General features: G+C 46.5%; 1 protein-coding gene and 1 long non-coding RNA gene across 4 annotated transcripts; one reads left to right on the top strand and one right to left on the bottom strand.

Moving 5' to 3' along the window:
• Positions 1-15,950: 15,950 nt before the first annotated feature.
• LOC128406765 (uncharacterized) lies at positions 15,951-25,057 on the bottom strand. Its single transcript, XR_008328615.1, has 3 exons — positions 24,891-25,057; positions 19,454-19,728; positions 15,951-16,471 (listed from the first exon to the last, which is right to left on the bottom strand). It is a non-coding gene; the product is annotated as an uncharacterized LOC128406765 (long non-coding RNA).
• A 16,112-nt stretch (positions 25,058-41,169) lies between these two features.
• Positions 41,170-58,501, top strand: LOC128406492 (glutamine synthetase-like). 3 transcript variants are annotated; one of them, XM_053373919.1, is made up of 7 exons: positions 41,170-41,315; positions 50,687-50,861; positions 52,738-52,899; positions 53,021-53,167; positions 55,649-55,776; positions 56,264-56,463; positions 58,080-58,501. In XM_053373919.1, the coding sequence occupies exons 2-7, from the start codon at positions 50,696-50,698 to the stop codon at positions 58,429-58,431; spliced, it is 1,155 nt and encodes a 384-aa protein (XP_053229894.1). In that variant the 5' UTR covers positions 41,170-41,315; positions 50,687-50,695; the 3' UTR covers positions 58,432-58,501. The 3 variants fall into 3 exon arrangements, with proteins under 3 accessions (XP_053229894.1, XP_053229893.1, XP_053229896.1); XM_053373918.1 differs by lacking the exon at positions 41,170-41,315 and adding an exon at positions 44,752-44,880; XM_053373921.1 differs by lacking the exon at positions 41,170-41,315 and adding an exon at positions 47,056-47,116.
• Positions 58,502-71,619: the final 13,118 nt, after the last annotated feature.

Raw genomic sequence — 71,619 nt, 5'->3', positions numbered from 1 at the left:
GTATAATGAGAACCAGCTGGATCAAGCTAAAAGGCCCATCTAGTCCTGCCTTCTGCTCTCACAGGGGCTGTCCAGATGCCTATGGAAAGCCTGAAAGTAGGGCCTGAGTGCTAAATCACTTTCCCCACATACAGTTTCCAGCAACTGTTGTTCAGATGTAGTAGCAGCAGCAGTATTATTTGCATTTTACCCTACCTTTCCCCCCAAAAGTTCAATGTACGTAGTTCCCACGGACTGTCTCGCCAGAGTGCTGCATGCTCTGGTTATCTCTCGCTTGGACTACTGCAATGCGCTCTATGTGGGGCTACCTTTGAAGGTGACCCGGAAACTACAACTAATCCAAAATGCGGCAGCTGGACTGGTGACTGGGAGCAGCTGCCGAGACCACATAACACCAGTCTTGAAAGAACTACATTGGCTCCCAGTACGTTCCCAGGCACAATTCAAAGTGTTGGGGCTGACTTTTAAAGCCCTTAACGGCCTCGGTTCAGTATACCTGAAGGAGAGTCTCCACCCCCATCGTTCTGTCCGGACACTGAGGTCCAGCGCTGAGGGCCTTCTGGCGGTTCCCTTGTTGCGAGAAGCCAAGTTACAGGGAACTAGGCAGAGGGCCTTCTCCGTAGTGGCGCCTGCCCTGTGGAACGCCCTGCCACCAGATGTCAAAGAGAAAAATAACTACCAAACTTTTAGAAGACATCTAAAGGCAGCCTTGTTTTAGGAAGCTTTTAATGTTTAATAGGTTATTGTATTTTAGTGTTTTGTTGGAAGCTGCCCAGAGTGGCTGGGGAAACCCAGCCAGGTGGGCAGGGCCATAAATAATAAATTATTATTATTCTCTCCCTCCTCATTTAATCCCCACAACAAACCTTGTGAGATGGGTTAGGCTGAGAGTGAGAGTGACTGGCCCAAAGTCCCTCAGTGCGCTTTATGACCAAGTGGGGCTTTGAACTCTCGTCTACCAGAACCTAGTCCAACACTCTAGCCACTGCACCACATAGCCACCATGGCTAGCAGCCATTGATAGCTTTATCTTTCATCAATTTATATAACCCTCTTATCCAAAGCTATCCAAGCTGGTAGCTCTCACTGGCTCTTGAAGGAGGGAGTTCCGCAGTTTAACTATGGGGTTCCATAGTTTAACTAATGTGTTTATCTGTTCTTATTTTATCTGTAAGCTGCCTTGGGTCCCTGTCAGGTGAAAAGGTGCTGCATGAATAAATAAATTATAATAACTGCAGCCACTGGCAGAGGAAGAGGGGGCGTGGGGAGCGCCGCCCCCGGAAGCATGATCCCGGTGGGGTTCCATCGTGGCTGCCCCCCCGCCCACGCTGGGTGCCACGCCCCCGCAGGCAACACGCCCCGCCCCTAGGACGCACACCAGCCCCGCCCCCACCTGCTCTCCGCCTCCAGTGCCGGAGCATGAAGCTCCGCCACTGACTGCAGCTGCATGAATAAGTACTGTCTTTTTCCCTCTCCTGAACCCTCTGACATTCAGCTTCACACCTGCCCATGAGTTCTATCCAGCATTATGAGCAAAACTTTTCTCTATCCACTTTCTCCATGCCATGTGTAATTTAATAAACTTCTACCGTGTCACCTCTTGCTCATCTTTTCTCTAAACTGTTGTTGTTGTTGCTTAGTCGTGTCCGACTCTTCGTGACCCCCTGGACCAGAGCACGCCAGGCACTCCTGTCTTCCACTGCCTCCCACAGTTTGGTCAAACTCATGCTGGTAGCTTCAAGAACACTGTCTAACCATCTTGTCCTCTGTCATCCCCTTCTTCTTGTGCCCTCAATCCTTCCCAGCATCAGGGTCTTTTTCAGGGAGTCTTCCCCTTCTCATGAGGTGGCCAAAGTACTGGAGCTTCAGCTTCATGATCTGTCCTTCCAGTGAGCACTCAGGGCTGATTTCCTTAAGAATGGAGAGGTTTGATCTTCTTGCAGTCCATGGGACTCTCAAGAGTCTCCTCCAGCACCATAATTCAAAAGCATCAATTTTTCAGCGATAAGCCTTCTTTATGGTCCAGCTCTCACTTCCATACATTACTTCTCTAAACTAAGAAGACGCAAAGCTGCAAAATATCATTGGGTATATGACACCCCCCCACACACAATTCCAAGCAGATATTCACAGTCATGATGGCATACAAAGCCGCTTCTCAAAAAAAAACCAAAACTCAAAAACTGAGATTCTCAGGGATTGAGATTATGTGTGCAAAATTGCAGTCCCCTCCCATTTTCTCTTCCTTCTTTCTCTCTTTTTTATTCACATTTCCATAGAATTACAGCACACACCGGCATTACAACCAAGAGGAATTTCTGCCACCCTCTGGTGTGAAACCATGGAAACTGGATTCTGTATTGAGGGTGGAATCCTAAACACACTTGCAAGGGATTAAACTCCGTTGAACACAGTGAGGCTTTCTCCTGAGTAGGGTTGCCCAGGATTTGAGCACAAGCTTTCCTTCAAGGTGCATGGTGTGTTTTTTTAATTGAGCATTCATGACACCATGTTTCAATGATGATATCAAAGCTGTCACACATGTTCCTGCTTTCGGTACTGTGTGTACCTGGGAAAATATCAGAGGACATTCTGCTTCTTTTCCAGTTTTGACATGTGCTGCAACTTCTTGCTGAAATCCTGGAACCTTTTGTGCCACAAATGGTCAGGGCTTTTTGTTATCTGTCTGCTCATGTTCTAACACAATACTGTATTTTTCACTCTATAGGATGCACCCGACCATAGGACGCACCTAGTTTTAGAGGGGGAGAACAAGCAAAAAAAATTCTCTCCCTCTCTGTGCAGCGCTGTGCAGCGAAGCGGCAGGAGAAATGGAGCCCCTTCAATTTCTCCTCCCACTTCGCTGAAGGGGCGCTGCGCAGAGAGGGAAAGCTGTGCGGTGCCTCTCCAGGCTTCAGCGAAAGCAATGCAAAGCCTCTGGAGTGCGGCAGGAGCTCCCGCTGCGCTCCGGAGGGCTTCAGGCAGCTATCCCAGAAGCCATGGAGCCTGCATTCACTCCATAAGACGCACACACATTTCCCCTTAATTTTTGGAGGGGGGAAAGTGTGTCTTATAGAGCGAAAAATACAGTAGTTCTAACAGTGCAGAAGCATCACAGAACGACTAATAAAACAGTATGTTGTACTGTATAATAGCTCTCCTGGTTCTCAGTAATCTCTCCCAGCCCTACTTGGAGATGCCAGAATGAGGTCACCTTCTCAGAGGAAAAGCATGCCTGTGTTATCTGAGCTGGGTGCCAGATTCAGCAAGAACAGGGTGCCTGCTCTCTATCACTCAAGACGGGGTTTGACCTGCATAAACATTCTTTACAGATTCTTAATATCTGTATTCTAGTGTTAGAAACTGAGATATGAAAGCTAGGAGCTAAATGGCACCTTAAACCGAGATTACGGGCACAATAACGGAATGTCTCCCCACTCCCCTAACATTTTTAAAATGGTCTCTTCTGCAGTCTTCAGAGAGTAGCTGGAAGTGGGGAGGCAGAAAAAGGTCCTCCTTTCCTTCCACTCTGCAGTTTTAATCTGAAATCTTAGGCGCAGTACTGCACCCAGAGCTCACGCTAATGAAATCCCCTGTTGCAAAATGCGCCTAGAAAAATGGGAGTTTTGAACACTGCTATATTCTTATATCTAATATTCTTAATATGCTTTGAGAAAGCTGATTCTCCTAATAGCCTTTCACACTCTTTTTTTTTTTTTACAGTTTTTACATCTCTTCACATTTAGTCTATCAAAGTGTATACTATAATTCCTGTCCTGTCTATTTAGTTCAATGGATATACTCTCAGTAGGACTAATCATGGGATGCAATCCATGCTGGTTTTGTTGTCTGTTACATGTGGTCTTTGATGCAAACTGCTCATCTAAGTTTGCATCTTGGGGCGGTTTGCTGCTAAGAGACAATAAAGCAGAAACAAAGCAGTTACAATGGTGTCTTCTCCTTCTTTGTATAATGCTTTTAGTGTGCATGACACACTTCAGGATATAAGGACAGTTTCCTGCCCTGGGGAGCATGCAATTGAAAATTCATAACATGGTGCAACAACAGGAGAAAGGGCGGTACGAGAGTGAAAATATTTTCTCAGCAGCAGCTGGGGAAAACGCAATGTCTCCCTCAAAGCAGGAAGATCTCCCTCTTCATCCAGAAATGAGCAACAATCTCAAAAAAGCTTTCTGGGTTAGTTGTAAATATGAACTTGGCCACGAGGTGTTGCTCAAGGTTAAATAATGTCTTGAACTGGAGTTGTGGGGAGCTACAGGGACTAAAGTTTATTGTGGGGGGAAGGGAACACCTGGGGCTTTCCAAACAATGTTTCTGGTCTCCAGCTCCCATTAGCCCCAAGCCAGCATGACTGGTGGCCAAGGGTGAAGGGATTTGTAGTCCAGAAACACCTGAAGGGGCACAGTTCCTCCCACCCCAGTCTCGTTGTTATTTATTTAATGTATTTATATCCCACCTCTCTCCCAAGCTGGGATCCAAGATGGCTCTCAACATCTCCCAACCTTACAAAATCTAATGTTATAAAAACAGACCAGTTAAAAACAATAATTATAATGGCAGCCTGGTTGTCAGCATCACCTGCACCTTAGTTGTCAAAAGTGTGTCTTGAAGAGGAAGGTCTGAGCCTGCCGTCAGAAGAATAACAAAGAGGGAGCCATCCTTTTGGGAGGAAATCTCACAATATGGAGGGACAGCACGGAATAGCCTCTTTCTCATGTCACCACCAACTAAGCATCTGATGTAGATGGACAGGGGTGCCAACTTGAATAAAATATTGTGGGGGCCCAGGTAAGCCCCGCCCTCCATAATCAATCGCATGATGCAGTGCACACACACCATTTGAATGGGAATGACCATCAACTTTGTGGGGCCTGGCCCCCTCAAATAATTTACTGTGGGGGCCGAAGACCCCACAGCCCCTAGCAGTTGGTTCCTATGTTGATGAGACCAAGATTTGATGCTCATCCAAGGATCTTAGCACTCAGGCAGTTTCATATAGGGAGTTTGATCTTTCAGGTAACCTGGGCCCAACCTTGCCATCTCTCCTCCTCTCTCTCCCTCTCTGTGTGTGTTTCCCTGAATACCTCCATGTACACTTTGAAATGGATGTATACAAGAAGTATGCTCTCTCTGTGGGTTCTTTTACTCCATTATTGTTTACCGTTTAGGGTAATTATGTCCTCCCATTTGTTAAAAAATTGTATGGTTCTGATCTCCATAATCAATCAACACTTTTTGCTGTGTTTTATGGCATTTTTATTTCTTCAGCTGCTATTGTTAGGAGGGATAAGGGAGACATTTAATTCAGTTCACATTTAAAGGCAAACCTACCTAAGTCTGCAATGTTCAAAAGCAATATGTAAACTAGAACACAGCCATCCAAAGTTCATTCCAAATTATGCAGTGCCATTCTCCAGTCAAGCAATATAAAAATGTACATACAGTGGTACTTCAGGTTACATACGCTTCAGGTTACAGACTCCGCTAACCCAGAAATAGTACCTCAGGTTAAGAATTTTGCTTCAGGATGAGAACAGAAATTGTGCAGTGGCGGCACAGCATGGCAGCAGGAGGCCCCATTAGCTAAAGTGGTGCTTTAGGTTAAGAACAGTTTCAGGTTAAGAACGGACCTCCGGAATGAATTAAGTACTTAACCCGAGGTACCACTGTATTAATGAAAACCTTTGTCACTCGAGGCACAGGAGGCCTTGATGGTTAGCAATGCCTTCTGCCAGTTTTGGCTGGTTAAGATTGCTAGGACCATTCCTGGACTGAGATGGTTTGGATGCTGTGTTCTTGGCATTGCTAACCCCAGGAATGGATTATCACAGCACACTATATGTGGGGCATCTCTTGGGCTTCACTGCTGAGAGTATCATATGCCCCAGAGGTGCACCTTGCTTGTGCTAGCAACCAGGCTTTTAGTGTGGCAGCTCCAGCCTTCTAGAATCAATTGCCAGCTGAAATTAGACAGGCACCCAGAGTCAAAACATTTAGGCAGCTAATGAAGACATCAGAGAGAGGACAGGGAGCCCAACAGTAGGTGGAGCCAGAGCTAAGGACAGGCACAGCCAACTCATTCTAGGGTTGTTGTTTTTTATATTTTATTTACTATTGCATTCCTTTTACACCTTACCTCCAAGAAGCTCAAGGCAGCACATATAGTTTCCCAATTATATCCTCACAACAAGCCTGGGAGACAGGTTAGGCTGAGAGGCAGTGACTGGCCCAAGGTCACCTAGTGACCTACATGCCTGAGTGGAGATTTGAATCCTGTTCTCCCAGGTCCTAGTCCAACACTCTAACCACTGCACCACACTCCTCCTCCTTGCTGCTTTGTACAAGGGCAGCACTGACACTAAGAAGGAGGAAACTGACAGTCAGGGCCACCCCCTGGGTTGTTTGTAAGAAAGAAGGCAGGCAAGTAGGGACAAGCTAAGGGCAGGCTAAGGTTGGTTGGGGAGTGCCCCATTCACCCTGGTGCATCAGCCTTCTCTGGCCTTGGGTCAACTCTGCTCCTGGATACAAGCATATGTATTTATATATGTGGAGGATTAGGTTGGGAAGTCCAGGGTTGCATCTTCTGGCCCAACCCCCTGACTGCAATTGACTGACACACAGCATAGGCTCCACCTGTCCAGGCAATGGTGACTCTAGGGTAGGCATCCCCGACTTTGGCCCTCCAGATGTTTTGGGACTACAACTCCCATGATCCCTAGCTAACAGGACCAGTGGTCAGAGATGGTGCGAATTGTAGTCCAAAACATCTGGAGGTTGGGGATGCCTGCTCTAGGGCCTTACAGGTGTTTGGATGAGATGTTGTTGGACCACAGTTCCCATCATCCTTGATCACTAGCAATACTGGCCAGGCCTGATGGGGAATGGAACTCGGTGACACTTGGAGGACCGTGGTTTTATTTTGCATTGTTATTTCTTAATTTTTTGTATTTTAATCCCAACCTTCGTCATCCTGTCTCAGGGCAGGTTTGGAAGCAGTTAGAAAAACAAACAATAAACAATAAACTGTTCAGGGAAGTTTTTAATATGTAATGCTGTACTGTTTTTAACACTTGATTGGGAGCCGCCCATAGTGGCTGGGAAAACTCAGCCAGATGGGCAGGGTATAAATAATAAATTCTTATTCTTATTCTTATTCTTATTCTTATTCTTATTCTTAACCTAAAGCAAACTGAAGAATACACACACACATATATATACTGGACCCAAACCCAGTACTTCCAGCAGCAGAAACTAATGCTATGAAGTCAAAGAGTCTGACCAAACAGATAGGTCTAAACCTGCAATGGAGGTTCCCAATCCCTGATCTACAGACACACCTAAATGCAATGAAATCTGATCCATTGTGCCAAATGGGGCGAGACAAATCCAAGCAAATTAGGATTAATGTGAGATGAAAGCTCAATGACCTATAACCTTCCTGAAAACAAATAAAAACAAATGCTGAATAAAGAGAAGAAATTGTCTAAGCTCCATGTGAGCTTTGGAAAGGGAAATCTGGGGGAATGCTCGATGGATGTGTCATCTAGAGGAGCCCTCACAGAGTGGGGAAGGAGAGGTCCTTGAATCAAGTCCACACCCACACCCCTACCAGAGTTGCAAATTGGCATAACAAAAAAAGTGTGTGCTAACTGCAGTCACACAATTTCACAATCTCATCTAGTTTGTCTCAGAGTCAAAGCAAAGCCCAGCTCGGCCCTGTCCAGCCATGATAATTGCCCCATTTGCACCAAGCAGCAATTAAAGGCTCTTTCCTAATGATCGCAGAGCATTCTAATTAGGGTCTCTGTGGATGCAAAGAAACCACAAGTGTTCCTTCCTTACTCCTGCTTGAGTAAGGAAAAATGAGGGGAAAGTGGGTCAGACCCACAGTTCATGGCTACAGTGCTTTCTTCTTCTTTTTTAAAGTACATAGATGGGTATCTTTGTGAACCACCTGCTGGAAGGGGAGTTGTGCATAAACCCACATCTACAGACTCTGGGACAGCACCCTGCTGTCAGTGGTGGTTAGAAATGAATGGGGCAGTGAGCAGAGTAGCTAATAGGAGCTAGAGACAGGTGGTTCACTGGAGGTGGAGTTCTCTTATTCTGTTTTTCTCCCCCATCCTCCTCCTCTACAAAAACACAGGGGTAAAAGGTAAAGGTACCCCTGCCCGTACGGGCCAGTCTTGACACACTCTAGGGTTGTGCGCTCATCTCACTCTATAGGCCGGGGGGCCAGCGCTGTCCAAAGACACTTCCGGGTCATGTGGCCAGCGTGACAAGCTGCATCTGGCGAGCCAGCGCAGCACATGGAAACGCCATTTACCTTCCCACTAGTAAGCGGTCCCTATTTATCTACTTGCACCCGGGGGTGCTTTCGAACTGCTAGGTTGGCAGGCGCTGGGACCGAGCAACGGGAGCGCACCCCGCCGCGGGGATTCGAACCGCCGACCATGCGATCGGCAAGTCCTAGGAGCTGAGGTTTTACCCACAGCGCCACCCGCGTCCCTAAAACACAGGGGATGCTTAAGCAATTCTCAGATGCAAGCATCAGATATTTAAGACCCAAACACCAAGCAGAACAGCCAGACACCAATGAATTTTACAGTTCTACAAAGTCGGCATCAAATGCCTAGATGTATCTGTGGTTATTCAGTTCAGCTGATCCCAGGCTTCTGAAACTAGAAGTATTACCGTATCTCCTGGGATCCTTCTTTGTTGCTGAGCTGTTTTTACATGGCTGCTTCTTGCTAATATTTAACCTACTTCTTCCTTCCTCAGAGGCAATTGGGAGCAATTAACTTCCCTCTCCTCCAGGGTAAATGGTAGTTACACTAAACCATTACCTGATTCCATTGCAGCCTGATTTGCTCATAAACTCCTTAGCCAAAAGAGTTTACCAGGTCCGAGATATCTGCTCGGTGTCCTGGGCAGGGTCGTGAGCATTTTTATTTTTCTCTTTGTGCCAAAGACAGAGAGGTAAGTTTACAACTGGAGACACAACACAGCATACACCTTGTGTTATATTCCTATATTTAGAGGAAGGCACAGAAGGGAATGTGAGCCTGCAATAAAAATGATTCAAGTATCAATTCTGCAACCGTAGCTTCAGCTTCACTGGTGAAACAGGATTTCTACTACTGGTATATGGGCAGGAGAGGGTTGTGCATTGAGTCTGATTCTTTGCATTTCTAATTAAAGACTCTACCAGCTTGCAGACACCAACTTCAATGGCTTTTAAAGGAAGGGGGCTCTGGCCCCATCTGCACTATACATTTAAAGCAGTACCATACCACTTCCCCCAGTTCTGGCTCCCCCCAAATAATCCCGGACACTTTAGTTTAAGGTGGCATGATACAGCTGTATAGTGTTGACGGAGCCTAATTCAGGGGTGCGGAATCTCTGACCAATGGGCCAAATTCAGCCCACATGACCTTTGAGTCCAAGCCACACTCATCTGATTGGTAGAACTTGCCTAGTGCAGTACCTTGCCCAGGCAGTTTGTTTTCAGATCATACAGGCAAAACCTGACACAACTGTGACATTATGTGACTGACAGGTGACTGACAGGCCCACAAATGATGTGGGAAGATAAGGTCCTGGCCAACTAGATCCAGTTCCTTGTTGTTGTTGTTTAGTCGTTTAGTAGTGTCCGACTCTTCGTGACCCTGTGGACCAGAGCACGCCAGGCACTCCTGTCTTCCACTGCCTCCCGCAGTTTGGTCAAACTCATGCTGGTAGCTTCGAGAACACTGTCCCACCATCTCGTCCTCTCTCGTCCCCTTCTCCTTGCGCCCTCCATCTTTCCCAGCATCAGTGTCTTCTCCATGGAGTCTTCTCTTCTCATGAGGTGGCCAAAGTACTGGAGCCTCAGCTTCAGGATCTGTCCTTCCAGTGAGCACTCAGGGCTGATTTCCTTCAGAATGGAGAGGTTTGATCTTCTTGCAGTCCATGGGACTCTCAAGAGTCTCCTCCAGCACCATAATTCAAAAGCATCAATTCTTCGGTGATCAGCCTTCTTTATGGATCCAGTTCCTTACTCCTGGACAAATCTGTGGAAGATGTCACTATCAACATATGCTACTCATTGTGATGGCTATATGATACTGTCCAGGTCCAGAGACAATTTGACTCTGAATATCAGCTGCTGAGGGAACAGCAGCTCAAGATAAGTGGACCACTGCTCCAATGAAGAGATTGGGTTCCCTTTTGGCTCCACGGATCTGCTCCTTTTCAGAATCAGCCTTGTGGGTCAAAACTGGATAATGGGCAGGGAGTCGCTTACTTTTCAGGCACATGACATCACTGTGATGTGACATAATTTGACAGGTGGGCAGGGCTACTCATCCGTCAAATTCCCTTTTCTGGGGTTCCTTCTTGGAAACCACACTGCAAGGGTTGTTGTCAGCCCCATGTCTGGTGCTTTGTGATAAAGATTGAGGCGGGGTTGGTGGCTTAGATTCTGTGCACATTTGGAAGCAAACCTACCTAAATCTGCACTTTCTGAAACAATGCATGAACCAAAACACAGCCATCCTTCAGAATACAGACTTCTCCAAACATTGCTTTGCAGTTCTGCAGCCATGTAATGTGTACTAATTCGCACACAGAAGTGTGTCTGCTGGGATAAATTCATCCATGAAACGCTGGTGATTTTTCACTAGGGCGTTAAAAAAAAAAAGAATTTGCAGACTGATGCGGAAAGGTGAAGAACAGAAGATTAGAAGAATGAGAAGCAAGGAAACCTGCTGACAGATTCACCCATTCCCACTCTGCTGGGAGCTGAACCTGGGACCTTTTGCATGCAAAGCAAATGATCTCCCACTGAGCCAAAGCTTTCCCTCTGCGGTGAAATGTTAGGCAATTGATGACACCTGTAGAACCTGACACTATTCAGAGCAGAAATGAAAACTCTAATCAGGGTGCCTGTGTTGTATCAAGTCCAACAAATCATTAAAAATATAATAGCAATAGCAATAGCAATAACAGCTCACCTGGCAGCCTATGAAACAGCCCCACCCAAAGCTGATCTCCCCATCTGCCAGATTGGGTGTTGACCTGACAATGTCTCAAAACTTGTTGGCTGCTTAATTCTTCTGAAAAACATAGATGATGGACACCTCCCTTGAGCTTTCTACATCTGCAATAGGTGTGTCCTGAATATAACCTACTTGGCCTGGGAAAACAAGAGAAGGAGCGGTGCTGATGCCAGTCTTGTAAAACAACAGTAAGAACAGCACAATGTTATCTTGAGAAGAGTCTAAGAACCAAAGGCCAAAGGCAGAAATAAGTGTCTGGGAGAATTTGGGGGGGGGGGTTAAAATTTGCTGCATGTTACACATTGAAGGAAAACTATATCAAAATGATCTATAGGTGGCATTTAAAACCAAGTAAATTAGCTAAGCCATGCAAGACTGAAACTGATACAGTGGTACCTCGGGATGCGAACGGGATCCGTTCTGGAGCCCCATTCACATCCTGAATAGAACGTAAGATGCGATGGCGCATCTGTGCGTGTGCAGGTCACGTTTTGCCGCTTCCGCGCATGCGCGTGATGTCATTTTGAGTGTCTGTGCATGTGCGAGCGGCGAAACCCAGAAGTAACACACTCTGTTACTTCTGGGTTGCCAAGGAGCGCAACCTGAAAGCGCTCAACCTGAAGCACATTCAACCAGAGGTATGACTGTACTTGTTGGAAATGTAAAGAAAAAAGAAGGTACATTTTATCATTTGTGGTGGACATGCAAAAGGGTTAAAAAAAATTATGTAAAATGATATATAATGAGTTGAAAAAAAAATGTTTTAAAAGCCATTTGTCAAAACCCCAGAAGCTTTTCTTTTAGGTGTAACAGATGTAAATATACCAGGGAACACAAATCTCTTTTTATGTATGCAACTATAGATGCACAAATGGTGTATGCTCAGAGATGGAGGGAAGATGGAGGAAAGAAGAGTGGCAGACAAAGTTAATAGAATATATAGAAATGGCAAGACTGACAAACAGAATAAGAGATCAGGATAAAAAAAAAGTATTTGAGGGAGACTGGAAATATTTTATGGAGTATTTAGAGACATAAACAAATTAAGTAGTTAACGGTAACAAAATAAATTCAGCAGTAAAATAAAAATAAAAATTGGGTGCCTCCTTTTTTTACTTTTTCCTTCTCTGCAAAATTATTGCACGTCACCCCAATCTCTGAGCTGTGTGAGATTCCAGGGGTTCCGGGCACTTCCAGGGCTCGTGTTTCCTTTGGAATTAGAGACAGCAGAGACTGTGGTGTCGTTTGGATATATGGTTCATTTACACATTAAAGAACCTGAGCCTACAATGGAGGAGTTCACAGCATTAACACTCCAAGAGAGACTTGCTTCCTTCCTAGCTGCAACCTTGGATTCAAACAGAAATCCGACTGCTTTTAAGCCAACAGCTTTTCTTCCAACTTCTAGCTCCCATCATTCAACTCTTATCTCTGGCCTTTGTCTTTCTAGCTACCTGCAAGTTGAGGGAGGCATTTGCTGCCTGGCACAGATCTACTCCCTTTACTTCATCAGGTCCATTACCTCACCGGGAAGCTAGCCTGGCTATTCCAGAAATTGGAAGGGGGCCCAGGCATTAGAAAGGTCTCAACATCAACCCTACCCACCGATCCCCAAAAACTCAAAACACTATCCTTTGTGGGGCAGGGCAGCCTGGGGACAATGTTGAGAGGAGACGTTGTGCCTTGTGGCAGTGAAGACTTATTAAAGAGCCCTAAGATAATGTTGTCAAAGGAATTTACAGTATTGCCCAATGCTAGGCTCCCCCACAGTTCCTCTGCTATCTTTAGTTCATGCTGCGGTAAATCCACCATATTTTAACTGCCCAAAGTTAACTTGTTTTTAATGTTTCTATTATGGATAGTGGAGGAATGTGATGCAGTTTGCATTTACAGTGGCACCTCGGGTTAAGAACTTAATTCGTTCTGGAGGTCCATTCTTAACCTGAAATTGTTCTTAACCTGAAGCACCACTTTAGCTAATGGGGCCTCCTGCTGCTGCCACGCCGCCAGAGCACGATTTCTGTTCTCATCCTGAAGCAAAGTTCTTAACCCAAGGTACTATTTCTGGGTTAGCAGAGTCTGTAACCTGAAGCGTCTGGAACCCAAGGTACCACTGTAAAGGCGAATCTATTGATATTGCACTTTCTGAAATAATATACAAACTGAAACAGAGCCATCCTCTGAAATATGTACTTATCTGAATTTTGCAGTGCAGTTCTCCATCCAACCAGTGTTAACAAAAAAATGCATATATCAGGTAAAAGTGTGTATATAGATGAAGATATTGTTGAAAGGGACGCGGGTGGCGCTGTGGGTAAAACCTCAGCGCCTAGGACTTGCCGATTGCATGGTCGGCGGTTCGAATCCCCGCGTCGGGGTGCGCTCCCGTCGTTCGGTCCCAGCGTCTGCCAACCTAGCAGTTCGAAAGCACTCTTAAGTGCAAGTAGATAAATAGGGACCGCTTACTAGCAGGAAGGTAAACGGCGTTCTGTGTGCGGCTCTGGCTCGCCAGATGCAGCTTTGTCACGCTGGCCACGTGACCCGGAAGTGTCTGCGGACAGCGCTGGCTCCCGGCCTATAGAGTGAGATGAGCGCACAACCCTAGAATCTGTCAAGACTGGCCCGTACGGGCAGGGGTACCTTTACCTTTATTGTTGAAAGCAACATAGCAAAAATGCATTAAATTAGAAGAAATTGCCTTTTTTTTTTAAAAAAAAAAGTCTCTTAGTGAAAGCAGCATAGGAAAATGGGTGTTGAATGTTCAGGAGAATTGAATTTAAGATTGGGAAAATCTTTCCTTTGTTCTCTTAAGGACTCATCACCCAGGCTGGCTTGGCTATTCCAGCAATTGAATCCTTGCTGGATCCAGGAATCAAAAGAGGACTCATTCAGCCTAACATGTCCCCCCCCCAAAAAAACCCCCTAACACTCTTTAAAATCCATGGAGTGAGTCAGGCTGCCAGCCCCCAACCCAACCTTTGTTCCTGCACCTTTACAGCAGTAGCCCATCTGCAAAAGTTTAGTAGTTGAAACCTTTTAACTCCTATCATTCTTGTTCTACCTCTAGGCCAAGAAGTGATTTTCTGGCTAATCTTCTCTGTGTTTGGAATGCAACCTTGATTACATTTACAGCATTAAACCATCACACAACGGCAAACTTTCCCATGGATACTACTGCAAGCTTCTGGTGGGGGGGGGGGCAGAAAGGGGCAGAATTTGTCTGCATCAGCACCATACATTTAAAACACAGTTAAAGAGTGTACACCCACACACATGCCCAATAATTTGTGGACCCTGACCATTAGGTCCAGTCGTGCCGACTCTGGGGTTGCAACGCTCATCTCGCTTTATTGGCCGAGGGAGCCGGCATACAGCTTCCGGGTCATGTGGCCAGCATGACTAAGCCGCTTCTGGTGAACCAGAGCAGTGCACAGAAACACTGTTTACCTTCCCGCTGGAGCGGTACCTATTTATCTACTTGCACGTTGATGTGCTTTCGAACTGCTAGGTTGGCAGGAGCAGGGACTGAGCAACGGGAGCTCACCCCCGTCGCAGGGATTCGAACCGCCAACCTTCTGATCAGCAAGCCCTAGGCTCTGTGGTTTAGACCACAGCACCACCCGCCCTCAGAACTACAATTCCAAGCAACCTTAAAAAATTTGTTCCTCGAGTTGGGGAGGTGATTTAAAGTGTGTTTCAAATGTATAGTCTGTATGTACATGGTCTGCCTGGTGGTTCATGGTCTGCCTGGTGCCTAAAGATCCTAACATCATGTATTTTAACTTCAAATCTATGGCTATGCAGAGGCATGAAACAGCACCATACAGGAGCGAGGCCAAGGATTCAAAGCAAACAGGAAGGGTAAACCCTGGAAAAACATGACTGGCTCGTTGGAACTCAGTCACACTTCAACTGCATGCTTATTCCGCTGTATTTCCCCCTGATTAGCCCTCTCCAGGAAAAACTGCCATCAGGAGACACTTGTTGTGCAGCCTGAGGCTCCCAAGGTACTTTCCTGCTCCCACATGGTACACTGTCAGGACCTGCACGGTTGTAGGAGGTTCTGCATGGGCATCACAGATGCTGCGCATCAGACTAAGCATCACTGGTTCCTTTTGCAAACATTTGCTCTGCATTACCTGCTGAGGTTGTTTATCAACTGACTGGGGGAGAAACTGATCTGCTCTGCTCACAGGTCTTCAACAAGCACTGATGTGCAGAAATGTATGCATATGTCTGCATCATTTAATCATTTAGGATCAATTTAAGAAGGATCTTGACAAGCTGGGGCATCTGCAGAGAAGGATGACTGCAACATGGGTGTGGCCAGGGGGGCAGGGGGCAGCTGCCCCCCAATCAATACAAATCTGAGCTTCTGCCCCCCCCAAAAAAAATCCTGGCTACGCCCATGGACCATGATGATCAAGGGTCTGGAAACCAAGCCTTATGAGGAACAGTTGAGGGAGCTTGGTATGTTTAGCATGGAAAAGAGGAGACTGAGAAGAGATAGGATAGCCATTTTCAACACACCCAAACCTACCTCACAAGGTTGTTGTGGGGATTAAATGAAAAGTAGGAGAACCATGTACGCCATATTGAGCTCCTTGGAGAAAAGCGTGGAATACAGTGGTATCTCGGCTTAAGTAATTATTTCGTTTCGGAGGTCCGTTCTTAACCTGAAACTGTTCTTAACCTGAAGCACCACTTTAGCTAATGGGGCCTCCTGCTGCTGCCGCGCCGTCGGATCCCGATTTCTGTTCTCATCCTGAAGCAAAGTTCTTAACCCGAGGTACTATTTCTGGGTTAGTGGAGTCTGTAACCTGAAGTGTATGTAACCTGAAGCGTATGTTACCCGAGGTACCACTGTATAATGCAATGAATAACAATAATAACAACAACAACAATTTAATTTTCAGCACCCTTAACAAACGACATTTCCAAGATTCTTTGGTGGGAGCCACGTGTTTAAAATGTGATTTCCATGTATGGAGTGGATTTGATCAGATCCTCTGTTCCTCAGAAAACAACAGCCCCTCCCCATCATGTTAAGACAACATAAGCATCAGACGAAGCCCCTTAAAGACAATGAATGGAGGGACATTTGCCTCTGTGTTTTGTTCCATCCTCTCAGTGATCTCTTCCTGCTTCCTACTTGCTCATTAGACAATCTGGGCTGAAACACGGAAACATGCTCACCTGTGGGCATAACATACATACACTCCTCCCTGGAGCAACAGGGTGAACAAGTTTAACAGTCCTGTGAGCTGTTGGCCCCACCTTTGAGCAGAGGGATCTTCTGGCCTCATCCATTGCAGAAGAACATGGGGATGGGTGCATGAAAGTAGGGGTGACAGATTCACCTAAGGTGCTTGGAGGGATGGGTGCCAATCCTTACGGCATCTGGCTGTTTCCTGGAAAAATGCACAGTGATCTGTTACCCTGATCAGGAAAGCTCCACTCCGCAACATTCTAATGCATTTTAATACTTCTCTCTGCTTACCAAGGGCACACCCTATTTAGAGGGGCTCTGTCCTGGATAAATCATGGTTCCTATTTATTGTATTCTAGCCTTCTGGGGTTGCTAGGAATCTTTGAGTTGCTCATATTGCTAAGCTTCGGGATTCAGTTTCTCCCTCCAGGGTGTTTAGAAGGTAAATCTGTGGGTGGCTGAATGGGCATGTAAGGGAAGATCATGCATATGAACACTGATGCAGTTCGCAGCCTGTTAATACTAACACAAATACTGGTCATTGACCGTGATAAAGAGATTTTAAATTTAAATACTTTACTAATACAGTAGAGAGCCTGCCTGGTAAACATGAACCAGCAGCCCATAAGCAGCCAGGTGAATATGAACACTATGAAGCATACAGACTTTTAGGTTAAAGTGCGCACATCAACACTAAGGCTGCACACACACTAACCTGTTCATAGCACAACAAAGCAGCTTTTATCAATCCAGAATACTTCGTACTCATCCTCAACAAGCTGTTTTCATTTAAAACACCTCACCCCTTCCCTGCAATAAGAATCACTGAGCTGCAGTTCCCAATATTTTTTGTTGGGGAAAATGCTTTAAATGTATGGCGCAAGGGGGGATATGACCTAGCTTGCCAGTTGACCAGACTTGCAGGGTGGGGTGGGATGGGGAGAGAGACAAAGAAAAACTGGAGACAAAGCCTAGCAAAACAAAAACCCACAGACTTTCATTTCTGCTTTTGGGAACATTTAAGAGCAGCTGCAAAGGGACTTTCTAAGTTTTGGCAAGAGGTTGCATTACTTGTTTGCTTGATCTTAACGTCAGACAAGACAGATAACAAGGATGGAAACTCCTTGAGGCAAACTGTCCTCTGACAAACAACAAGCAACTCTTGTGACAGCAGAATAAGGGCACATTATTATTTATACTCTGTATTAATTATACCAGCTGCCAGTGTTTACCAGGAACTGCTTCCTACATCTCCTGTGTAGTCTGGAGAAGTGCTGGACTCAAGGTCCCATTTGCACTTAAGGCATTTAAAGCAGCACCATACCCCTTTAAGCAGCAATAAGGTAAAGGTAAAGGGACCCCTGACCATTTGGTCCAGTCGTGACCGACTCTGGGGTTGTGGCGCTCATCTCGCTTTACTGGCCGAGGGAGCCGGCGTACAGCTTCCGGGTCATGTGGCCAGCATGACTAAGCTGCTTCTGGTGAACCAGAGCAGCGCACAGAAATGCTGTTTACCTTCCCACTGGAGCAGTACCTATTTATCTACTAGCACTTTGACGTGCTTTCAAACTGCTAGGTTGGCAGGAGCAGGGACTGAGCAACGGGAGCTCACCCCGTTGCGGGAATTCGAACCGCCAACCTTCTGATCAGCAAGTCCTAGGCTCTGTGGTTTAATCCACAGTGCCACCCGCATCCCTTAAGCAGCAATAGGTTCTCCCAAAGAATCATGGGAACTCTAGTTTGTCAAGGTGCTGAGAGTTGTTAGGCAACCCCTATTCCCTCCACAGATCCACAATTCACAGAGTGGGTTGACAACAAATTTCTCTTCCCAGGGGATCCTCTCTTTCCTCCTCCCAGGGAAAGCTCTCTGCTTTCTATGAATGGTCTGCATTTGGGCACCTCCTGACAGTGGTAGAGGAAGGGGGATGCGGTGGGTGCGGTCCACTCCAGGTGTCATCCCTGGGGGGGTGACATTGCCGTGCAACCCCCTGGAACACTTGTCACAGGCGGCGCCCCCCACCCTGGGACTCTCGCCGCTCACTGCAGGCGGCTTGCCCCATCCGGGGACCACACCATGTGTGCTGCTCCAGGTGCCAGAGCAGCTAGCTCCGCCTCTGCCTCCTGACCAAATTTTGCACGATGGTTCCTGAGGTGAAATAACAGGTTTCTGTCTATATCTGGATGCAATTGGGCACCCATTTAACCACGATGTCCAGGCTCCCCCTTGGACGAAGAACTCGATACCAGATTACGTTTTCTGCCCACAGCACTAATGTTCAAATCAGTATAATGCAAAAGCAGGGCAAAAGTCAAAGGCACAACAGATGCAACGCATGTCTAGGCAACTTAAGGAATTGATCCAACAGCTAACACACTCCATGGACTCTCCTTATGTAAAGGTGGGGTGGACATGACTTTGGCGTGGCAAGTGGGCTGCATCTGTGGCCTGGGTAAGCAGATGAGAATTCCTTCTAGCAGACTAGGCCTGAGCAGTCTGTTTGACATCTCCATGTCCTACGTGACAGAGGTAGAGACTCAGCCAGCTCAGAGCTAGACTTGGCATCAGACATTTTTGTAGGCGGAGACTCGCCAGCAACAGGGGCTTCAGGTTGAATTGGCATGAACTGATCCAGTGATAGCCCACTGAGCCCCTCCATAGGGAAACTCACCATACTAATAATTAGGGCTTTTTTCAGTCGGAACTCACTGAAACTTAGTTTTGGCACCTCTCAGGTGGGCACCATTGCTATTCTAAGAGAACAAGGTACCTCTTTTTCTATAAAAACAGCACCACTAATAATCCATTTCAAAGATGCGGAATCTGAGACATTTCCTGTTAATCTATTACAGTTCTTCGTATCTTTAATTTCTGCAGCAGCAAAAAAAGAAATCAGTTCCATAATTATTTCAGTGAAACATAGACTAATATGTATATTTCTCTCTCTGAATGAACTACATTTGTACTGATAGGGTGCCTAAAGAAAGCAAAAGCCAGTACATGACCGAATTCATAGGGAGGTCATTCCAGAGTCACCGAGAGTTATTTCTGTGTATGCAAAATTATATAGGATAAGATGATTAATCAAACTCATAAAATCATTCAGCAGAGAGGCCTTTAATCAAACAAAAGATCTAAAACATTTCAAAGGAAAAGTATAAATGGAGCTGAAGTATGCTTAGGCACCTGTCAAAAGGGCACTGCCGCCACCAGCTCTGGTTCTCCCATTCCTCATTTCCAAAGACAGCCCTTACATACTCAGTTGCAGTTAATTGGTAACCGTTTCCATGGTGATCCCCAAGTTGCTTCAGGTGGAGAAGGAGGAGGGGGTTGAGATGACCAGCAGTTTTGTGCATAGAAGGCAATGTGGAAATTGGAAAAGGGAGGTTTTCTCCAGCAGGGTGTGAAACTCATGCAATGATATGACAGATACAAATGTGTTTTGAACAGTAACACAATATCTGTGGGAGATGGAAAAAAACACTTAAGCACTGATGCAAACTGAAGGGAGAAGTATTGATTTAGAGAGGAGTGTCATATATCTGGAAATTGTTCCTGAAGCTCAAGTCACCCATGAACTGGGAGATACCAGCCTGTCTCATTAACAGCAGGTTGAATATTGGGCATTGACCATAATAAAGAGATGGATTGAATGGTTGTTGTTGTTATTGCTATTGTTGTTGTTGTTGTTGTTGTTGTTGTTAATAATATTTGAATTTATATACTGCCCTTTACCCAGAGGCCTCTTAATCTGGTTAGCAGCAGATTAAGCAGAAACTTAATGGTTTCCGATTTGATCCCAGAATGTCCCGCTTTTCCTTAAGACGTCCCTATTTTCACCAGAGAAATGTTGGAAAGTATGGTAGAACATCAGCGGGTATAGAGTTATGTGACCCCCGAGCCAAGGAGATAAGTAACTATACAACCTTTAGAAGACATCTTAAGGCAGCCCTGTATAGGGAAGTTTTTTAATGTTTAATGTTTTGTTATATTTCTATATAATGGTCTAAACCACTGAGCCTCTTGGGCTTGCCGATCAGAAGGTCGGTGGTTTGAATCCCTGCGTTGAGGTGAGCTCCCGTTGCTCGGTCCCTGCTCCTGCCAACCTAGCAGTTCCAAAGCACATCAAAATGCAAGTAGATAAATAGGTACCGCTTCGACGGGAAGGTAAACTGCATTTCCATGCGCTGCTCCGGTTCGCCAGAAGTGGCTTAGACATGCTGGCCACATGACCCAGAAAAACTGTCTGCGGACAAACACCAGCTCCCTCAGCCTCTAAAGCGAGATGAGCGCTGCAACCCCAGAGTCGTCTGCGACTGGACTTAACTGTCAGGGGTCCTTTACCTTTATATTTCTATATATGTTGGAAGCTGCAAAGAGTGGAGCGGGGTATAAAGATGATGATGATGATGATGATGATGGAGATGATGATGGACATCCCTTTTTTCATTATAAAAATGTTGGCGAGCCACTGCCAGTCGGTGTTGACAGTGCTAAGTTCGAGCTCTACCTGGATAATTACCACTCGTGTACAAAAAGAGCAACACCTAGCCAAAGAGGGGGCAGACCCAAAGGAGGCTTAGCCTTACTGTTCTCAACGCAGATATATGCTAATATTACCCAATTACCCTCCAATGATGAATGGTCTGTAGCAGCAGTTTTAGATTTTGGACAAATCAAACTGTTATGCATAAACTTATACTTACCCACAAGTCGACGGCAGGCACAAGTAGAACAACTATGGAAAGAAGTGGAAGCCCACGTGGTGCAATGGAGGAGACAACATCCGTCAGCCATGATATTACTAGCTGGTGACTTAAACGCAAGAGTGGGCCCCAACGACAACGCCCTATATACACATTTTCACCAATGGCCTCCAGAAACGGAAATTATCCCACCCCTAATGATAAGATCATCCTACGACAAGACATGCAACATTGGAGGACTACATCTAGCACAGATGGCCTACAGACAGAACCTACACTTACTGAATGGGGCTATACAAGGAGATTATCCTGGTCAATATACATATTGGTCAGGACACAAATTGTCAGCGATAGACTATTGCATTGTCTCCCAGGATTTGATCCCTAGGATATCAAAATTCACCATTACAGCAAGAGCTGAAAGTGACCACTTACCTTTATCCCTCGTGTGTGATCTGCCCTCTGAACTGCCCAAACCACAACACAGATATCAACCAGATCTAACACCTGGAATAGGCCTGAAGTAAATCAGATGGAATGGACAAGTGAGCGAGTGGATATCTAACTGATACAAATCTGAGGAGAGCTACCGTCTCTCAAAAGCAATCATGGAAGGGTGCTTAGAAACAGAGGAGAGCGCCCCGAACACGATGACAGCATATGAAATGCTTATACAAAAAATTCAAGAGTTTGTTGTAAAACCGAATTCCAAGTCTCCCTATCATAGGAAAACTTCCAGGGAGTGGTTCGATCATGAGTGCATAGCCTCCAGGAAATCATTGATCCACTCCTTCATATGTCATAAGGATAATCCAACAGAGGATAACAGACAAAAGATGCTTGAAGCCAAAAGAAGTTACAAAAAACTCCTGACACAAAAGAAAAGGTACGCAATGAAGTTATCATGGCAGCAACTGATAGAGGCCTCCAATTCCAGTAACCCATCATTATTCTGGAGAATCGTTGCTGTACAACCGGATAGGGGCCTATCACAACTATCCTGCTGCATATCAATGAAAGCCTGGGAAACACACTTCCATAATCTTTACGAGGAATCTAGCGATGAGTCCTATGCATTAGACATACCAGAAGATCAGATACAGCCATGGCCAACAGTCTCAACAACAGAGACTCATCTGCTGATTGACCAACTAAAGAATGGGAAAGCCCCCGGAATTGACTGTATACCAGCGGAACTTTTTAAAACCAATGCGATCTGGTGGGCCCCCTTGTTAGCCTCTCTGTTCACATATATAGATAGAACTGCACAGATTCCATACGACTGGGGGATTTCCATCATTATTCCCATTTACAAAAAAGGCTTGAGGGATGATCCCTCCAACTATAGACCTATAAGCCTCCTGAATATAATAAGCAAATTATATGCTAAACGCCTCAGCGAGAAACTGTGCTAATGGATAGAAAAAGCGAAGATTCTTGATGATGCACAGGCAGGATTTAGACAAGGGAGACCCACAATAGATCACTGCCTGACCTTACAGCACCTAGCTGAGAAATACACGTTGCATCATAATCACCACCTATTCACAGCATTTGTAGATTTTAAAGCAGCCTTTGACTCCATCTCAAGAACCCGACTCTGGGACAAACTCAACAAATCATCCATAGACCGACGTCTGCTGCTACTAATATCCAAACTGTACAACAACACACGACTTCGTATAAGATGTAGCCAAGAAGGTCAACTCTCTAATCTCATTAGAACAACAAAGGGAGTTAAACAAGGATGCATCTTGGCCCCCTTTTTGTTCAACATCTATATAAACTCCCTAATAGACCACCTACAAGGAGCAGATACACACGCCCCAAAATTAGCAGACATAAAACTGCCTATCCTACTCTATGCAGACGATGCGGTTATACTGTCCCAGACTCAGAAGGGCCTCAAAAGAGCTCTTAACAGCTTATCCCAATACTGTAGATAAGAGAAACTAGCAGTGAACTACCAAAAAACAAAAATCATGGTTTTCTCTAACAAAAGGAAAATATACAGATGGAATTTAGACAATCAGGAGATTGAACAAGTGACATGCTTTAAATATCTAGGAGTTATATTCCAAGCATCAAGGAAGAAGACTGCCCACATAAATTACAGCTCCTCTACAGCACAAAAAAGTACAACAGCAATTCTAAGATACCATCGTACAACGGGAGGAAATTTCATTCCTGCTACAATTAAACTATTCGCTGCAAAACCAACAGCACAAATACTATACGGCGCACCACTCGTCTCCCTCTCTAATCTAGACCCATATGAAAAGATACAATCAGGTTTCCTTAGATCACTCCTGCAAACACCTAAATGCGTCCCAAATGCCGCCCTACAATTGGAAGCGGGCTTATACAGCATCAAAGCCAAAGTATGGATAAGAACCTTATGCACTTGGCTAAGACTTAACAACTCGCCAGTTGGACTACTTTCCCTGATGCTTCTTGACAAATTCCAATCTAGTTGGTTGAAGGGCACTCTCAGAAAATTGGCCACATATGGTCTCTCCCCAGAGTATTTATTAAGTTTAGAAAGGGGAAGGGCCAAGAACATAATCAAAGAAAGACTCAGGGACATTGAAGCCCAAAATGACTTTAATCAACTTCCGATAACTTATAAACTCCTATTCAATTCCCAAAGGCCCCATCTAGCAAACTATCTCAAAGTTCTACACAACGCTAAACACCGATGGGCATTTTCCAGGGCCCGCTTTAACGCTCTCCCTTCAGCTCTCCTAGAGGGAAGATACAACAAAATACCGATCGAACAAAGATTATGTCCCTGTAACAGCAACGAAATCGAAACCATCGGGCATGTCATCTTATACTGCCCATTATATCGAGACTCAAGAAAAGAGCTGATCGAGCCGATTCTGAGGAAAATACCTCGTAGTACAGACGACACCTATATCAGACACCTCTTAGCTGACAAAGAGCCCGAAATCAACAGGCCTGTGGCAAAGTACTGTTACATTGCAACAAGAATAAGACGAGCAATGATGTCAGCAACGGAGTTCAAATTGCAAACATCGAAGGAACGACAATAAACAGTAGTGACATTTGAATTGAATTCTTAAAACCTTAAAAGTCGAAACCTGGTCATAAATATAAGCACCAATTCTGTGAATTGGCCATATTTCCACTGTTATTTGTAGCACAATACTACTTATAATGTCATATTTATTTATTTTTTAAATAAATTGCTTTCTGGTCATTGACCGTATTAAAGATATTTGATTTGATTTGACAGTGCTAAGTTAAATGGACCACTGGTCTGATTCAGTATAAGGCAGCTTCCTATGCTCCTACGTTGAGGAAGGGCTGGAGCTCAGTGGTGGAGCATCTACTCTGCAGGCAGAAGCTCACAGGGTCAATCCCCAGCATCTCCAGACACACTGGGAAAGGATCCCTGTCTGAAATCCCAGGGAACCAGTACCAGTCAGTGTTGACAGTATTGAGCTAGGTGGACTACTGTTCTGACTCCATGCAAGGCACCTTCCTATGTCCCTCACCTGGGGCTCTATTGGAAGACAGTGGAATGCACTGCTGAAATGCTTTGTGCCCCTCAGGGGGGCCCTGATATATGCTGGCTCTCTTACCATCTCTGCAATGCATAATGAGGGTTATGTTGCCACATGTTCCTAAGCACCCTTTTCTTCTGAGCAAGATAAAAAGTGTTGCCCTTAAGCAGCCTCAAAGGCAAGGTCAGCACCTCTCTGTTTCGCTGCATTTCTTTCTTTCTCTCTCTCTTTAAAACAGGCTTAACAAAGAACGCCTCTGTGCAAAGCCTGGGTGTTTCCCTTCTCAAAGAAAACCGGAGAACAAAAGCAAAACTGTCCTCTTTCATGCAGATTAACTTACACTCATCTTATCCACGGCTAATATTAAGCAAGGTTTACGTAACTCACCTCAGAGCACAATCAAAGGGCTGTGGGTCAGCAAGCATTAGCACATGTGAAAGTTTCCCAGTTCAATTCCCAGTGATTCCAGCTTTGGCTGGTGGGGGGCAAGGGAGGCTCAATGTCTGAAACCTGGGAGAGTCACTGCCAGTCACTATAGACCAGGCTTCCTCAGTCTCGGCCCTCCAGATGTTTTTTGGCCTACAATTCCCATGATCCGTAGCTAGCAGGACCAGTGGTAAGGGATGATGGAAATTGTAGTCTCAAAACATCTGGAGGGCCGAGGTTGAGGAAGCCTGGTGTAGACAGTGTAGAAGCCCCATCTGCACTATACATTTCAAGCTTTGTCATACCACTTGGTATAGGAATGGCTTTCCTATTATTATTATTATTATTATTATTATTATTATTATTATTAACTTGTAGCCCACCCACCTTAGTGGGTTGCCCCAGCCACTCTGGGTAGCTTCCAAACACAACAAAACATGATACCTTAAAAACGTATGGGAACTGAAGTTTGTTAAGTGTATTGGGAATTCTAAGGAGTCAATCCCTCTTCCCAAGGAACTCTGGGAATTGTAGCTCTGTGGGAGGAACAGGGGGTCTCCTAACATTTGTCAGCACCTAGAGCAAACTACAGTTCCCATGATTCATTGAGGGAAGCCATGACAGTTTAAAGAGGCATTCCTATGTTCTTTTGAGCATATGGCACACTGGAGGTTCAAGGTGTGGTGGCATCTGCTTCTCAGTAGCGGACCCCCAACCTCTGAAATTTCTTGCCCCTAGATTGCACCCAGTTGCCTACATTGTACACATTCTGACAACACAACCCAGACATACATTTTCGCCTAGGCTTTTGCAGGCAATGAAAAAAGCATACAGCAGATGGACTAGAAACTTTAGCAATATGTAGCTGGTGGCTACAAGGAAATCGGACAGCATACCTCAGTCTAGTGCTCTTGCCAGTTTGTAATGTTTGTAGCTGTGAATGCAGCATTGGGGAACCCATGGCCTTGGGCAAGATTTCACATTTGGCCCTTGATGCCTATGTAGCCAAGCCACACTTACCTGCCATGTAACCTCCTTCTGCATCAGCTTTGTGGAAGCAGACCAGTGCTCATTGCCCTGCAGCTTCCTTTGACAGCTTGGAGGCGGCTTGGGAATCGCAGCATGCCAAATGTTTGCCATGGGTGGCTTGCTCCACCCCCATGGGCGGCTCGGTGCGCCCCTGGCAGCTATCCCACGCCTGGGAGGGAACCCTCTATGCTACGCCCCCCTCAGGAGCGCACCCGCCCTGGGTAGCGTGGGTATATGCTCCGCTGCTGGGATAATCATGCAAACAAATCAGGATGAATGCTCAATATACAATTGTCCAGAGGAGTCCTTAGTTCTTGTGTTCCCCAATGATGCTCCAAGCCCTGCTGGGAATGGGATAAGTTGGCAACCTGATAAACAGAAACTGCTCCCAGGTTGCTGACACCCAGAGTTCTCTAAAAAGGCATTTTCTGTTCTGAGTGTATGTATCAGGCTTGCTTCAACAGGCTGGCTCATCTGCTGGTTTTTCAGTTAATCTCCCCTCACATCTGGAGCTTGATATGGGGTTATGGTCAAAGGACGGAAGGAGGAGAGTCAGCTCCTGTGGCTGGGCCACGGGTGCTGACTCTGAAGCAAAAGACGAAGAATTTCATGATCTGCAAAGTGAGCCTCAGTTTCCCCAGTGTGGGAGAAAGAAGAAAGGATTTTTGCTCTTTGGCTAACTTCCTCCTACAACTCAAAATAAACATTTTTTTTTGAAAAGGATAAGGGGAAAAGTCAAAGGGCAGGCAAAGGGGAAGACTTGACCAGCATAAACATCATAAAAGGATCAGAGGGTGAGATAACCTTCTCAGAAAGGACTCAGGATGATGGTACCCTCAGCTCCATCCTACGCATGTTTACCTGGAAGGTAAATCAAGCTGAGTCAGTATGCATAAGATCAGTGGAGGCTGGTACATTAGGGTGAATGGGACATTGCCCCACCAAGCTCAGTCTCTCTTCAGCCAGACCCCACCTGCTCACCTTTTGCTTACAGTCAGTCCAAGAAGTAGCACTGGATACCAGATTCCTCCTTCTTAGTCTCAACTCCGCCTCTCACAGAACTCAGCAGGGAGCAGGCTGGGGAGAAAACTAGAATGGGTTTGCTCAGCCTGCCGTTGGTCCTGCCTCTGTTTGTCATTGGCTTCTGCCCCACCCACTTTCCCAAGATGTCCCAACAAGTTTCCCCATCCTTCCTGCCAAGCTTTTAAAGATAAGGCATGGCACGCTCGCTCGCAAGACTCTTTTGACCTGTGGGAATGTCAGGATTGCAAGCACGGGCTCCCATTGGGATGGGCCGGTTCTGCTCCCACCTGAGAAGGCGGCGACTTGGTTGCAGGTGACAAGACTGCATCCCCCCTCCCCTACTCAAGCTTCTGTTCAGCCTCCCCTCTTAACTGATTAAAGATATCCCCAGCCTCCCACTCTTCAGGAAGATTGTAGTGGGGTGAACTGGCATCCCTGTTTCTTCTTCCAAAGCAACTGATATCAGGCTGGAAAAGGGAGACCTCCCTGCCTCTGACACAAGTTCCTACAATTCAACCCCTCACTTCCTCCTCATCCACCTGTCTCCCAGGCCCTATCCTACCAACATTGTGGGGCTTAAGATACCTGGGACATTCTACATGCAAGGAAGATGCTCTGCCAGCAAGCTGTAGCCCTCCCCAGATTATTTGTGGGGGGCAGAGGGATGCAGGCTTGTTACACAAGACTGTGGCTGACTCCCACCTGTAAAATATAACCCAGAGTGTCAAGGAGCTGCTGAGATCTCTCTGGGTGTGACTGACCTTTGTGAGCAATTGGGGAGCTGCAGGCAGCAGCCTTTTCCAACAGAGTCTTCCTGAAGGATTCTGCCCACACACGCTGATTTCTGGGTTCCTTTGGGCAGGAAGGAGTATAAAGGTCTCTCTTTCCCAACCAGCAGCCATGCTTCAGCAACATGGCCTGAGAGCTGTGGGATCAGGGCCAGCCTGCCCATGAGGTGGGCTAAGGCAGCTGCCTTGGGCAACTGAAGCACCTCTGACGCCGGTGGTTTATCATGAGATCTTGCTGAAATCTCCATGAGATCTCACAAGAGCTCTGCAAGATCTCACTGGAACTGACTGTTGCTGTTTTATGGGTGCTGCCGCCCAGGCGAGGTAAGAGAAGCAGTGGTGGTGGGTGGGTCAATGTGGCAGCCCCCATGTGGGATGTTCCTGCATCCTTAAGGCCAAGGTCACCCTTTACGGCTGAGTGCAGGGTTCGAAACTTGGCCTCCTGGCCCATGGTCTAGCATTGTAACCACTGCCCCACACTGACTCATCCACAGTTTATGGTTCCCAGCTCCTTACCCTGGATTATGGCCCACAGAGCCCAGCCCTGACACAAGGGACTTCCCCAGACTTACATGGAGATGCTAGGAATTGAACCTGGAACCTTCTGCACCCAAAGCATTTGCTGTATCCCTGAGCTGGAGCTTTCCCCGGACTTCTTCCCTTCCACACCAGATCACAGGATCAGGCTTTTAGTTTTTATATTTCAGTTTATCTCTTCAGTTGTTGTTTTGTTAGTGCCCTTCATCCCAAGAGATCCCAGGATAGATTATGAAATGTTATTATATGGTAGGGAACCTCAGACCCAGAGGCCAAATAGGGCCCTCCAGTTCCTTCTTTCTGACCCTCAGGACTCTGCCCCAAGCCCAATCCAGCTTTGCACCCTCAGTGAGTGTTTTTGCCTGGCTCGGATGTGTCTTTGATTATCCTCCAGGCAAGGAAGAGACATTAAGTAGGAGGCCGTGTGCAGAAATTGTTGTTGTTGTTTAGTCGTTTAGTCATGTCCGACTCTTCATGACCCCATGGACCAGAGCACGCCAGGCACTCCTGTCTTCCACTGCCTCCCGCAGTTTGGTCAAACTAATGCTGGTAGCTTCGAGAACACTATCCAACCATCTTGTCCTCTGTCACCCTTTCTCCTTGTGCCCTCCATCTTTCCCAACACCAGGGTCTTTTCCAGGGAGTCGAGTCTTCTCATGAGGTGGTCAAAGTATTGGAGCCTCAGCTTCACGATCTGTCCTTCCAGTGAGCACTCAGGGCTGATTTCCTTAATAATGGAGAGGTTTGATCTTCTTGCAGTCCATGGGATTCTCGAGTCTCCTCCAGCACCATAATTCAAAAGCATCAATTCTTTGGCGATCAGCCTTCTTTATGGTCCAGCTCTCACTTCCATTCATCACTACTGGAAAAACCATAGCTTTAACTATATGGACCTTTGTTGGCAAGGTGATGTCTCCGCTTTTTAAGATGCTGTCTAGGTTTGTCATTGCTTTTCTCCCAAGAAAATTTAGTGCAGAAATTAGCTTACAATATAAAGTTACAATTTTCAATAGCTGCCAGGGCCAGCCCACCCATGAGGTAAGGTTGGGTGATTGCCTCAGGTGGGAGGATCCACAGGGGCAGCAGAGCCAATGCAGATCTTTATTCTCTCCTTGCTCCTGCTGTAGATCTTCACTCTCAGCTTCTTCCCTGGAAGGAAGCAAGGCACCATTTTGTGGTTTGCCTCAGGTGCTAAAATGTATTGGGCTGGCCCTGATCATTGCCTCTGGCCCCTCCTACCCCTAGCATGTGGCCCCCAGAAGGTTGCCCAGAACACAATACAGGTCTTGGGTTGAAAAAGCTCCAGCCTTTTCCCAGATAATGGCTCAAGAAACACTATTCAGCGGCTCAGAAGAAGAGGATCATAGTTCACTGATAGAAAACACCGTAAAGCTGCCCAGGACTAACAACCAAACATTAGGCCTGACTGATAAGCTCAGAAACTGAATAGATCTTTCCCTTTCATCAACAGGAACTGATAGCCAGTCCTGACCAGTTTCTTAGTGATGATGCTTCTAGAGTAGGCTTGTCAGCAAAGAGGCTGATTCACGTGAGGTTACTCATTCAAGCCACAAACATCAGCATATCTACTAGGAACTCAATGAACTCAGTGCCTTTTGTTTTGCAGCAAGCATCTTCGGGTACCTCCAGACTGTCAATAACTGGAACTTGAGGTTTTGTGCATTTACAGTGGATTAAAGCTCTCTGGTGCACTTGTGCAACAAATACACTGAGAACACTGGCTTTTTGCAGGGGGTTGGGGGTTGGAAAGGGTTGGAGAAAAACATTGAAAGGTGTGGAGTGGATGGGTGGATGGCTAAGAAGAAGATGTATAAACACCCAGCAAGTAAATAAGGATGAATGCAGGACAATGGCTCATCATCGTATTACCTCCCACAGACAAGTTAGAACAAATGCTCAGCAATGACTGGACATAGTCTGACCTCTGCGAAAGCTCTGTGCAAGAAAATCTGGGTGAATTTTAATCAATAAACTGTCTGTCTGGAGGAATTATTTGTTTACATATATACTTCTTTGAGGCCTCACAGACTGCGTCACCCTTCCAACATGTTCAAGGTGACTTTGCAACCTACATTAGAAAATCACAAGCATTTTGGAACAATATTTAAAAGAGAGCTATTACTACTACTATTACTACTACTACTACTACTACTACTACTACCCCACCCATCTGGCTGGGTTTCCCCAGACACTCTGTGTGGCTCCCAACAAAACACTAAAAACACAATAAAACATCAAACATTAAAAACTTCCCTAAACAGAGTTGCCTTCAGATGTCTTCCAAAAGTCAGATAGTTGTTTATTTCCTTGATGGGAGGGCATTCCACAGAGAGGGCGCCACTACCGAGAAGGCACTCTGCCTGGCTCCTTGCAACCTCACTTCTTGTAGTGAGGGAACTGCCAGAAGGCCCTCAGCGCTAGACCTCAGTGTCTGGGCAGAAAGATGGGGGTAGAGACGTTTCTTCAGGTATACTGGGCCGAAGCCGTTTAGGGCTCTAAAGGACAGCACCAACACTTTGAATTGTGCTCGGAAACATACTGGGAGCCAATGTAGGTCTTTCACGACCAGTGTTATATGGTCTCGGTAGTCACTCCCAGTCACCAGTCTAGCCTCCGCATTCTGGATTACGTAGTTGTAGTTTCCCGGTCACCTTCAAAGGTAGCCCCACATAGAGTGCATTGCAGTAGTCCAAGCAGGAGATAACTAGAGCATGCACCACTCTGGCAGGACAGTCCACAGGCAGGTAGGGTCTCAGCCTGCGTACCAGTTGGAGCTGCTAGACAGCTGCCCTGGACACAGAATTGACCTGCACCTCCATGGACAGCTGTGAGTCCAAAATGACTCCCAGGTTGTGCGCCTGGTCCTTCAGGGGCACAGTTACCCCATTCAGGACTGGGGGGGGGCATCCAAATCGGTCCCACCTCCCTGCAGAGGGGAAGGGTCGCAGAGAAGTCCAGTTGCACCAGGAAGTGATGCAACCATGGGACTTCTTTTGTTTAAAACAATAAAAGTGTCCCAGTGCAAATGCACAGTGCATTTGGCCCCCTCCTACAAAATATCATCTGGGAAAACTCATGGGCATAGTGTGGTGGGTGCCAGTGGGGCCGTGGCCCAGGAGCATAGTTTTTGAGTGGGCACAAACCAGGCGCCCCCATGCAGGCCAGTGAGGCCCAGTGCTCCTTTCAGCCTGCCAAGGGCCACATTGGCTGGGTCAGCAGGTGGGCTGGTGGCTCAGCGCAGCCCTGCTTTACTCTAGTGAGGGGAGGTGGTGGGCAACTGGCTACAGGGCTGGAAAGACACAAAATAAACATCAGCAATAACAAAAGCAAAATTACAGGAATTCAGACTCACAGGTAAAACTTCAAGTTCCATGGCAGCATTAGCAGAACGATACACCTGATGCACTGCTGACGCATCTGGTTCAGTGTCATTTGGTTTTTTCACTCTTGAGACCCCAAGATGTTGTTGGACTACAACCCCCATCATCACCAGAAAGTTTAGCCAATGGTCAGGGATGATGAAAGCTGTAGTCCAACAACATATGGAGACCCAAGGTTGAAGAGCACTGCGTTAAGGAACCATCAGGCAAGTTTTCCCGGGGAGAAGTCTATTTGCTGCACCTTCTATCCTTCAGCCAGGAGCCCCTTAACATCTGTCAGCAAAGATGCCCAGAGAAGGGCTTTTGATGATGAGCTCAACAAATGGAGAAGCTTTTCCAGAAATAGATGCCCAGTGACTGTTGCCACCTTTTTATTCTGCTCCTGCTCCTCTGCCTTTAACAGCAGCATGATGCACCGAAACTAAGCACAGAAAATACTTACCAGACCAGAATATTCATCTATTATTATTATTATTATTATTATTATTATTATTATTATTATTATTTCTATCCTGCCTTTCATCTGAGGATCACAGGTCATTTTACAGCCCAACTTATAACTCATTGCAGTAATCTAACCTAGAGGTTACCAGAGCATAGACAACAGTAGTTAGGCTATCCCTGTCCAGATAGGAGCATAGCTGGGTCACCAGTCGAAGCTGATGGAAAGCACTCCGGGCCACTGAGGCCACCTGAGCCTCAAGCAACAGCAAAGGATCCAGGAATACCCCCCAAGCTATGTACCCGCTCCTTTAGAGGGAGTCTAACCCCATCAAGAGCAGGCAATCTCCCACCCAACTGGTCTAGGGAACCACCCACTAACAGTGCCTCAGTCTTATCTGGATTGAGTTTCAGTTTGTGGGCTCTCATCCAGTCCATTACCGAGGCAAGACACCTGTCCAGCACTTCCACTGCCTCACCTGCAGATGTAAAGGAGAAATAGAGCTGAGTGTCATCAGCATATTGGTGACAACGTACTCCATTACTTGGAATGACCCCACCCAGTGGTTTCATGTAGATGTTAAACAGTCTGGGAGATAAAATTGAACACAAAGGAACCCTGCATTGAAGACTCTATGCAGCAGAACAACACTCCCCAAGCATCACCCTTTGGAAATGATGATCCAAGTAGAACCAGAACCATCGCAAAGTGGTGCTACCCACTGCTAATTTGGACAGCTGCTCCAGAAAGCTACCATGGTCAATGGTATCGAAAGCCACTGAGGAGTTGAGGAGAATTAACAGGGATACATTTCGCCTCTCTCTCTCCCAACAGAAGCTATCATTGAGGGAGACCAAAGTTTCTGTGCCAAAACCAGGTTAAGCCCCCACTTGAAATGGATCTAGAAAATCAGCATCCTCCAAGAGCACCTGGATCTGGCCCATGACCAGCTGCTCAGAAACCTTGCCCAAGAAGGGGAGATTAGCAACCGGCCAGTAATTACCGTATTTTTCGCTCTATAACACGCACCCGACCATAACACGCACGTAGTTTTTAGAGGAGGAAAATCCGTAGGCATGCCACCCGTAGGCATTCCCTCCATAACACGCACAGACATTTCCCCTTACTTTCTAGGAGGAAAAAAGTGAGTGTTATGGTGCAAAAAATACGGTACTTAGATTTTCTGAATCCAGGGAGGGTCTCTTGAGGAGTGGTTTTATCTCTGTCTCCTTCAGGCAGGTAAGGACCAGCCCTTCTCACAAGAAGCCATTAATCATCCTCCTGGCCCAGCCGGCTGTCCACTCCCTGCTAGTTTTTTTAATCAGCCATGAGGGGCAAGGGTCCAAAGTGAAAGTGGTCACCTTGGCCAATCCAAGCACCTTGACCTCAAGCCTTACCAACTGCAACTTATCCAACACAACAGGACCAGACAGTGCTCTGGACACCCCATGAGATTCATCTGCTATAACAGAGGAGTCAAGATCCTGGTGAATGCAAGTGATTTTATCCTCAAAATGCTTTGCAAATAAGTGACATTGAACTACCATTTGTTCTGTCACCTCCTTCAGACTGCAAAAGTCCCTGCTCTACCCAAAATAGCTGTGCTGGACAGCACAATGAGGATGCAATGGAGGCAGCAAAGAAGGCATACTTTCACTGCCACTAGGTAGGCTCAATGATGAACCCCCACTAGTGATCAGTTGCATTCGACTGGAGTTTCCCTCTACTTATGTTCAAGCAATCTCCTAGCTTGTTTCTTGCCTAAACTCTGGAGTATACCAAGGAGCCAAACAGGCTCCATGAAGCAGGAAGAGGGTTCTGGGGCCATCATGTCAACGACCCAAGCCATTTCCAATGTTCCAGAGGTCAACCAGGGCTTTGACAGGAGTGCTAGTTATATCAGCCAGAAAATCCGATAGAGCAGTCCACCAGCCTCCAAGGTAAGACTGCCCTCATAAGTTTCCCGCCTCTGCAAAGGGGAAAAGGTGCAGAAAGCCTAAATCAGGCTTCCTCAACGTCGGCCCTCCAGATGTTTTGAGACTACAATTCCCAGCATCCCTGACCACTTGTCCTGCTAGCTAGGGATCATGGGAGTTGTAGGCCAAAAACATCTGGAGGGCCGAGGTTGAGGAAGCCTGGCCTAAATATCAGCTGGAGGTGGTCCAGAGGCCCTCCAAGGTCTCAAGAAGATGGGAGTATTTCTCATCACCTGCCACCTGATCATAACAACATAAGAAGAGTCCTGCTGGATCAGGCCAGTGGCCCATGTACTCCAGCATCCTGTTATCTCAGAGATCAACTAGATGCCTCTTTGGAAGTCTACAGGGATGTGGGTGGCGCTGTGGTCTAAACCACTGAGCCTAGGGCTTGCAGATCAGAAGGTTGGCGGTTTGAATCCCCACGACAGGGTGAGCTCCCATTGCTCGGTCCCAGCTCCAGCCAACCTAGCAGTTCAAAAGCACCTCAAAGTGCAAGTAGATAAACAGGTACCACTCCGGCAGGAAGGTAAATGACATTTATTTCTTTATTTTTATTTTTTTTATTAAAGATTTTCTTGTTTTACAGAAGTATGTGTCATGTCTCTCATATTTTTCCATGTAACATTTTTACAAATCAGTTTCCTTTGTTGAGGGTAAATGACGTTTTTATGCGCTGCTTTGGTTTCAACAGAAGTGGCTTAGTCATGCTGGCCACATGACCTGAAAAAACTGTCTATGGACAAATGTCGGCTCCCTCGGCCAGTAAAGCGAGATGAGCGCCACAACCCCAGAGTTGTTCGCAACTGGACTTAACTGTCAGGGGTCTTTTACCTTGACCTTTTTTGGAAGTCTGTAAACAGAACCTGAACACAATAGCACTCTGCACTCACTCAAGTAGGGCATGGAGCAGGCCCAGAGACATCTGTGGCCTGGAAAGAAGGGGTGTTGCCCAGGGAGATTACTGACGGCTGGACCACAAGACCCAAGCCTCAGGATCACCGTCCCTGGTCTCCAATGACCTTATGATACAATGGCCTTCCTCCTCTTTCAGTTGCAGAGAGCCTCAAGCAATGCCACTCTACTCGTTAGTCTGATAAATGTTGGTGCTATTCACATTCTTATCTCAGACGAGCAATGCTTCATTGTATAAAGGCCTGCACCTGAATGTGTGAACGAACTCCGTTTAAAAAAAGAGTACGTAAGTGCAACATCTGGACTTGTGTCTGCAATTCCTTATTCAGCCTTGATGCAAATTCAGCGTGATGAGTGATAAACAGGACTGTATGAGTCACCCCATACGAACATAAAAAGGAAGTCCAACATCAGTGACCAACTGCATCAATAAGGCCACTGATGCATGGCCAAAAAGGAGGGCATTCATTTGCATAAAATATTCATATGCTAATTAAGGGCAGGTCCACAACACACATTTAAAGTATAGCGATCACACATTTAAAGCTGCCCCCCCTCCAAAATCCTGGGAACTGTAGTTTGTTAAGCCTGCAGTGCACTGTAGCTCTGAGGGGAAAACTGCATTTCCCAAGATGCTTTGGGGGAAGTAATGTGCCTTAGATGTGCTTCAAATGTATGGTGTGGATCTGATAGAAGCACATTTAGAAATTATTACTACAATTGAAATACATCTGAAGCTAACGGGAAAACGTCTGAACAGGTAACATGTGTGCCTGCTCAGTTTGCTGTTGAGGTGCCCATGAATGATGGGCATTCATCCATTCGTTTTCTAAGAACATTTAAACTAGACTAGGACCAGGCTTCAAATCGAGCAAGGATGGAGACTCCAACTCCCAGCAGCCAGAGGCCAGCAGGGCTGACAACCAGCAATGGTGGGATCTGGAGTCTAGCAACATTTGGAGGGCCACCATAAACCTGGGAGAAGAGTTGAGCAGCTTCAAAGAAAACAAATGGGAAGGGCTCAGGTGCAGGGCATCTGCTTTGCATGCAGAAGGTCCCTGGTTCAATCCCTGGCATCTTCAGGTAGGTCCAGGAGAGCCTCTGTGCCTGAAATCCCAGAGAACTTGCTGTCACTCTGTGTCAACAATACTGAGCTAGATGGTCTGACTCAGCAGAAGGCAGGTCCTGGTGTTCCTAAATGAGGCTGGCGACTAGTTGTCTCCGGACTGAGGTCACTCTCTGCAACCTCCTTGCAAAGACACAACAAAGGGCTTTCAAGAACACCCCTCGATACGAAGCCCCCTTTGGATTCTTATCAATCTCTGCAAACCAGACCAGTCATTAACTGCCAAGCAAACAAACCAATTCATTTTCATATTTGATCTGAACAGCATGAGCACACAGACACACATGCACACACACCCTCACCCAGTTCTGAAATCCTTTCTCCTAAAAAGGAGAAGCCTAGGACAACTGGGCCTTTTGCAAAGGGGGAGGGGGGGAAGCAAGGCTGTCTTTCCTCTGACAAGGTCCTTTTTCAAGATTTAATCTATCTGACCTTTTGCCAAGAGGAGGGAACACGCCTGTTTCAGTTCTGGCTCCACCAGCATGTCTCTCCATGCGACCTTGGGACCAGTGCCTTGAGCCACACTTCGCTCACTTGCTCTGCTTTCAAGTGTAATATTTGCTGTACCTGCCTGGCCACAGCACCACTGAGCTCAATTCATTCCATGTTGAGATCACTGGGCAAGACAATTTCTTTTACCTGCTTATCCTCTCTGCTTTTCCCCATTCGCAGCACAAATCCTCAGTACAGTGGTACCTCGGGTTACATACACTTCAGGTTACATACACTTCAGGTTACAGACTCCACTAACCCAGAAATATTACCTCGGGTTAAGAACTTTGCTTCAGGATGAGAACAGAAATTGTGCAGTGGCAGCACGGCGGCAGCAAGAGGCCCCATGAGCTGAAGTGGTGCTTCAGGTTAAGAACAGTTTCAGGTTAAGAACGGACCTCCAGAACGAATTAAGTTCTTAACCTGAGGTACCACTGTAGAAGTAAGACTCAGTGAGCTCAAGGGGACTTAAAGGTAAAAGTAAAGGGACCCCTGACAGTTAAATCCAGTTGTGGACGACTCTGGGGTTGCGGCGCTAATCTCGCTTTACAGGCCAAGGGAGCCAGCGTTTGTCCACAGACAGTTTTTCCGGGTCATGTGGCCAGCATGGTTAAGCCACTTCTGGCGAAGCCAGAGCAGCACACAGAAACGACGTTTTGCTTCCCGCCGGATCAGTACCTATTTATCTACTTGCACTGGTGTGCTTTCAAACTGCTAGGTTGGCAGGAGCTGGGACCAAGCAATGGGAGCTCACCCCATTGTGGGGATTCGAACTGCTAACCTTCTGATCAGCAAGCCCAAGAGGCTCTGTGGTTTAGACCACAGCACCACCCGCATCCCATCCAAGGGGACTTAACCACCAGTAAATATGTATTGCTTCAAACCATGTCCACACCACACATTTAAAGCACATTTAAAACTGGGGAATTATATTTTGTTGTGGGTGCTGGGAATTGCAGCTTTGTGAGCGGGTGAACTACAGTCCCCAATATTCTTTAGGGAAAACCATGGGCTTTAACTGTATGGTGTGGAGCCACATTTACAGAACCGTGATTCCTCTAATTATAGCAGATGATTTCAAACAGCTGGTTGCCTTATGCCTTGTTGAATAAAGAGGTACCTGAACTCACCATGAATGCCTGCCTTGTTCTCTTATAAGGGCTATGGCGCACACCTGAGAGATGCCAGAACTGAGTTCTGGGGAGTTCCGGCTGAAAAAAAGCCCTGTCCTTATCACCCTTTACTTTCCGTGGTGTGTGTGTATGTGTGGTTGTTGCCTGTTTCAGTACATATGTGCCTCAGTGTCTAAGGTTGGGAGATGCAGGGAAACAGACAAGTCAAGATAGCAATGTTTGTGGTTCAGTGGCTTCCATGTTGTGTTCAATCAGAGAGATAAAATGTATGTGCAGGGACTCCAGGTGAGCTAAGGACTAATGGTCTCTGAACAGTATGAGGCTGTCCTATGTGTTCTGATGTTAGAGGTGAAAACAGAACTTGGGGCATTTTATCTTCCATCCCCCTCTGAAAAATATTTTGGTTCTAATGATACAAAACAGTAGCAACAGCACTGATAGAACACCAAATATGTCCTAAGTACCGTGCCTATTGTGGTTGTGTCATTTAGTTGTGTCCGCCTCTTCGTGACAACATGGACCAGAGCATGCCAGGCACTCCTGTCTTCCACTGCCTCCCGCAGTTTGGTCAAACGCCATGCCTATAGTTAAAGATTAACACAGCCCCTTCCCCCACACTCACAATCTAGCTGCTGCTGGTGTAGTGGTTACCTAACATGCAGTGTTCGAAACTCCCATTGTTCTAGTCGCATTTAGCGACAGGGAATTTAATTAGTGCGAGCAGTTTCTGAGCTCTGGGCACAGTACTGCGCCTAAGATTTCAGATTAAAACTGCAGTGTGGAAGGAAAAGAGGACCTTTTTCTGCCTCCCCACTTCCAGCTGCTCTCTGAAGACTGGAGAAGAGACCCTCTTGAGAATACTAGGGGGCAGTGGCGTAGCGTGGGGGGTGCGGGGGGGCCGGCCGCACCAGGCGCAACATCTGGGGTTAGGGCAAATCCATGGGTTAGGAGGAGCAAATCCATGGGTTAGGGGGCGCAAATTACTTGCCTTGCCCCGGGTGCTGACAACCCACGCTACGCCACTGCTAGGGGGGTAGGCAGGAGAAGGACTAGACCATGTGAAAAATGAACATATTTTAGCTGTAGTTCATTCATTTTCAGCTTTGTATTCTTGTTACAAAAAAGCGCACCTAGACATTCCGTTGTTGTGCCCGTACCCTAGGTTTAAGGTGCCATTTAGCTCCTGTCATAAGAGAATCAGGGTCAGAGAGGGGAATAAAGGTAAAATGATCCTAATGATATCATCCTACCCCAAAGTCCCACAACAATAATAAACTGTGCCTTAAAGAACGCATTGTTGGGAAGATGCCATCTTACTGTCTTTTCACGTATCATTGAATGTAATATAATATGTGCCTTTTTAATGCATCATCTTAATGTAACGTGCCTGTTGCCATTCCTGTGTACCTCGTTCTCCATGAAGCTATCCTTTTAAAAATGTATTCGTGGATGTATCTTTAATGAAATGCCGTACTCTGCTGTACTTTTCTGAATGTATCCAAAATGTAGTTTTTAAAGAATGTAACAATCTAAATATTTCAAAATGTATATACTTGACTCAATATTGTATCCAAAAGGCTGCCAAAACTCAATCCACCACACTGCCTCCTACTGGGTCTGCAAACCATACCATGAATACACACAGATATGAGCCCAAAATAAAGCAGTCTTATTTTCCAAAAAATATGTAAACATCAGGCTAGCACACCCGAATTGATAGCAATGCAGAATAGGATTTCACATTAACATTTAAGTCATTTCCTGAACATCTTCTCAAACATCCAGCCTCACATCTGCATGCTGATTATCAGCAGTTGCGGAGGTTTTCCTGTAGATAAAGGAAAAGCCATTTTAAGCAGATCCAAAATTAAATAACATGAAGATCGACACATACCACCTGAGCCCTTCAGCAAATTGACACCTCCAGAAAGTCTTTCAACATCCTGCTTAAAGGTAAAGGTAACCCTGCCCGTACGGGCCAGTCTTGACAGACTCTAGGGTTGTGCGCTCATCTCACTCTATAGGCCGGGAGCCAGCACTGTCCGCAGACACTTCCGGGTCACGTGGCCAGCGTGACAAAGCTACCCTGGCGAGCCAGCGCAGCACACAGAAACGCCGTTTACCTTCCCGCCAGTAAGCAGTCCCTATTTATCTACTTGCACCTGGGGGTGCTTTCGAACTGCTAGGTTGGCAGGCGCTGGGACCGAACGACGGGAGCGCACCCCGCCGCGGGGATTCGAACCGCCGACCATGCGATCGGCAAGTCCTAGGAGCTGAGGTTTTACCCACAGCGCCACCCGCGTCCCGGGTGCAAACATCCTGCTTACCTTATGTTAATCCACTCTTCACACCCCTCATATCGCTTCCCCCCACCTCCTTGCTGTTGATCTGAATGAAAATCAAAAGGTATAAGAATCAAGGCAGTCCTTTTGTTCAGGGTCTCTGACTCCGTGTCATTGCGTGAGCGGGGACCCTGTTGCAACAGTTTTTTGTGTTGTTGGGTTTTTTTTCTGTTCTTTCAATAAAGATCAGGCTTTGCTTTTTCCAAATCCTGGTGTGGTCTCTGTCTTTTCCCGACCGGTACAGAGCCTTCATTTGCGCTCCTTCCAAGGTCCTGGTCCTCCTTCTGAGGCAGGGGCCCCTTGGGGAGGCAATTAAATATTTATTTCACTCCTACCTTTCATATCTCAGTTTCTAACACTGCTCACAAGACTGTTGTGAGGATAAAAGGAACTCTGTGTGCCACTTTGAGCTGCTTGCAGGAAAAGATAGGATACAAATTAATTAATTAAGTAAGTAAATGTAAATAAATTGCAGTTGTCCTCAACTTTTTCAGGCCTGAGGTCGACCTTTAACCCAAATATATAATTGAGGTCCCATTTCTTAATCCTGCACGCATATCTTGATGGTGATAGTGTTGCAGTGGTAACTCATTTTGGATCAGGCCACAACCCAGTCATGGATCCTGAACCACCAGTTGAAGACCAATGATCTATTGGATACAACACAAAAAGAAAAAGGAATGGGGAGAGGATAGGAGAGAAGAGGCGAGGAAACACAAGCATCAAGAGTAGCTGTTCCATCTCTGGCTATTGGATTAAGGCAAAGTTAGCCTCCCCTTACCATGACAGTGTTTCTAGGAAGCAGGAAGTGGCCTGGACAGTGGTGGCAGAGAACATACCATGCCTCCCGTTAGTTCTCCAGACCTTTTTATTTATTATGGTCATTATTACTCCTGGTGTCTCAGCTCCAGCTGTTAAAGGGATCAGATTGTTACTTCCCAGGCTGCCTCTAGAGCCCAGAGCCAGGAAGCAAACCTTTTATGACATCATGGCTTTCCTGCCCTCCTCCCTCTAGCTTCCCCCAGTCTGTCTCCTCCTGAACCACACACCTGGAGAAGGCAACTCACCTGGGCACCCTAGTGCCACCCAACAGCCATCATGAGGGAAGCTGATCAAATCCTGGTTGATTGACTTACTTGTTAAGCAGGGAACCACCTCTTTCATCAGACACAATGAAATCAGGTCAGTAGAGTAATGCAGTCCCTGGGGACTGGTTTCTACAGTAGAAGACTGTACATCCAAGCTGCTGGGTTTTTAAGACATAATGTATGAATGAGATGAAATTGTGCGTCCTATAGGTCAGGAGAGGGGAACCTTTTTCTTCTGATAAGGGCCAAACTCCCCTTATAGACTCCTTTGGAGGCCATAACCAGAGCACAAAGTGCATGGACCCAGAAACAGAATAGGGTAGAGACAAGAACAGAAGTAGCTAGGGCACCCCCTCCTGTCTCTTTCTGCCACCCCTTTCCCCTATTCTCCTCACCACAACCATCTGCATGACATCAGGCCACAAGTTGCCCGTTCTATGATTTCTGCTCTAAGTACACACACATCAGGGAGTCAGGATTGGCTGATGCTGCTTGTCAGGTGTGTACACTCCTCAACACATCCTCAACTAACCAGCTACTTTCAGGTGGAGTGGATAATTCTGGCCCATGGCCCATTGGCGTCTGTACTATTACAGTGTTTTGTGGGAGGGGGAGATTTTTGCCTTTGATGTCAGGTGGCCAAACTTATTTACCTGCTCTTTCATTAAGCTACCTGGGCCCTGCCATCATCATCTAAGGCCCTTTTCCATATAAATCTTCAGAAGGAGGTACAGAGGGTGGCAATGGAAGAGAAGAAGAGGCCTTTTCCGTGGGGTCTTCCTATCTGCAGTACACTCTCCCCAGTCCAACTTTAGTTAGTATTTAGACACAAGACTAATATATTCCACTTTGGTATTAAACTTAGATCACACTGCAGGGTGATTTATGCCATTTGTGGTGCTCATCTTTTACTGGGGTGCAGGTGGGGTGGAGAGTAGGATTCGTACCTTATATTCATTTTGGATGAGCACCTCTATTCATTTTGGTTCTGTTCTCTTGTCACAAAAACATAAGAAGAGCCCTAGTGGATCAGGCCAATGATCCATCTAGTCTGGCATGCTGTTATCATGGTGGCCAACCAGGTGCCTATTGGAAGCCTGCAAGCTGGAAGTGAGCTCAACGGCACTCTGCCCACCTGTGACCCCCCAGAAACTGGTATTTGGAGGTACAATGCTACTGACAGTGAAGCTGGAATATAGACTTGTCCTCCATGAGTATGTCCAACCCTCTAAGTTTGGTGGCCGCCACATGAAAAAGTACTTTTTCTTCTTTGGGCAAGAGTATTCCAACACTGGATGCTGGGACGCGGATGGTGCTGTGGGTAAAAGCCTCAGCGCCTAGGGCTTGCCGATCGAAAGGTTGGCAGTTCGAATCCCCGCGGCGGGGTGCACTCCCGTTGCTCGGTCCCAGTGCCTGCCAACCTAGCAGTTCGAAAGCACCCCCAGGTGCAAGTAGATAAATAGGGACCGCTTACTGGCGGGAAGGTAAACGGCGTTTCCGTGTTCTGCGCTGGCTCGCCAGATGCAGCTTTGTCACGCTGGCCACGTGACCCAGAAGTGTCTCCGGACAGCGCTGGCCCCTGGCCTCTTAAGTGAGATGGGCGCACAACCCCAGAGTCTGTCAAGACTGGCCCGTACGGGCAGGGGTACCTTTACCTTTACCTTTTTATTCCAACACTCAGCGTCATTGGATGTTCACAAGTTATACTCTTATGAGAGAGGCATAAAAACTTTTCTCTATCCACTCTCTCGGGACGCGAGTGGCACTGTGGTCTAAACCACAGAGCCTAGGACTTGCTGATCTGAAGGTCGGTGGTTCGAATCCCCACGACAAGGTGAGCTCCTGTTGCTCGGTCCCAGATCCTGCCAACCTAGCAGTTCGAAAGCACGCCAGTGCAAGTAGATAAATAGGTACTGCTCCAGCGGGAAGGTAAACGGCGTTTCCATGCGCTGCTCTGGTTCGCCAGAAGTGGCTTAGTCATGCTGGCCACATGACCCGGAGGCTGTACGCCGGCTCCCTTGGCCAGTAAAGCGAGATGAGCGCCGCAACCCCAGAGTCGGTCACGACTGGACCTAATGGTCAGGGGTCCCTTTACCTTTACCTTTACCCACTCTCTCCATGCCGTACATCAGTGCTTCCCAATTAGCTAAGTACTGTGAACCCTCTGTTTTTCATAAGCCGAACCATGGACCCTCTACATTTGAAAATTTTTATTATCTCTACGGTAGTTTTTGTTACGTGAATGGAACCCCTGGGTGGATTATGCGGACCCTCTGAGATCCACGGACCACCAATTGGCATCCACTGCCATGCATTACTTTGCAGACTCCTATAATGTCTAACTCTTCTTGCCCTATCTCTAAACTAAAAGGGCTCAAACGCTGCAGCCTTTCTTCATTTCGGCTGCCCATTTCCTGAATCTTTTCCAACCCGACAATATGTTTTCCCCTCACTGTCCTACGGATTTGTTTAAAAACAGCCTCGGACGTGAGGTCACCAGGCTGACAGCAGATAGACTGATGGACATTTGTTGGGGTTCGAAACCGGGAAAGGGGGGGTGGGGCTTTGGGAATCCAAAGGGTGTACAATTTTACTCTGTTTCCTTTTATTCTGTTTTGCTACTAATATAAAAATGGGGAATTCGTGGAAGGGAATTGGGGTCGACCTTAGAAAAAGATTTTTAAGAATAAGTACTGATGTGTAAAGACTGAGGATTATAAGTTAAAATTGGTTAACTAAAATGAATTAAATATAGTAAGGTAAAATTTGGGGACAAGAACTTGCTGAGCTAAAAATTGGAATTGGAATACAAGAAGGGGAGGTGTGGGGAAGTCAAGGAAATATGTTATTGAAAGTAAGGAATGTAAATTTTATGTGTTTTTAATGGTTTTTTTGTTTTTTTTCTTTATTTTTTGAAAACTTCAATAAATATCTATAAAAAAAAGGATTTGTTTAAAAACATACGGCTGTATCCAACTAAGTTTTACTCAGTCAGCCTATTGAAATCAATGTACCTACGTTAGTCAGTGGGTCTACTCTGTGGAGGACTAGCATTGGCTACAGCTTGGGGGAAGAGTCAGGCTGGACCAGGCAAAAGGCTTCTCTCTTCCAGCATCCTGTTCTCACAGTGGCCAAAAAGATACCTTTGACTGTTGTTGGAGGACTTGGAAGAGACCAGGGTTCAAACTCCCCTCCTCAATGAGGCTCACAGGGTAAACTGGGGCCAGTCACTGCCTTACAGGCTTGTTGGGACAATTGGGGAAATCGCGTGCGCCACCTTGAGGTGCTTTGGAGGAAAAGCGAGCGATAACCGCAACGAATAAATATTGATAATAATTAGAAAGTACTGGCGATTCCCACCAACTGGCATTGAGGCGCGCGCACAAAGGCTCTGACACTAGCAGTAACCAACCTGCGTCTTTGCCGCTGATAGCCTTCGCCCATGAAAACAGTATTTCCAGCGCCGCACCCACACTGGTTTGGGGGCGCCCGCCCTCTTCCCCGCCCCTCGCTCCGCCTCCGGCCTCTGTTCCGCAGGGGGCGGCTATAAGAAAGGCCAGCAGGAGCCGGCAAAGGTGCAGCTGCTCCGCGAAGCTTGTGGGTTGGGATCGCGCTTCTGAAACCATCCGAGCGCGCCAGAGACGCCCCCACACCCGGAGGTAAGTGCGTCCCCGTGCGCTCCCGCCGCGTTCCCCGCGACCCCCTTCCGAAAGCGGGCGAAAAGCGCCGCGACTCGGAAGTCAAGTCCCGAAGTGAATCCGTATATTGTTTCCGAGTAAAGCCTCACGGGCGCCGCAGCCCCAGAGCCGCGTTCCGCCTGATGGAGAGGTTAATCGGGGTGAAAAGGAGATGAGATCGGGGGTCTCCTTTTTAGAGGGGCTTCTTCTATTTCTCGCCTACCCATCTCTGCGTCGAGGTTACGCGCGCTCGCGCTCGCACCGGGCTCGACCCACTTCCTAGGGGGGAAATGCACGGTTTTCGCCCAACTTCTGATCCACGAGGGCTCTTGGCGCGGTTTAGGGGGCGTCAAGTTGCTTTCTTCCGAGTAGCCCCCACTGAAATCGCTTGGGGCGCCCCCGCGTAAAAGCACCCAGGGGGTTGCCGTTCAACAAGACTTTTGCTTTTGTGTCCAGCCAAGTTCTTCTCGGGCTTGAAGTTGTAGTTCTCGGGGATGTAGGCGAAAATCGCGCCGGCATTTTCTGCAGCTTCGTGGCGCTGCCGGCTGGTGATTGAGCAGCCCTGGGGCCTTTTTCAAAAGGAAGCTGAGCGTGAAAAACTCAAAACGTATTTAACGTATTTACATTTACTGGTGTTATTAGTGGTTGTATTGTCCCTTTGGCGGGTTTCATGAGGGGGCATGCTTTAAAAAAAATTAAATTTAAAAAAAGATCTTACTAGTTTACAAAAGTACTGTACATGGATTGTTTTCATGTTGTTTTCTACAGATCAATTCCATTTGTGGTGAGACATTAGTGTTATATGCAGTATAAGGCTGGAGAAAAAAGGGGGGAGGGGTGGTGGTAAAACCTATATTATTTCACTCAGTGTTATGTGTGGGGTTTTGTGTCAGTGTCCCTTGGGTAGGTTCCCTGTCTATTTGCTTGTTATATTTCCTTGGTAGTGAGAGGTTGGAGGGGGCGCGTTTTGTAAGTCACTCAGGCATCTTGTGAAAAGCTATGAATTAATGTAATTGTAACAGCAGTGAGTGAGATTTTGAATTCAGTAAGACTCTTTTATCAGGCTGGATGATGATTTAAAAAAAGGGGGTTGTTAGAAATTTATTTGTAGTTTCTTTAAAATATTACCTGGGACGTGGGTAGCACTGTTGTTTAAACCACTGAGCCTCTGGGGCTTGCGGTCCCAGCTCCTGCCAACCTAGCGGTTCGAAAGCACACCCAAAAGTGCAAGTAGATAAATAGGTACCACTCCAGCGGGAAGGTAAACAGCATTTCTGTGCACTCTGTCTTCCGTCAAGGTGTTCTGTTGCACCAGAATCTGTATTTGATGCATATTTAAAACTTAATGTAGAACAATGGTTGAATAAAATCACCACTTAAATGAGTGTTTTTTTAAAAATTATACAAACTAAATTCCACCACGTCATCAACACAAACTGTTAGCCTATTTGAATGCCTCTGGGAATAGGTTTTAAGTGCCAGGAAAGAGAAAAGCTGGATGAATAACCATTGAATACAAAAGATAAATTACTCCTTAAATACCGTTTTGAAAATATGTAAAAATTAATCAACCCCTGATTTCCCTGGAGAGAGTGGTAAGCAATTCTACCGTCATCATGAAAATGATATTGTGGATTGTATAAAATGTCAATCTTAATTCAGAATTGACTTGTTTAAATGAATGGACGCAACAAACTTAAATACCACTCCATCTCTGCTAATTTTTAAAGTGTAGAATCTTGATTTCTTTATTTAGCTTTGTATACAGTCCTATATCTGTAGATTTTGGGACAGTTGACAACATAAATATAAAAAACACAAAATACTGTACATAATAAAAATTTAAACAAAAACAATCCAGTAATCCCCCCTTTATAGGGTCGCAAAGGAAGGCCTCACCCCCCAAAAGCCAACAACTTTAAAACATGGCCATAAATATGGTAAAATTACAAATATTTTGAAAACTTTGTATAAACTGCCCAAGAACAGGGTGAATGATAGATAAATTGAAATAACTAATCATCAAGAAGAGCCTGACTGCTGGGTTGAACAAAAGGCCCCTCTAGTCCAGCTTCTTGTTCTCAGATGCCCCAATAGGAAGCCTGCAATTAGGCCCCAAGCCAACAGCAACTCCCCCCCCCCACTCGTGACTTCCAGCAGCTGCTACACAGAGGCACATAAGGAGTGCAAAGAAGTCTTGCTGTTTTCTGCTGCACAGGTGAAGCAAGGGACCCCTCAAGGAAAAGAGACCTGTAGCCCCTGAATTATATTACTTTTCTTACATTTTCTCAGAATGCTAGAACACTAGAAGGGAAATGGCTTTGTTGCTTGGAGTGTTGGAAGAAGCCCAGAGAGGGAGCCTCCACTACAGTGGTACCTCGGGTTAAGAACTTAATTTGTTCTGGAGGTCCGTTCTTAATCTGAAACTGTTCTTAACCTGAGGTACCACTTTAGCTAATGGGGCCTTCTGCCACTGCGCCACCGCTGCATGATTTCTGTTCTCATCCTGAGGTAAAGTTCTTAATCCAAAGTATTATTTCTGGGTTAGCGGAGTCTGTAACCTGAAGTGTCTGTAACCTGAGGTACCACTGTGGTACCTGGGGTTACATATGCTTCAGGTTACATACACTTCAGGTTACAGACTCCACTAACCCAGAAATATTACCTCAGGTTAAGAACTTTGCTTCAGGGTGAGAACAGAAATTGTGCTCCGGCGGCGTGGCAGCAGCAGGAGGCCCCATTAGCTAAAGTGGTGCTTCAGGTTAAGAACAGTTTCAGGTTAAGTACGGACCTCCGGAACGAATTAAGTACTTAACCTGAGGCACCACTGTACTGCTTATCTTGCCTCAAGGCCCTGGAATGATTGTGCAAAGGGCAGAAAGCCTCAAAGGCTGACCTTAAGGCACTGGTTTAGTCTGTGGGGGTGCAGTTGGTTTTTAAGGTAACAAGAGTCCTAAATTATTTACATCAGGATTATGGCATCTTGGATGTAGTTGGATGATAGTTCTCTTCACCCCTGACCATTTGCCATTTTGGCCGGTGGTGGTGGCAGTTGGAGCCCAACAGGGCGGAGGGGGGAGGCACAGCTTCCCCATTCAAATTTTCAGCCTTAAAAGTCCCCATCATTTCTGTTTAATGGATGGAGGAGGGGGCAGGGAGAGAAGTCAATGGGCGTGAATTTTTTGCCATGCCCCATTAAAAAAAAATCTTCATCTTTCACCTCCTCTGTTGTCTTAACATTTAAACTGAAGAATCATTCTGTTAGTCTTAATATGTTCTTTGCCTGTTTTGGAACATAAGTTCAGTTGGCCCTAAGATATATATTTTGCCCAGAGGTGAAAAGAAGTTGTAGTAGCAACCAAGGAAGAGTGGCTAATTAAATTAATGGGATTGTGCTTAAATGGCAAGGGTAACGGGTGTAATAAGAAACCGAGAAGGGGGGAAGTTATTAAAGATTGGGGGGAAATTGTGGAAAATTGGAAAAATTCATGTATGCAAATACGTTCATTAACAGGGTTTAATATGTAATGTTAAACGTATTACTAAGAGAAACTACAGAATATTTTAAAGATGGAGTAATGTAGAAAATAGGGACATGGGTAGTGCTGTGGTCTAAACCACAGAGCCTAAGGTTTGCCAATCAGAAGGTCGGCGGTTTGAATCCTTGTGACGGAGTGAGCTCCCGTTGCTCGGTCCCTGCTCCTGCCAACCTAGCAGTTCGAAAGCACGTCATAGTGGAAGTAGATAAATAGGTACTGCTCCGGCGGGAAGATAAACGGTGTTTCCATGCGCTGCTCTGGTTCGCCAGAAGCAGCTTAGTCATGCTGGCCACATGACCCGGAAGCTGTACGCCGGCTCCCTCGGCCAGTAAAGCTAGATGAGCGCCTCAACCCCAGAGTCAGCCACGACTGGACCTAACGGTCAGGGGTCCCTTTACCGTTAATTTGGAAAATGCAGTATAAAAAGTAAAACAAAACAAAAAACCACAAAGGGGAGAGAAGCCAGACGTGTGTACAGTATTAGAAATGTAGGTGATTTGTCTTTTTGTAAGTTTTATGTCTGTTAATTTTTGAAAACCCAAAAAAATTTAGATTGAAAAAAAGAAAGATATTTGCCTAGTGTCACCTTAAGGTGGGCTCTGCTTCTTCCTCCAGCGTTAAATTGGCCTACAAATTCCAGTGTTTGTTTTCCTACTTCCTTGCTGGGTGTTATCTTAGTGGCGGTTGGCAAGTTCCTGGATCTCTACTGACTGCTCTAGGAGAAAAAAACTTTAGGCTGAAAACTTGTTTAGGAAGCCAAACCAATACTTTAACAAGCATAGCTGCCACCTTCTCCCAGTTTGGTTTAGTGCAGGGATGCAGACTTATTTCTTAGTTTGATTAAGCTCTTTATCCATTTTAATGCACCTGCATCAGCTTCCCTCCTCTTCCCAATCTCCAGGTGCCAATTTGTACCCTTATCCAGGGATGGAAGGAACCTGTAGCCCTTCATAGGTTGTTGGGCAACAACTCACATCGTCCCTCACTATTGTTCACGCTGGGTGGGCCACTGGTGGGAGTTGGCACCCAAGATCTGGAGAGTCAGAGGTCTCCCCCCGCCCGCAGTGAAACTGAAACTGTGGATACTTACATTGCTTAATTTTAAAAATTAAAATTCTGTGTGCATGCAGAGTGCAGTTGTGGAAACTTTTTGATATTACTGCTTATTAGCGCTATGTGGAATTTCATGAGTAAATGGAGAAGGTTTTTTGGGTGGGGGAGGAAAGAGACGGGGGGCCCTCCCAGGAAGAGTCTGTTATATAATTCTCCTTCCAAAAGTTACCAGCTTGTATTAATCCAATTAATTCAACCACTGTAAAAAATGGACCTGTCTGATATCTCTTTCATTGTCCCCCCTGCCCGCAAATCAATCTTGCATTGCCCTAGAGCAGGCTAGCTAGTAGGGGTGGGGTTGATTCACAGCAGATAACTCCTTCTCAGCTGTGAGATGTTTGAGATAACAATCCTATTCATTCCACCTCTGATCTGAGCCCCTGCAGCCGCACTCTTATGTCTGGGGTGTGGTTAATCCAATCATACTAAACACCTCCTCCTCCAAAGCTTCTAGCTCCTTCACCTCTTTCAGGGACAGCTGCTGAGGTTCCAATTGCTTAATGGGAGTGAGGCTGGGAAAAGAGATGTTGAGGGGAAGAGACCAGTTGTGCAAGTTTGGTGGTGCTTTCATTTGCCTAGGAATACAGGGAGCTGCCTCATACAGACCGTTGGTCCATCTAGCTCAGTATTGTCCACTATAAGGTAAAGGGACCCCTGACCATTAGGTCCAGTTGTGACCGACTCTGGGGTTGCAGCGCTCCTCTTGTTTTATTGGCCGAGGGAGCCGGTGTACAGCTTCCGGGTCATGTGGCCAGCATGACTAAGCCGCTTCTGGCAAACCAGAGCAGCGCACTGGAAACGCCGTTTACCTTCCCACTGGAGCAGTACCTATTTATCTACTTGCACTGGCGTGCTTTCAAACTGCTAGGTTGGCAGGAGCTGGGACCAAGCAACGGGAGCTCAACCCGTCGAGGGGATTCAAACTGCCGACCTTCTGATCGGCAAGCCCTAGGCTCTGTGGTTTAACCCGCAGTGCCACCCGCGTCCCTCTTGTTCACTATAAGCAAGCCTTATTATCGCTTCGTTCACCTAGCAGCGCAAGGAAGGTTTGGTCATTTACCCCAGCAGATGAGCTCTGAAACTCACACTCAGAGTTTGAAGGGGATCTCAAACGTCTTCCTTCCTCTCCTCCCTAGGTTGCCACCATGTCTGTGTCACACAGTTCCAAGCTGAACAAGGTGGTCAGGGACCAGTACATGAAGCTGCCCTTGGGGGACAAGGTGCTGGTCACATACATCTGGATCGATGGAACTGGCGAAGGCCTTCGCTGTAAAACCAGAACACTGAGCCAGGAACCAAAGACCATTGAAGGTAAGGCTGGGCGGCGGTTGCCCTCATCCTCTCTTGCAGGGGCAAGGAACCTTTTCTTTCAGTTCCCCTCTGGAGAACCTTCCAGGAGGCCACATGCAAGTGGCAGGAGGAGCCAGGGGCAAAAGTGGGCAGAGCTTTGGGTGTTACATGTCACCTCTGTAGTGCAGGCTAGTTTCTGCACAGCGAAGGGCAAGGACACATCCCACCCAGGCAAAAACACTCAGGGAATGGTGCAAAGCAGAGCCAGTAGGAGGTGTGGTTTGGAGAGTCCTGAGGGCCAGATAGAAAGGCTTTGAGGGCCACATTCAACCTCTGGGCCTGAGGTTCCCTTATTCCTGCTCTCTTCGGTGGCTCTGCTTGTGGTTAAAACTTAACAGTGGCTTCCTGTGTTCTCTCTACCTGTTTACAGTCCAGCTTTGGATCTGTCGACTCCCAGCATAGTCACACCCAGGTAGCAATCTAGTGTTAGGAGCTAGAAACTTGCAGAATCCTTTTTAAACAGGCAGGTCTCCAGACACCTGGCTTTATTATTATTATTATTATTATTATTTTCTACTTTGCTTCCTGAAATGTTTGCCAATGTAATTGGAAGCGACTTTTTACTTCCTTTTGGGGATTCTCAACTGTTAAAGTGGATGCCACTTGGCCTATGCAAATCCTCAGCGACAGGTACATGAATGAACCGGCCAGGCTTTGATTACAGGAAGTGGAAGAAGCAGGGCTGGGTTCCTTTTGATGCCCTCTTGTGCATCTTAAGGAGAGTTATCTGTTAGGCTTTTTTACAGGGAAATGTTACCCCAAGGTGAATAACCCGTTCATTCAATCATGTGTGAGGAACCTCTAGACTGCAGGCTTAATGAGGCCTACCAGTCCTCACATATTTGGCAAGGTCTCATCCACCTGACGTCATAGGAACATATGAGATTTACTTGTAGTGTATCAAGGCACTGGTCAATGTAGTTTAGTTTTTTTTACACTGATTTGCAGCAGCTCGTCAGAACATTCCCAGGCATTCCTAGACGTCCCAGGAATGGAACCTGGGGCCTTCTATGTGCAAGACAGATGTTCAACCTTCCCTCTGAGCTACAGCCCTTCCCTCTGATGCCTGAGGTGTGGAAAGGCAGCTGAGTTGCCCCAAAATGGGCTTCTAAATTGCCGCTGAACTGTTGATCATCAGGACTTCAGGTCACAGCGAATGGGTCTTTTCAAGCCCCTTCCTAAGCATGATGCTGGTTTTATTTATATTTTGATAAACGTTTCTGCTTTTCTGCTGGAAAATAGTTTTTCTGTTTTTTAATATTTTTTTACTCCCTTAAGTGTATTTTCTTTTTGTTCTATGCAAACTGCTTAGGGGTTTTAGTTTATGTATATATAAACTCCCCACTCCAAGGAGTTGATTAATTAATAAGTTAGTTAGTTAGTTAGCTAGTTAAGTTAAATAAATAAATAAATGCGGGATCTGTCTATGGCAGGCATAGGCAAACTTTGCCCTCCAGATGTTTTGGGACTAAAACTCCCATCATCCCTGACCACTGGTCCTGTTAGCTAGGGATGATGGGAGTTGTAGTCCGAAAACACTGGAGGGCAGAGTTTGCCTATGCCTGGTCTATGGGTTCACGTAGCTGAGTATTATTGCTGCTCACTAGAAGCGACTCTCCAGGATATTTCCACACCTGGAGCAAAAGCAGGGTGTGTCCCCTTGTCCTACCTGTAGATGCCAGGGATTGAACCTGGGTTCTTCTGCATGTAAAGCAGGTGCTCTACCTCTGAGCTATGGCCCTTATTCTCACCAAGCATTTCCCCCTGGACAGCCTCTAATAGGACTGGATTCAGTGGAGTGATACCTAAAACACCTTTATTTCAATCCCTCCTACAGATCTCCCAGAATGGAACTTCGACGGATCCAGCACAGGCCAGTCTGAAGGCTCCAACAGCGACATGTTCTTGATCCCCGTTAAGATATTCAGAGACCCTTTTACCCTTGACCCCAACAAGCTTGTCTTATGTGAGGTTCTGAAATACAACCGGAAGCGGGCAGGTGAGGTCTTATTCAGTGTTCCATGTCCTCCAAGTTGGACAACCAATAATAGCCTTTGCACACCTGCAAACCTTGAGCTTGAAGCAAAATGGGGTGTTGACATAACTTTTCTTCCTTGCAGAAACCAATCTGAGGAGCAGCTGCAAGATAATCATGGACATGGTCAAAGAGAGTCAGCCTTGGTTTGGGATGGAGCAAGAATACACTTTGCTGGGTGTCGATGGGCACCCATATGGCTGGCCCAAGAATGGTTTTCCAGGCCCACAAGGTAAGAAGAATAAGGCTTTCAGCTGAAATGGATGGATGCAGGTAGGGGTATGAGAGGACGTGCCTTCTGGCTGGCACCATATCAGATATACCGCAGAATTCTTTGGCTTTAATGATATATTACATATATACTGCAAGAATGAGCGGCATCCTGTAAATTGTCCTTGGACTACTTGATTGATTAATTTATTGGAAGCATCCTGACCTGCTCTTCAGTCAAATAAGGCTTCCAGATTTCATTTCACCCTTCCTGCCTTCAGGCTTAACTATCTAAAAGGCATGACATAAAAGTAAAAAGGGATGGGGAGGGAGGAGGAAAAAGAACCTTTCATGTGCTTCTTGGCCTAATTTAATTACTGTATTTTTTGCTCTATAAGACTCACTTTTTCCCTCCTAAAAAGTAAGGGGAAATGTGTGTGCGTCTTATGGAGTGAATGCAGGCTGTGCAGCTATCCCAGAAGCCAGAACAGGAAGAGTGATCGCTCCTTTTGCTGCGCAGCAATCCCACTTGCTGTTCTGGCTTCTGAGATTCAGAATATTTTTTTTTCTTGTTTTCCTCCTCCAAAAACTAGGTGCATCTTACGGTCTGGTGCGTCTTATAGAGCGAAAAATGTGGTGGTATGGTGAGGAGGGGGAAAGGAAGCGGCAGAGCTACAGACAAAAGATGCTGCTTTGCCAAGCTTGGTGAAAATGCCATTGCAGCAAGGATGGGGTTTTCTGAGGGGGGCCAGGGGAGCTCAGTCTTTGAACCTCTGCTTGTTGCTAGCAGGAGAATTCACAAATAGTCCCCTTTCCCCTAAAGGTTTTGGTAGATGTTTGTTATGCCATAAGTCAAGATGGTTGCCTGCCAAGATCCTATATTACTCGGAGATGAAAAACATTGGTGGTAGTTCACCTGCTTTGCATGCAGAAGGTCGGTCTCAGGTTCAGTCCCTGGCATCTACAGGTAGGGGTGGGAAACCGTCCCTGACTCAGAACCTGGAGAGCCGCTTGCAGTCACTGCAGACAATAATAAGCTAGATGGACCAAAGATCTAACCTATGCAAGGCAGCTTCCCACGTTTCTATGTTCCTGCCCTGTGGGACCAAATGTACTGTCCAGGCCTCTCCACCTGGTTTCCTGTTTGCCAGGATGGATGATGGAAGAGATGTGAGTCAGTTAACACTTGTTGCTTCACCCACTTTTGGCTGCTCCTGCCACTGGTAGGTGGCTCCCAGAAGGTTCCTTCAGGAGGGAATGTGGGCGTTGTCTAAGAAATGTTCCCCAACTCTGTGATGAATTGATGGGTCCCTGCTGCTGAGTCACAGATAAGGGCCTCAGAATGCTCATGTGATCAAGTACTGTCTTGCTGATGCAAGCAATACACATACATACGCGCGCACGCACACACACAAACAGATATGCATGCTGCCTTGCAGTTGCCATCTGTGCATTGTGTATCTTGCAAATCATCTGACCTTTCCCTCCCTGACGTTGCTTGCCTGACCGGGCATTGCACAAAAGTTTCCACTCGCTAACCGGTTTGGTTGCGAAATCTTCCTTCGTGTGAGGGATTACTGAAAGGTGCATGCCAGGCCCTTTCAGCAAAGAGTGTTCTGCCCTTGCCATGCGCCTTGCAAGCAAGTCTCTGAACTGGGGCAACTAGTGGAGGCTGCTTTGTTAGGGCAAGAAGGGCACTACCCTACCAACTTAAGCCTGCCCTCAGCCAGCCCCCTCAACATTTTTCTCTGTCACTGCTTTCCCCCTTCTCAGTGCACCTCCCTTCTTTCTCCCATGCCTTGGCCACTGCTGTTCTGTTGTAGCCTGCCTTCGCTTTTGCTCCACTCTCCTGCCCTGACTTCACGCAAATCCAGATTGGGACACAGTGCCTCAAATCCTCCAATGGGGAACCTTACGGTTTTATTATATAGAGATAAGTAGCGGGGCCTCTCTGGCTCTCCATATATTGTCGAACTCTTTCTTCCACCAGCATGGCCAATGGTCAGGAATGATGGGAGTTGTAGTCCACAAAAAATCAAAAGGGCCACAGCTATAAACAGAGGTAACATTTGGAGGTGTTACTTGCTATGTCATAAATAAATCTTGGCAAGTGCTGGGACCCAGTGCCTTTTTTCTGGAGGTACTCAAGGGTACTCAATACAGCACTTTCTGTAACAAATTCATGTTGAGTACTGGCACCTTTTTTCTTTTTCTTTTTGAAAAGCAAAGGATGGACACAACATTTTGACAAGTGAAGACTCACTCTCTCTCTCTCTCTCTCTCTGTGTGTGTGTGTGTGTGTGTGTGTGTGTGTAAGGAAGAGGAGGAGATGGGTCCCAATGGCGGTTTTTCAAACTTAGGGGAGGCGTTCCCTTGTCCCTATCTCTCTGTCTGTGTTTCTCATGCACTTCTTTCTTAAGATGGCACCTCCTGTTGGATATGTACATATCTCCTAACAAAGCAGCATGCTAATTGTATGTGTCATGTGCTTTTTCTTTCCTAGGACCTTATTATTGTGGCGTTGGGGCCGACAAGGTGTACGGGCGTGACATAGTGGAGACCCATTACAGGGCCTGCATTTATGCCGGTGTGGAGATCTGTGGCACCAATGCTGAAGTCATGCCTTCTCAGGTATGTATAAAGAGGACCTATGGGGCATCCTCAGCTGAAGGAAAGGGCCATAGCTCAACGGTACAGCATCTGTTTTGCATGCAGGAGTCCCAGGTTCAACCCCAATGGCATCTCCAGGTGGGGCTGGGTGAGACAGGAAGCTGCTGCTGGTCAGTGTAGACAAGACTGAACTAGATGGGGCAGTTGTCTGATTCAGTATAAGGCAGTTTCCTGTGTCCCTGTGATGAGGAAGTGTGCATTCCCTGGGTCCCTTTACTGAGCGAGGGAGGAGTGATCAAGAGCTGGATATGCCCACTAAATGTGGCCTGCCAGTTGCTGGCTCTTACTACAGCTTATTGCTTCCCCTTATTGCTCTGGCTTCCCAACCTGGAACTTCAATCTGCCACCTGCTGCAGCCCTCTTTTGGGGGCGCCTCTGCCCTGGCAGTGTGTGTTTGGCAACTTTGAAGGTTTCTTTTTGCACTAACAGCATCTCTTTCTACCTGCAGTGGGAATTCCAGGTGGGGCCTTGTGAAGGCATTGAGATGGGTGACCACCTGTGGATGGCGAGATACATTTTGCATCGGGTCTGCGAAGACTTTGGGGTCATCGCCACTTTGGATCCAAAACCAATAACCGGCAACTGGAATGGCGCTGGGTGCCACACCAATGTCAGCACGAAAGAAACAAGGCAGAAAGGGGGTATCAAGTGAGTGGACTTTCCCGTCTAGGGCACTCGAGTGGATCATTTGAGGGTCTGTGGGTGGAGCTGGAGCCTCCCCAAAACACTGCAGCAATGTTGTCTCTGTTTGCTTGCTTAAGTTGTTTGCCTTCTGGCAGTTCCCTCACTGCGAGAAGTTACAGGGAACCAGGCAGAGGGCCTTCTCAGTGGTGGCACCCGCCCTGTGGAACGCCTTCCCACCAGATGTCAAAGAGAACAACAACTACCAGACTTTTAGAAGACATCTGAAGGCAGCCCTGTTTAGGGAAGCTTTTAATGTTTGATGTATTACAGTATTTTACTGGGAAGCCCAGCCAGATGGGTGGGGTATAAATAATAAATTATTATTATTGCCCCGGTGTTTTTGCTGTAGCCCACCCACTCCATCCTTTCCGTCCTCTCTCTCCCCTTGGGCAGAGAAGAGGAGTGGCAACGCCATGCAGAATGCCAGGCCTCTTGGCAAACAGGGGTTTGGGGCATTCTGGAGTATGGCTGAAGTCGTGGGGGGCTAGTGGGAGTGCCCAGGAGGTGGCGCTTTTCCATTTTGCCTAGGGTGGCAAGACTGTACAAGCCACCACTGGCTATTTGACTGTCAGGTGTGGTTCTGTATTTGCCAGGCTTGTAGCAAGAGCTGCCTTGGAGGTGGTGCTTCTGCTTGCGCCTATATAAGGAACAAATGTCAAATTGTGCAAAAAGTGTCTGGAGGCTCCTGCTCCTCAAATCGTGTGTAATTTTCCCCATTAAAACTATATTGCAGAGGGAGTACCACCAAGCTTCCAGTGTAAGATTTGGTGCTGTCCCTTTCAGGGGAAATACATAAATTAATGTAATAAAAGATTGCTGTTGAGTTCCAGTTACAATTCAAGTTTCCAAGATCATACATAATATCAATTCTTTTGACAATATCTACCATTTGTACAATCAAAAATATTCAGAAGCACTAATTTTGGACAGTGGTCAGTGGTTTGCTTTTGTAAAAATTATGGTCACTGTCAGAATAGGTTTCCAGAAATCTTCTACCAACATATTCCCATCTTAAAGTTATATACAGTGGTACCTCAGGTTAAGAACTTAATTCGTTCTGGAGGTCCATTCTTAACCTGAAACTGTTCTTAACCTGATGGGGCCTCCTGCTGCCGCCACACTGCCAGAGCATGATTTCTGTTCTCATCCTGAAGCAAAGTTCTTAAACCAACGTACTATTTCTGGGTTAACGGAGTCTGTAACCTGAAGTGTATGTAACCCGAGGGACCACTGTATACAAAATCTCTCTCTCTCTCTCTCTCTCTCTCTCTCTCTCTCTCTCTCTCTCACACACACACACACACACACACACACACACACACACACACCATTTTTGACATTTGCAGAGGAGAGTGTGATGCCGTCTATGCCATAATTTCAAGAAGTTTTCCTGAACATAAATACTTGCTTTTCTAATGTGCTCCATCTGACGCTTGACTCTGTGATTGTCCTGCTCTCCAGAGACGCACTGTCTCTGCCCTGCCATCACAGTCGCCCCCAATACTTTTCACTGCACTTATTTTTCCTTGGTGTGCCTGCACTTCCTCAATGCGTATTTTTTTTCTGCCTCTCCTCTTCAGGTTCATTGAAGCTGCCATAGACAAGCTGAGCAAACGCCACAAGTACCACATCCGCATGTATGACCCTCGCGGGGGCCAGGACAACTCCCGGAGGCTGACGGGCCAACATGAGACCTCCAACATCTTCGAGTTCTCGGCCGGCATTGCCAACCGTGGGGCCAGCATCAGGATCCCCCGCCAAGTTGGGCAGGATGGCTGCGGGTACTTTGAGGACCGCCGCCCCTCTGCCAACTGTGACCCATATGCCGTTACGGAGGCCATTGTGAGGACTGTCCTCCTCAATGAGTCTGGGGACGAGCCCGAGGTTTATAGCAATGAGGAGCGGTTGCAGAGCGAGGCCACCAAAGACTAAGCCCCCATGGCCCCCTCACTCCCTAAAGTGTTGTCCCGTAGCAGTTAGTAAATGGCTGACATCTTTGGAACTCCTCGCATCGTGACATGTTGACTTACAGAACATATTTCTATATGTATACATATATATTTTTGGGAGAGAAAAATTATTTTCCTAGTGGGCTTAATGAGTTCCCTGGTTGTTGTTGTTGTTTAGATCATAATGTGGGCTTTTGAAGTAAGGGTGGGGGGAACTTGTGGCCCTCCATTGGTTGTTGGGCTCTCGTTCCCGCCAGCAGGGCCAGCGCTCCTGGATGATGGGAATTGTAGTCTAGTGGTATCTGAAGGGCCTGCATGCTCCCCAACCTTGCTTTATGGTTGGGCATGTTTCTTTGTTTAAATTGACTTTGTTAAGTGGGAAGATCAAGTTTTGTATAAATTTATACACTCCTCCCACCCTTTTTCTGTCTCCACTACAATGAAATAATAAAGTGCAAGATCTTAGCTGCTGTTGGCCCCAGTGTTCATTCGGTTCGTGCATCCTTGAGCCAAATCATTTAGAACAACATGCCCCACGATTACAAAGGTGCGATCTCCCATTCCCTGGCCTTGCGCCCTGAGTGCATTTGCCAGGCTGGAATGTGTCCTTAAAACCTGATCCGTGCCTGTTGTGTGGGTGGAGGACAGAGGGGTCTCTGAATGTGTGCAGAAGCTAGCCTACGGTACATAGGCAAAACTTAGATTTGTTGTTCCACCCACTTTTGCCTCTGACCCCGCCCACCCCTGGCATGTAGCCAGGAATGTGGCGCTCAGGCAAAAAAACAAAACAAACCCTTCTGTACCCTATGAAGATGACTGGCAGTCAACAAGTAAGATTGCTGCTGCAGCCAAGAATTGAATTGAATTGGGGAAGCATATTCTCCCTCACACTCGCACACAAAACCACAACCCTGGGAGATATGTTAGCGTCTCCACCCCCATTCTTCTACCCGGACACTGAGGTCCAGCGTCGAGGGCCTTCTGGCAGTTCCCTCACTGTGAGATAAGTTACAGGGAACCAGGCAGAGGGCCTTCACAGTAGTGGCGCCCGCCCTGTGGAACGCCCTACCACCAGATGTCAAAGAGAACAACAACTACCAGACCTATCTGAAGGCAACCCTGTTTAGGGAAGCTTTTAATGTTTGATGCATTACTGTATTTTAATATTTTGTTGGAAGCCACCCAGAGTGGCTGGGGAAGCCCAGCCAGATGGGTGAGGTATAAATATTATTATTATTATTATTATTATTATTATTATTATTATTGGCTGTGATTGGCCCAGGTCACTCAATGAACTTCATGGCCTAGTGGGAAGAGTTGAACCCAGGTCCTAGTCCAACCCTCTAGACCAAGCACACACCTGCAGTCCTGTGCTATGACATTAAGCCCTCGTAGAACAAAGGGTGCCTAGAGAATTGGGGGAAAGGGAATACAGTGGTGCCTTGCAAGACGAAATTAATCCGTTCCACGAGTCTCTTCGTCTTGCGGTTTTTTTCGTCTTGCGAAGCACAGCTATTAGCGGCTTAGTGGCTATTAGCGGCTTTAAGAAAACAAGGAAACAAAGGAAACAAACTCGCAAGAACTCGCAAGACAATTTGTCTTGCGAAGCAAGCCCATAGGGAAAATCGTCTAGCGAAGCGACGCAAAAACCGAAAAACCCTTTCGTCTTGTGCGTTTTCCGGTTTGCGAGGCATTCGTCTAGCGGGGCACCACTGTAACTGAAAACTCTGCAGGCACCTGATGGGAGTTTGCCAAGGAAGTGAGAGGGCAGTGCTGAGTTTTCAGAAAGACTTGCAAGCCTTGTAAGGAAACTCTACCACCTGTCCTGTCAGCCCATGGGCAGGGGACCAGATGCAGGCCAGCAGGTTCCCTGGGGGTGCAGCTACCCACCTGCAATCATCTGAAATTACTGTTGCAGCACGTAACCAGTTTTTTACATTGGCAGCCTGTCTTGAATTCAAAACAACTGGATTCCTACCACATGTAATAAGATTAACATTTGGTCCTGTTAAAGTAAAGGTAAAGGGACCCCTGACCATTAGGTCCAGTCGTGGCCAACTCGGGGGTTGTGGTACTCATCTTGCTTTATTGGCCGAGGGAGCCGGCGTACAGCTTCCGGGTCATGTGACCAGCATGACTAAGCTGCTTCTGGCGAACCAGAGCAGCGCACGGAAACACCGTTTACCTTCCCGCCGGAGCAGTACCTATTTATCTACTTGCACCTTTGTGCTTTTGAACTGCTAGGTTGGAAGGAGCTTTTTGAACTGCTAGCTTGAACATTTTTCCAATTTTCATTTTTTCAACATATTTTGAACATGAGCTTTTTGAACTGCTAGCTTGGCAGGACCGAGCAACGGGAGCTCACCCCGTCGTGGGGATTCAAACCGCTGATCTTCTGATCGGCAAGTCCTAGGCTCTGGGCCACCTGCTGTGGGTTAAACCACAGAGCCTAGGACTTGCCGATCAGAATTGCGTGTGGGGGTGTGTGTTTGTGGCTGTGTGTCAGGATTTCCTTGGGTCCAGCAGCTGTACTGTTGGTTGGAATTACTACACTTACATTGCAGGAGTGGAGAACTTTTTTCCACCTTGAAGGGCCACATTCCCTTCTGGGTCTTCCATGGGGCCATATGCCAGTGTTGGGCAGAAAGTGAGGCAAAAGTGGGCAGTTAAGGAATCCAAGGGCATATTCCAGCAGGGCAAAAGCAATCAAGGAATGTGTAGATCATGGCTGAGTAAGGGGTGTGGCCTTTAAAAAGTTCCAAAAGCCAGATGGAAAGACTTGCAGGCTGCATTGTGCCCCCGGGTCTAACCCTCTGCATCCTCAGAAACACTTTCTAAAAATCCAAATAATAGTTATTGTGCAAGAGTACACCTAGAATAATGACTTGAGCCAGCTCTGAATTTTCCCTGCTGCCTTTTTAAAAATCTCCCTTCGTCAGAAAACTAGCACTACACAGAATAAGCCATGTGCCAGAATGCTCCCTTTTGGTGGGCTAGTTTAGAAGCACTCCAACTGTGGTCCATGAACTTCATCCAGCTCACACTTGGAAAAGTTGCAGAACAAGAGAGAATGTGTTTACTTGGCCTGAGACCTCCTTTCCCTCCCTGGTAACGGAGATATGAAGCTCTTTTGATCAGGGCCAGATTAACAAACAGGTTTAACAAAGCCCTGCCCAGGGGACTCTGATACTCATATTACATTTGCAGGTAAAGTTGACTCATTTGTCTCTTCCAAATGTACCAGGGACTAGGGCACCTCTCAACTGCCCAGGCTCAGGCATGTGGTTTTCGGCACAGGAGTCAAAAGAGTATATTGGTGGTCCACCAAGACACGTGGCAATTTCCAAGTGGTCCACAGTTCATTAGGATAGTTTGGGAACTGCTGTGTTGATAGAATATCTTCCTATATACAAAGAAGTACGGCTGTTGTCACGCTCTGCAGTGTGGCCACCACTAGGTAGTGTGGCCGTACCAACTGCAGCATAAGGAATGGCAGGCAGACCCAGGCAAGGCGTTTAACAGAGTGAGGAAGGCATCTACAGTAAGATTTAACAGCAGGTGCATCACACAGCAGTTTAGCAAGCTGTTGTGTGAAGAGCTCCATTAAACAAGCCTGCAGAGATGTTGAAGAGGGAAGCTACACAGAGCAATTTAGAAAGTAAGCAGCGTTAGCGAGTGGAGCAAGCAGTCCCTAGCAACATCTCTAGGAAATCATATATAAATGACATTCCTTCCCTGCACCTTGAAGGGGTGCAACCTGTTCTATCACCTCTGGATATCCACCACATTCAGAGGCAACTTTCGAACACCATAACCAGACACTGGAGAGACCTGTCAGGAATAAGCATGGACCAATGGTACCAAATAGTATGGGAAACAGCTCTACTAGAAAAATTAACCAACAAACTGAAACTGACACAGGGACAAACGGAAGAAGATGCCTTCATCCCGGTATGGCTCCCCTTTATCACATACACAGCCCAACAAGACAATGACAATAATCCACCAACAGCATACAAATCAATATGGCTAACCTGATCCAAAACACACCACTCACACACGAAAACTAAGATCACCACAGCCAATCACAAACAAACAACCACACCCTAGGCCAACCCCAACCTCTTTCAGCACCAAAGGAACACAAGTGAACAGCAGAGAACCTGCACAAGCAACGCTGACACAAAACCCTACATACATTAAGCAAAATAGAAACATCGCCACCCGACCCCACCCCCACCCATCTCCCCCCCCCCTTTTCTTCCTAATGTCTCAACAAATGAAACTGATTTGCAGGGCATGCTGTGTGGAGCCTCTCTGCAGCCTCCCCCTCAGTTGTAGGGTGGCTGAGGCAGTGGGCAGATACAAGCCCCGTGCCGCTTGAAAAAGCAGAGCAGAGCTTGCAGGCAGTCTGCCCGCCGCCTCCCCCTCAGGAGAGTTGCCTGGCTCAGCCATGCAGTGTGACACTCAGTGCCCCCCGCCTCACCTAGCTACCAGTTTTGTAGGTAGGGGGTGTGGTGGGTGTGGGAGTTATTTTTTTTTTCAAAAAAGTGCCATGAGCCTAGTTTTTAATTTTTTTAAAAAAAATTTTTTGCCAAACACAGTGAGACCCCCCCAGGCGGCTGATACATTGGGTATACATAATCAATAATAACATATTCAAATCAACCATATGTACAATTTTATATACATTAACACTCCTCCATCCACAAGGTTTATTTAACTTTTAATATTTTAATTTCCCCAAATTGTTCAAACCTACCCAAATAATTCAATATCTTCTTAAACCATTCCTCCTCTTTCTCGCTGACCTTAAACCTTTTCATTCTGTGTATCTTCACAGTTAGATATTCTAAAATTATAATGTTATTCTGTTTTTTCCTCCATTGGTTTACCCCTAGCTCTTCTGCATTTTTCCAGTTCCTTGCTATAACCTGTCTGGCTGCAGTTACCATCAATTTTACCCATTTACATTCCTCTTTTGTTTTTAACTTGGTGCTACTCAGACTAATAAGAACCATTAATTTAGATATTCTCACCTTCATACCCACAATTCCTGGTATTTCTATACCAATCTGTTTCCAAAATTCATTAACTAACAGGCAATCCCACCACATATGACTGTACGTTCCCATCACTCCACATTTCCTCCAACAATTCTTACTTCCAGATTTTGTAATAGGATATAACCTTACAGGTGTATAATACCATTTTTGTACCAACTTCAACCCCTGTTCCTGGATTATCCTAGAGGCCACAACAAAGGGTTGCACCCTTTGGTGAGTCCAGTTTTTAAAACACATATTTTTGCCATTTTGTCACCCCCTCAATGATGACACCTGGGGCGGCCCGCACCCACCACCCACCCATTCCTACGCCACTGGCTGGCTGGGGCTTAGTGGGAATTGGATGCTGCAGAAGCGTAGACAAAGTTCTTTTTCCCTAAGCATATAGGCGTGTAGCTGGATCTGACAAATCTGCAAAGTGCTTGGGATGTGGAGGAGTGTGGACTAGCTGACTGACTCAGCCAAGGGAGAGAGCTTCTTAGAGGCTTCCTTCGTGTCACGTGGCTTCGTCCTGCAGTCAGATGAGAGCCATGGATTGCTTCACCCCTCCTTAAGCACATCAAGCAAACAGAACAGGAGGCAGACTCAGTAAGGATCGCTGCGTGTTCACACACCAGCTGTAAAGGGGGGGAAGAGTTTTTGTTATTTTAAAACATGTTTATTTTTGCCTTTGCTTTTGAAAAAGAAAGAAAAAGATATTCAAGCAGGTCAACTGCAAATTGCATAATAAAAACACAGGATCAAGTTACTAAAAGAAAAAGAAAAAATGACATGGATTGGCATAAGAAGAGCTCTTAGTCTAGCCTCTGGTGCTCAGCCAGGTGCCCCTGGGAAACTAACAAGCAGGATGCAAATGCAAGAGCACTCTCCCCATTTGAGACTCTGAATAGCAACTGCAACTCAGAGGCACGTTTCCTGCTTTCTATCTAGGAGAAGGAAAACTCTGACCCTATACCTTTGCTGCCCTATGGGATATCTTCGGGAGAAGAAAAGGTTCAGGAGCAAGCCCTACACAAATCCAGAGTGGAGTCCCTAAGATGGTTGGATGATGATGATGATGATGATGATGATTTACACCCCACCCATCTGGCTGGGCTTCCCTAGCCACTTTGGTGGCTTTCAACAAAATACTTAAATACAGTAATGCATCAGACGTTAAAAGCTTCCCTAAACAGGGCTGCCTTCTGATGTCTTCAAAAATCTGGTAGTTGTTTTTCTCGTTGACATCTGGTGGGAGGGCGTTCCACAGGGCGGGTGCCACTACCGAGAAGGCCCTCTGCCTGGTTCCCTGTAACTTGGCATCTCGCAGTGAGGGAACCACCAGAAGGCCCTTGGTGCTGGACCTCAGTAGAACGATAGGGGTGGAGACGCTCCTTCAGATATACTGGACCGAGGCCATTCCTTGTATGTATGTTTCCGTCTGGCAACTCCTGCAACCAAGCTGGCACCAAATGTATTGCTCTGCTTTCCTTTGGACCACATCAGGTAGGCTGAGAGGGGAGGTCTTGTCGCCTGAGCAGCCCAGGACCTCCATACACATTGCCCAGGCTTCTGTTTCGAAGAGGTCACTACAGGGCTGCTAACACAGCAGTTCAGCTTCAATCCATTGAGACAGATGGATGCCAGCAGCTCCCTCTGAGAGTGGATGGAGAATGTAGCCATCATTAGTCTTATCTTCCTCCATGAATTTGTTCAAGGCATCCAAGTTGGTGGCTTTCCCTGCTTCTTGTGGGAGCAAATGACATAGTCTAAATATTCTTCCTTGTGCCCTTACAGCAAATAAACATGGTGTACAATCAACACCAAGGATTCGTATTTGGCAGTTGGCCATCACCCAGAAGAAATTACCAAAAAAGAAAAGAAGAAGACCAAGCCAACCCCATCTCTTCATAAAGTACCAATCTGTGAGCAAAGACAGCCGCCATCATCACTCACACCTTGGCTGCCAGATGTGTGCACTGCAATCCCACAGGAGAATAAGGAAGAAAAGGACAGAATCAATGTCAGAAGGGTTAGGAAATTTAGAGCTTTGTCCTATTGCAATAATTTCTGCGAATTTGCAGAACAATAGCAAGGAAGAAGAAGAGTTTGGATTTGATATCCCGCCTTTCACTCCCCTTTTTAAGGAGTCTCAAAGCGACTAACACTCTCCTTTCCCTTCCTCCCCCACAACAAACACTCTGTGAGGTGAGGGGCGCTGAGAGACTTCAGAGAAGTGTGACTAGCCCAAGGTCACCCAGCAGCTGCATGTGGAGGAGCGGGGAAGTGAACCCAGTTTCCCAGATTATGAGACTACCGCTCTTAACCACTACACCACACTGGCTCTAAGGAACTTTTTTTTTCAGTCAGAGGGCTGAGGGGAGCTGTAGTTCAGCAACATTCAGAAGGCCGAAGGATCCCCACACAGCTGTCCTCAAAGCTGAAAATCCCACCCTCTTCATTTAAACTTCCTTTAAAGGTAAAGGGACCCCTGACCGTTAGGTCCAGTCGTGGACGACTCTGGGACTGTGGCGCTCATCTTGCTTTATTGGCCAAGGGAGCCGTCGTACAGCTGCCGGGTCATGTGGCCAGCATGACTAAGCCACTTCTGGCGAACCAGAGCAGCGCACAGAAACACTGTTTACCTTCCCGCCAGAGCGGTACCTATTTATCTACTTGCACTTTGATGTGCTTTTGAACGGCTAGGTTGGAAGGAGCAGGGACCAAACAACGGGAGCTCACCCCGTCGTGGGGATTCGAACCACCGACCTTCTGATCTGCAAGTCCTAGGCTCTGTAGTTTAACCCACAGCGCCACCCGCTTCCTTTAGACATGTTAATTTAGGAGATCTGGGCAAGTGGAGGGAATTTGCCTGAAAAACTTCCCAAGGGTTTTAGATTTCTAATTCAAAAGTTGGTTATTTCAACATGAGGGATTCCCATATCAGTCACAAATCTTAAAAAGCAGCTGCTGTAATATTGTCTCTGCCCACTGGAGGGAGGTAGCGGTGCTTTTTTAAAACACACACACACACACACACACACACACACACACCGCTCACCTTTCAAAACCAAAACACATGGGCTTGAGAGACAGGAAAGTGAGTTGTGATGGGGAAGGTGGCTAAGTTCTCTCTATGTAGAATCAAATATGTGGAAATGCTTCACCCTCGTCAGTTGATGCTGAATGCCTTTGTTGATTTTTAAAGTGCCAGGAGGCTGCATTTTGCTAAATCAACACAGAAAATTGTGATCCCTTAATTTTAAAGGCTAACAAATCTGCTCTTCAGGTTATGCATGGATATTCTGACTTTCTGGTACACACACACACACACACGGGTGGGGAAAGTTGTAAACAGCAACATCAAGAGGAAACAAAATGCAGAAAAACTCCAGATGGTGATAATTAAGTTATTAATGGTAGCCATTTGCAGGCGCGCACACACTTAATGATGTTGTTGATAACACAGCCATCTTGGCACTGGTGATCCTGTTGACACCCGTAGTGTGATTTTAAAGAAACCATCACAATTCAATCTGCAACTGAATCTTGGACTGAACCTAAGAGGAAATCACATAAAGGTATCATCGAGCAGAGATGGGAAACTATAGGCTGTCCAGATGTTGTTGGACTACAACTCCCATCATTCCTGGAGATGCTGAGGCCAATGGAAGTTGGAGTCCAGCAGCATCTGGAGGCACCCCCACTCTCGCCATCACTTTCAACAATCAAGAGTTTTGTATGTTTGCCCAATACATTTCAAGCTTTTTGTTCTATCTCCCAGGAGGAGAGAGCAGGACTTTTGTTGGGGGTGGCGGAACTGACATGATTGGTCAGTTCGTTAAGCACCATATTTTTTGCTCCATAAGACTCACTTTTTGCCTCCTAAAAAGTAAGGGGAAATGTGTGTGCGTCTTATGGAGCGAATGCAGGCTGCACAGCTATCCCAGAAGCCAGAACAGCAAGAGGGATTGCTGCTTTCACTGCACAGAGATCCCTCTTGCTGTTCTGGCTTCTGAGATTCAGAATTTTTTTTCTTGTTTTCCTCCTCCAAAAACTAGATGCGTCTTGTGGTCTGGTGCGTCTTATAGAGCAAAAAATACGGTATTTCTATTGTTTTACTTGATCAAGGGAGCAGCTGCCTGCCCCACCCAGCCCCCTTGGCTACGCCCATGCAGGGATGGGGATTCTCAGGCCCACAGGCAAAATATGGCCCTCCAAGTCTCTCTGTCTGCCCTCAGGACTGCCCCCAGGCCACACCCCTCACCAGCCCTGCTTCTTACCCTCCTTGAGTGTTTTTGCCTGGCTGGGATGTGTCCTTGAACTCTGATGATGCCTATTGCTTGCCTGAATAGAGAACAGAGAATATGTGAGTTTTGGAGGAGCTAGCCCACTGCACAAAGGTAAGGTGTGCATTCATTGCTTTACCCACTTCAGTTCATAGCCCTGCTCACCCCGGTATGTGTCCCCCTCCCAAGGCATCGAGGCCCTCTGGCTGAAGCAAGTCCCCCAGCCCTCTTCTCTACCAAGAAGCAAAAAAGACATTAGCATCCCTGAAAGATGGAGACATTATTCTAGTTATCATGCCTAAAGAATGTGTTCAGTATATCAATATTTGTGTTTTTAACTAATTATGGTCACTGCAACAACAATTATAAAAAAATAAAATGAATGATCAACAATACTCAAGAACACTCTGTCTGTGGAACAGAGAGAATTGAAGTCAATATTCCTCAGCATTCAAGATACACAACAATCAAGGCATCTGCATTGATTTAAAACAAAAACAAAATGGATTTAAGGAGAAGTTATTAAAATGACTGGATCATTTTTATTACAGTGAATGTTATAAATACATACCTATTGATTTGCACATAGATTGGAAGCTTCTTTAGACGTGATAAAGGATATTCTTTCAGCTGTATGTATTCGTTTTGATTCCATGGAACCCTCATTAAAGAGCAGAAAGCTTTTGAAAGAGATGTGGAGCATGTGTGTAAATTAACAAATTGTCCTTGTTTTGCCCTCCAGCACATTCTGGATGTCCTCTTCTCTTTATGAACAGAAGGGTGGGGTGGAATTTTTACTCCCAAATTGGCATTAAAAAGGTAAAGGACATCTGACAGTTAAGTCCAGTCATGAACAACTCTGGGGTCATCTTGCTTTACTGGCCGAGGGAGCCGACGTTTGTCCACAGACAGTTTTTCTGGTTTATGGGGCCAGCATGACTAAGCTGCTTCTGGCGAAACCAGAGCAGCGCACGGAAACACCGCTTACCTTCCCTCTGAAGGGGTACCTATTTATCTACTTGCACTTTGACATGCTTTCGAACTGCTAGGTTGGCAGGAGCTGGGACCGAGCAATGGGAGCTCACCCCATCACAGGGATTCAAACCGCCAACCTTCCGATCGGCAAGTCCTAGGCTCAGGGGTTTAGACCACAGTGCCACCCACCTGCCCTTTGATTTCACCACCAAATTATGCATATCCCTCTCACGGGATAATACCTGAACTCAGGGCCATTCAATCAGTGATGTAGCGTGGGTTGCTGGTGCCCACAGCACGGCAAGCGTTGTGTCCCCCTGGTGGACTGGGCAGCTGGGCGAGCAAGACAGGGTGGTGTGCCAGGGCAGCCCGTGTGGAGGGTGAACTGAGCCCACCTCCAACAGGCTCATTGCCCGTTGCCTCCAATAGGGATGCGGGTCGTACTGTGGTCTAAACCACCGAGCCTCTTGTGGTTGCCGATCGTAAGGACTACACGATCCAATAGGGCTCTTCTTACGAATACTTTAGTTGCTGGGTCAGGCAGGGGGAACCTTTAGTGGAGTCATGGAGGTTAAGGCTATTGGTGGCTACTGGCCACAGTTAGTATGTTCCCCCCACCCCACTGTCAGAGGTGGTATGCCTCTGAATGATGGGAACTGCGGGTGGGGAGAGGACAGAGGTTGGATGGCCATCTGTCAGGGATTATTTAGTTGTGACTCCTGCATTTCAGGGGGTTGAGCTAGATGGCCCTTGGGGTCCCTTCCAACTCTACAGTTCTGTGATTCCACATTACCATCTGAAGAAGCACACATACTGCCTTGAAGACCGTTAAACTCTGATCTACTCTGAAACTAAAATCACCTAACTGTAGCACTGGTTCTGAGTTCCCCTTTGAAGGGAAGGGCTCTCGTTTTGTAATAGCCTAATAACAGTCCTTTCTGCCGCCCAGCGCAGGCCTTATCTCACCAAACGCTAGAGGATCACCTGTGTTGAATCATCAGGGTCATATCCTGCCTTCCTCAGTAGAATCCAATGCATTGAGTTGATCATGGACACCAGGAGGTGCTACTCAGCAGTCTGAATCACTCTGCAGGCTTGGGGGAAAGATCATGTCTCCTTTGTGCCTCATCCTTCCCACCTGGGAAATGGGGAGAGTAGCATTTGTCTGTTTCATAACCAGGGGTTGCAGGTTATTCATAGCCATCTGCTTTGGTTCCTGACTCATTGGGTTTGTTTTAAGGATCATCCTATGTGTGTCCCAGCCCCACCACCCACCTCCCAAGGACCAGATTCAGGTATCTAACAGGCAATTTAAAAGGTGTTTTTCCAAAGCAGCATTACTTTATTTTTCAAAATGAACGATTCATCACAATAAGCTCAAACTTCACAGATCTTTCTGAGTTGTCTACAACCAGTGCTATTTTTCTAGAGAAAAAGGTGCTGGAACTCACAATGAACACCACCCTTGTTCTCTTAGAATGGCAATGGCGCCCACCTGAGAGATGCTGGAAGTGACTTCCAGCTGAGAAAAAGCCCTGTCTACCACCATTTAATTTAATTGATCCTTATTAGTCATGTCCATTAATTTTAATGGGCTTGCTCGTGGCAAACATTGGCTACAATCCTGTTTTTTGAAGAGTAAGTGCTGATGTCAGCCTCAGTCAGTGCCCTTTAGCCCTTCAGGTAGGAATTAGGTAGGAAGATGAGGCAGATAAGAAGAGGAACTAATCTTGATTTTGTTATATTCCTGCTGTTACAAAGACAACTGCAACAATTTACAAGCAGAGGCAGCAGCATTCGTATATGATATTATGAGGTTTTGGGGGGACTAGATCTCCCTAAATGTGTTTATGATTTAGTAAAAATTAGAATTAATCGAAGTTTGATTAAACTTTGTCGAGCAGGGAAACCCCCTGGATTTATGCTAATGAGCCAAGCCAGCTCCTAGAAGTATCTGAATGGGCCATCATTAGACAAAGTCCAATAATGGTCCATCCAGGAAACCATCAGAGGGCAACAGCCAGGCAAGGGGGAAGTTGGGCCCCTTCTTTGCAGGGTGCTACTTGTTGTTGCTTAGTTGTTTAGTCATGTCCGACTCTTCGTGACCCCATGGACCAGAGCACACCAGGTACTCCTGTCTTCCACTGCCTCCCACAGTTTGGTCAAACTCATGCTGGTAGCTTCGAGAACACTGTCCAACCATCTTGTCCTCTGTCGTCCCCTTCCCCTTGTGCCCTCCATCTTTCCCAACATCAGGGTCTTTTCCAGGGAGTCTTCTCTTCTCATGAGGTGACCAAAGTATTGGAGCCTCAGATTCACGATCTGTCCTTCCAGTGAACACTCAGGGCTGATTTCCTTCAGAATGGAGAGGTGTGATCTTCTTGCCGTCCATGGGACTCTCAAGAGTCTCCTCCAGCATCATAATTCAAAAGCATCAATTCTTCGGCGATCAGCCTTCTTTATGGTCCAGTTCTCACTGGGTGCTAGTAGGCAGAGGCAAAGGCCAGGTTTAGTGTTCCAGCATTTAATGATATATGCTGAAGGGAGGTCCTGGGAGTCACTTAACAGCAAGAAGGAGAAGGAGAGGCAGAACTCCAAGTGAGCTGGGGATGATATATCCCCAGAGGCTTGAACAATGAGATACAGAAGATGGCTTTTTGCTGTCCTTTGAAGTAAATGCTGCACTTATGGGAGAAGCAGCCAGAACCTCATAGCACGTGAATGCTCAGAAATCCCTCCATCTAGGTGCAGGTTGTATATATATGTAAATAAAACCATGTATTACAAAGACTCACTGCAGATGGTGGCAGCAGACACAAAATTAAAAGATGCCTGCTTCTTGGGAGGAAAGCAATGACAAAC

The sequence above is a fragment of the Podarcis raffonei genome, chromosome Z, assembly GCF_027172205.1.
Source record: "Podarcis raffonei isolate rPodRaf1 chromosome Z, rPodRaf1.pri, whole genome shotgun sequence".
In the NCBI taxonomy this organism is placed as follows: Eukaryota; Metazoa; Chordata; class Lepidosauria; order Squamata; family Lacertidae; genus Podarcis; species Podarcis raffonei.
This window is presented reverse-complemented; position numbering and strand designations above follow the sequence as displayed.

Bases quoted from the DNA above. Each gene is read 5' to 3' on its own strand.
- LOC128406492 (XM_053373919.1), top strand. From the start codon at position 50,696: ATGTCTGTGTCACACAGTTCCAAGCTGAACAAGGTGGTCAGGGACCAG. The intron at 52,900-53,020 runs GTGAGGTCTTAT...TCTTCCTTGCAG, and splicing joins ATACAACCGGAAGCGGGCAG to AAACCAATCTGAGGAGCAGC. The intron at 56,464-58,079 runs GTGAGTGGACTT...TCTCCTCTTCAG, and splicing joins AGGCAGAAAGGGGGTATCAA to GTTCATTGAAGCTGCCATAG.